Consider the following 72,089-nt stretch of genomic DNA (forward strand, 5'->3'; position numbering starts at 1 on the left):
CATAAAGCACCATGTTCAAGTAGGGATTACAACGGGGTGCGGGAGAGAGGACCGCGTAAAAGAGATGAGGATGGTGATGAAGCTGGTGATGTTGATGGAGAAGATCACCACGGCGATGTTTCCCCCTACGGCACTCCGGCTCCACCGAGAGAGAGGGGGAGAGGTCTCCCCTTGTGCTTCCTTCTCCATGGCCTCCCCTAGATGGGGAGAGGTTCTCCCTCTAATCCTTGGCCTCCATGGAGATGATGCCCCCCTCTAGGATCCTCCTCCATGGCCTCCGGTGATGATGCCCTCTCTGGCAGGGGTGCTAGAGAGGGCCTAGATTGATTTCTCGTGGCTATAGAGGCTTGCGGTGGCAGAACTCCCGATCTAGGTTTATTTCCCGGGGTTTCTATATTTATAGGAATTTTTGGCATCGAGAACAAGTTAGGGGGTCCACGTGTCAACGACAAGATAGGGGGGCGCGCCCTAGGGGGCGCCCTCCACCCTTATGGATGACTCGGGACTCTCTGCCTAACTCTTTTGCTTCGGGGGCTTCTACTGGTCCATAAAAAATCACCGTAAATTTTCAGTTCATTGGGACTCCATTTGGTATTCCTTTTCTGTAAAACTCAAAACAAGGAAAATCAGAAACTGGCACTCGGCTCTAAGTTAATAGGTTAGTCCCAAAAATAATATAAAATAGCATATAAATGCATATAAAACATCCAAGGTGGTAATATAATATCATGGATGAAAGTGCAACTATCCCTGGGTGGTTTTGGTAATGATTAACAACATATAGCTCATTAAACTAATGCTATTTCAAGATGAATATTTCAGGAAAGTTCAATGATTGGTATGGCATGGATTAGGAATGTGGACCCTTCAAAATGCTAAGGACAAAGGATTGGCTCAAGCTCTAAAGCTCAAGACTTTACATTTTACTTTTAGTGATCCAAGATCACATTGAGTCCATATGAAAAGCCAATACTATTAAAAGGGGATGAGGTGTTGCTTAATGGCTTGCTTGCTCAAAATGCTTAGTTATATGCTCCAAAAACCCTCAACCACTTTCTCATATCCACATTTGTCCCAAACCAAAAGTCAAACTCGGTCCCACCGATTTGATCCATCCGGCGCCACCGAGTTCATTTGACATAGCCACTGTCAGAAACCCCAGTCACTTTGGTCTCACTGATAGGGATCTCGGTCTCACCGAGTTGGGATTGCAAACTCTCTGTTTCCCTTCGTAACGTTTCGGTCTAACCGAGATGAACGATCAGTCCCACCGAGTTCGCAATGCAAACTCTCTATTTCCCCTTCATAACATTTCGGTCTCACCGAGATGAGCGAATCGGTCCCATCGAGTTTGCCTGACCAACTCTCTAGTTAGCTTATTACCAAAGTAGGTCCCACTAAGTTTGTGTAATTGGCCACACCGAGATTACGTTATGCCCTAACCCTAAAGAAATCGGTCCTACCGAGTTGACATGTCAGTCCCACTAAAATGCCTAACGATCACATTATGAACTAAATCGGTCTAACCGAGTTTTCTGATTCGGTCCCACCGAGTTTCGTAAATTGTGTGTAACGGTTAGATTTTGTGTGGAGGCTATATATACCCCTCCACCCTCTCATTCGTGAGGAAAGCCATCAGAACATGCCTACACTTCCAGCATTCATTTTCTGAGATAGAACCACCTACTCATGTGTTGAGGCTAAGATATTCCAATCCTACCATATGAATCTTGATCTCTAGCCTTCCCCAAGTCACTTTCCACTCAAATCATCTTTCCACCAAATCCAATCCTATGAGAGAGAGTTGAGTGTTGGGGAGACTATCATTTGAAGCACAAGAGCAAGGAGTTCATCATCAACACACCATCTATTACCTTTTGGAGAGTGGTGTCCCCTAGATTGGTTAGGTGTCACTTGGGAGCCTCCGTCAAGATTGTGGAGTTGAACCAAGGAGTTTGTACGGGCAAGGAGATTGCCTACTTCGTGAAGATCTACCCTAGTGAGGCAAGTCCTTCGTAGGCGATGGCCATGGTGGGATATACAAGGTTGCTTCTTTGTGGACCCTTCGTGGGTGGAGCCCCCCGTGGACTCACGCAACCGTTACCCTTCATGGGCTGAAGTCTCCATCAACGTGGATGTACGATAGCACCACCTATCCGAACCACGCCAAAAATCTCCGTGTCAACATTGCGTTCGCTCCCTCCAAACTCCTTCCTTTACCTTCATGTGCAAAGTTTTACATTCCGGTGCTATACTCTTAGAATTGGATGTGTAGGTTGATTGCTTGACTTGCGTAAAGTTGCTAAAATCTACCAAGACTTAAAATTGGGAAAAGGCTAGATATTTATTTGGTCAAGTAGTCTAATCACCCCCCCTCTAGACATACTTTTGATCCTACAAGTGGTATCAGAGCTACAGTCTCCATTTGCCTTGATTTCCATAGATTTTGGTGATCATAGCCTTGGTTTCACAACCTAGCAGAGTACGGCATCTAGCGAGAGAAATTACCACCGTAGAGGTCCTTACTTTGATGGTACTAATTTTGCTAGTTGGAAGTATAAGATGAAAACGCATATTCTTGGACATAACCTCGCTGTTTAGGCTATTGTGTGTATTGGCTTGCAAGATGAATTCTTTGATGGGAGAGAACCGAACCGTGAAGCTACCGCGGAAGAGTTGAAGATGTTGCAATACAACGCTCAAGCTTGTGATATTCTCTTCAATGGATTGTGCCTCGAAGAATTCAACAAAATCAGCCGTCTTGAGAATGCAAAGGAAATTTGTGATACTTTGATTGATATGCATGAAGGTACTGACTCCATCAAGGAATCCAAATTGGATGTGCTTCAAAGTTAGCTTGACAAGTTCAAAATGAAGGATGGTGAAGGTGTCGCTGAAATGTACTCCAGGCTTGCTCTCATCACAAATGAGATTACCGGCTTAGGAAGTGAAGATATGAATGATAGATTCATCATCAAGAAGATCCTAAGAGCCTTGGATGGAAAATATGATACCGTGTGCACATTGATCCAAATGATGCCCAATTACAAAGATTTCAAGCCAACGGAAGTCATTGGAAGAAATTTTTCTCATGAGATGTCACTCAAGGATAAAGAAGAGCTTCACAACAAGTCAAGTGGTGCTTACAAAGCCTCATGTGATGCTCCTACATCATCAAGTGAGAATCAAACCTTCAATGAAGAATTGAGCCTAATGGTGAAGAACTTCAACAAGTTCTACAAGAGTAGAAGCAAGGAAAGAAGTTCCAAGTCAAGGTCCTACAATGACAAAAGATCTTCGAGTCGTGAACATAATTGCGACAATTGTGGAAGACCCGGACACTACTCCAATGAGTGTACGACTCCCTACGAAAGGAGATAAGATTCACCTAAAAGGAGAAGTAGAAAAGAAGAATCACCACCAAGAGAGAGAAGGAGTAGAGATGATCGTTATGAACAAAGAACCTCCCGGAGAAGCAAGGATTCGGAAAGGAAGGACAAATCATCAAAGAGCTACACAAAACGAAGACATCAAGCTCATGTGGGTGAATGGGTATCCGACTCTGATTCCCACCATCACTCCGAAAGAAGTTGTCACTCTGACTCCGCATATACTCAAGATGAAGGTGTTGCCAGTCTAGCACTTGTGTCAACCAACTCCTATGACATATTTGACTCACCAAATGAAGGAATTGGAAGATGCTTCATGGCTAAAGGCCCAAAGGTATCACACCCCGAGTATGTTGATTTCAATAGTGATAAAGATAACTTGCTAGGTGATGATGATTTACTTGTTGATAACTCTAGTTATGAAAAATATGATGAATTTGCTATTAATCATGCTAATCAAGATAAAACGAATGATGATGATAAGAAGGAGATTGATCGCCTAACTAAATAGCTAAATACTCTTAAGTTAGCTTATGAAACTACCTTGGAAGATCATTGAGAACTTTTAAAGACTCATGAGAAGTTACGCTTTGAAAAGCTCAACCTAGAGCAAGAGCATGAGTTTTTAAAGGCAATCAATGATGATCTTCGCAAGAAAAGTTATTCTTACATTGCCAAGCGTTTACTCTTGTCTACTTACATGCCACAAGTTAAATCTAGCAACAAAAGTAAGAAAGATTCTTCCTCTAGTAGTAACAATAATCATGCTAAATCTAATATTGTTGCTTCTAGTAGTTCTCTTGATTCCACTAATGATTCTCTTAGCCAAGTTACACTTGAGAAAGAAAATAGCTTATTGAAGGGAATTATAGAGAAGGGTGTTTACAAGAGCCTTGCCGGAAGTAAGCAATTTGAGGAAATTGTACGCAAGCAAGGAAGGCATCGGAAGAATCAAGGTGTTGGTTTTGAATGGAAGTTCAATGCCAATGGAGTTGAGTGGGAAGAAGATCAATACCCCAAGACGAAGTTTGTTCCTCAACAAGAGAAGTATGATCCTACTTCTTTCCAAGGAACACAAGCTCAAGATGATCTTCCACCACAAGACCAGAAGCAAAAAGGCAAGGATAAGCTTTAAGAGGAGATTGATGCATTTGAAGAAGCTCCCAGGGCCTTGGTCAAGTGGGTTCCCAAGGCTACATCAAGTTCTACTTCATCAAGTAAGACTACAACCCCAAGGGTTCCCATCAAGATGACGTGGATCCCGAAGAAGAAGAACTAGAGAGTTCTTGAGGGTGACTCCGCCAACACACTTCACTCATATCGTTTTGGCAAGAACAAGTCCAAACAACTTCCATATCTAGCACTAGTTCAACGAGTCACAAACCCTCTTGTTGGTAAGACAACAGACAAGGTAACTTAATTCTTTCATGGCAATCATCTTGTGTGTACATCATTCTATGTCCATGGATATCCTTGTTTGTTCCTTGTGGGACTAACCCATATAGGTATTGAAATTGCAACTCACTCCAATGGATTGCTCCGAATGATCTATATCAACATTGAGCGTCCACATCTTCAACACCTACATGAAGTCATCATCGACAAAACCCAAGGTTAGTTCATCCCTCTTAGGGGGGATATCACATCTAGGGGGAGCTTTACTCTAAGAATTGAGCTAAAGCAACTCTAACGGTGTGAACACAACAATGCTTTATGTAAAAGTGGTAACCCCACTTGTGCTTAAACGATGAGTATGACCTATGATCAAATGTTCTCATTTGACTCCTAAGTCAATATACTCATATATAGATGACCTAGTCATCGCAAATTGCCTGATAAATGTTAGAGTGTTTGTGCATGCTTTGCCATATATTTCATTTGCCATTTTATTGTGTGAGCATGTTGGTTGCATGTTTTACTCATTCGAGGACATCCACTTGTTGCTTTGATTGTTTGGCTTTTTCTCTTTTGCCAAGTGGATGGACAAGAATGCCTAAGAACCTCCTCTAGCTATCTATGCTTTTCTCGTCTCAAACTCTATTCATGCTACATGACAAAGTTTGATCAAGTCAGATTCAAACCACACTGTGTGAGGAGCACTCGGAGTCCCCGATTCGTCATAGACTTAAACTTCCAAAACCTCTTTGTGCATTTCGGTATGACCGAGTCATCCATTTCGGTCACGCCGAGTTCACTAAGTTGATCTAGATTTTCATCTCGGTGCAACCGATTTGAACATTTCAGTCACACCGAGTTGCAGTAACCGCTTGCGATTCTGCATCTCGGTGCCACTGAGTTGTTCCACTCGGTCACATCGACAGAGTCGGGATATATATATACCCACAGATGAGATTTTGGAAATATCTTCAAAAGCCCTCAGCCCGCGCATATCCTGCTCTGCCTCCTCGGGTCTCTAGATCGCCTCCTCGCCACCAACGACCTCCCGCCAGCGATCACATGTTAAAGCATAGACCATAAACTTTCTTGAAAACTAATAAACCATGCTCTCAGTAATCAAACAATTGCAATTCATCTTATTTTCAGGAAGGGTCTATGTAAGAGATTTGATTTAGCAAATCCCACATACTCAACCATCATATAGTCTTCCATGATTGCTACCACTCAAAGCATATTTTTAGAACAAATAGCATCCATCGAACACAGAGAAAGATAGGGACTTAATGTTTCGCCTCCCAACTTACTTATCATATAGATAATTGTCAACAATAATAATTCATGATCAAATATATTTGAATGGCCATATATGCTTAGATCTTTCCCCAACACATGATGTTTGCCAACTAAAGAGTAGGTTGGAATGAGAAGGAATACTACTGACTCTTGCATAGAAGTAAAAGATAGGCCCTTCGCAGAAAGAAGCATGGATTTGCAAAGGTGCTAGAACTCGAAGCTTTTAAAACAGAGATGAAAAAAACTTTGAGAGGTATGCTTTCATTGTCAACATAACAACTAAGAGTTCTCACTATCTTCCATGCTAGACACATTATAGGCGGTTCTCAAATAGAATGGTAAAATTTTTACTCCCCCACCACCAACAAGCACATTCCACGGATGGTCTGAAACAACGGGTACTGTCCAACTATCAACAATCATGGGGGAGTTTTGTTTGCAATTATATTTGATTTGATTTGAGCATGGAACTGGGCATATCGGTTACGAGCCATTTTCTCGTGAATGATGAGCAGAGTCCACTCATCGTGAGAATAACCCATCTAGCATGGAAGACACTAACAACCCCTAGTCACTACATGAGTGATTTAGGCATACAAAATAGATTATTATCTGAAGGTTTAGAGTTTGGCACATACAAATTTACTTGGAACGGTAGGTAAATACCACATATAGGTAGATATGGTGGACACTCATGGAAGAAACTTGGTTCAAGGTTTTTGGGATGCACAAGTAGTATCTCTACTTAGTACAGAAATTTTTGGCTAACAAAAGATCCTAAGCAAGCACCACATGTTGGAGGATCCATAATAATATAACTTCTATACAAATATACCCAAACAAAACTCATTAAGTTGTCTTCCTTGTCCAACTTCAACAAATTTGATCAAGTTTGAAAATAATTAATGGGGCTCACAATCATAGAAGATGTATAAGATAGTATATTTATATGTGAAATATCTCTTCCTTCAATATTCTTTCATGAATTGTTCAAGTGACCAATACTATGTTTGCTAGCTCTCAATAAATTTACCACCTCTACTTATATGTAAAGTCATTGCTCCCCATGGTATAAGCATATGAAACATATATAAATTCAGATTTATGACATTTAATTCATTCAACCATTTACTCATGGGATATAAGTGAAGCACAAGAGTAAAGGACAAACTACTCCAAAAGGATATAAGTGAATATCAATGAGTGGTCAAATAGTTAAATAGCCATGGGAGGACTCTCTCTCATTCAAGTTCAGATCCAATGATTTTATTCAAACAGCAACTAAAATGAAAATAAGCTCCAAGAAAAACACATATCATGTGACGAATAAAAATATAGCTCCGAGTAAGGTATACCGATGGTTTTGAAGACGAAAGAGGGGATGCCTTCCGGGGCATCCCCAAGCTTAGGTGAGATTGAGATGACATCGTGGACTCGTCATGTAGAGGTGGAGAGGCCCCCCTCTTCACCGGTCGCAGCCTGGCGGCTACTGCTAGGAGGCCTCGTCGTAGCCTTGCCTCCTCATCCGTCACAACCGACAGCTTACAGCGAAGCAACCACTAACCCACCGAGCACAGGTATGAAGAACCGTTGAGCCGCAACTCCAACCTTTCCAGATGGGAGGGAATGAAGGTAATGGGATGGAACGACTAGGTTTTTTTGATGAGTTACTCTCTATCAGGAAAGTTTTGGGCTTCTTAGTTTGGGCCTCTGCGTGTTTAGTCTGCTTAAATGTAATTCGAGCCTTCCAGCAATCACAACATCTTTCCGACCATTTTGTGCAACGATTGGGTGTGTATGCCCATAGCGCCGCTTGGAGCGTTCTGAACAGCGATTGCACCACGATAGCTGCACTTTCGCTGGCGGTTGTAATTTTTGGTTTGCACATACCCGCCTCGGACTTCATATCCTCCATGCGGCGGGCGATGATCACAGATATGACGAATTTGGTAGAGTTTCTCCTAGCATACAAAGTCAGTTTCACATGGCTTCCAAAATAGATGAACAATATTTTTTGTCAAAATCTTCCCACACAAACAAAAGGAACTCGAAAAGTATACATAAAAACTTCCACGCCACCTGTGCAATCGTATTTTTTCCAAGCATTTTTTTTGAATGTCACATTTGATGATGCAAAGAAGAGATAAAAGTAAGCACTGAATTTATTTTTCACAAAGGTTGCAAAACTCAAAGTTTCCACGGTTTTTAAAGAACAATCAGATTGCTCAGAGATTTATATTCAGAACTAGTTTGATTTTTCTGGCATTTCAAAAACCATTTGACATTTCAACATGCGCAGGAGCACATGGGCAGGCAGTCCACAGAGGAAGACGAAGACCACACGCAAGGTCTCTGTGTACGTGTAGCGTGCACCTCTACGCACGGTCTCGTCCTATCATGACTGTGGGGGTGTATGTTTAGGCTGACCATAGTGGGGGTAACATAACCGGTAACATGCACTTGGGACTAGCAAACATGCTTATGTGGCACACAATTAAAGAAGAGAGACAGGGTTAGAGTAACATAGGTAGATACCGTATCATGTTAAATTTTATGCTACTTTGTGTCATGCATGACAATGAATATGGTCATCTATGATACTACTTTATATTACTATGCACTATGGAGGTAGTATCATATACTACTCCCTCCGTCCAGGTGCATAGGGCATCTTAGAGAATTCAAGTTTTCTAAGAGTGTAAGTCGCTATTGTCAATTCGCAAGAGGTGGTAATTAATTACGTAACCAATCCTAGATAGGACATGAATCTGCACGGTCCAGTGCATGTAAATATCCTATCCATCTTCCCGTGCATGCAAAGAGCACTAATTGTGTTTGCATGCAATCCATCTATTAACAAGCAAGTTGGTTGGCTGCCATGTTTGAATGGCGCGCTAGCTGCCCATAAAATAGATCATTTAATTTTTACCTCACCCAATCTCTACGTGCCTAAATCACATTGCCATTTCTTAGATGCCCTATGCATCTGGATGGAGGGAGTAGTATCATATGCATGATACTAGTATATGATACTCCTCACTATGAGTAGCCTTATATGTTTAGGAGGTAGATTAAGAGCACACGGCGACGACGCCCTCTGAAATCACGGCCTGTCGTCTGCCCCCTGGGGATTCCCGTCACTTTAGCCGAACTGATTTTTTACGCGTGAATACACAACAAAGTTGTATAGGTTAACAGTGCATACATGTCCTTTGACATTTAATATAGTTGACACTTAATGGTATAGTTGTGCAGCGTGGTGGGGTAGCATACTAAATTGGGTAGCAGAAGTCAATATTCTCAGTTAATGTCACGCGTTTGCATGCAAGAAAGGTTCATGTGATATCCTTTATCTGCATAGATATGTGAAAGTAGTTATTAGTACTACGTAATCAATGTGCTGTGTTGGAGCTCAGAGGTATGACACGACTCAATAAATAAAAACAAAACATTTGCATGCAATGTAATTATCGTTAATTCATATTTGCTGGGTCATGAAGATGAACGATTAAATGCGACTATGCTGCATTGATAAACCAGACGAGGTGACTAATAACATAGCTTTTAGAGAAGGAAAAGTTTTGGAATTACTATAATTAATTTGTCTAGCATTATGATCACGAAGTTCTTGGGTTTAACTAAAATAAAAATAAGAAGACTTAATTTCATGGAATTTATTCCATGAGTTTCCCAGCAATTAGAATATTGGAATTCTCTCTTTATTTAAAATTCTAATAATAATGAATTCCACTATTTTAATTGTCATAGGATGAGGCTCTCAATTTTATAGAAGACACATAACTTCATGTTTTTGTTCCATATTACTGTTTTAAAGCTGAAACAAAAACATAACCTTGCAAAGGATATTGTCAAATGAAAAATAATACTGCAGTTTGAAAACTTGGTAGAAACTAAATATCAGATGTGTTATATGATTCAAAACGCATGGCTCAATAAAATCCGCATGCATGTAGGGCCGCTGTCAGATGTCAGTCAGCCACCTACATCTCCATACATTTATTCTTAGTCAGAGATCATTAAAAGTTTGGAAGAATACAAACCCTATATCTTTCCTAAAAGAAAACATACGTCAATCTAAGGGCATGTTTGGTTTCAAATAAGTCACCAACTTATAAGTCGAAAAGTGAAAAAAATGACTTATTTTGCCAAACGGACCCGACTTATAAGTCACCCCAACTTATAAGTCATAAGTTGCTCCACCCCAACTTAAAACTTATAAGTCACCCCCTTTTGTGTAGGTCCCACCACCTTTTCTACTTAGGTCCACACTGGACGCTCACCCGTGACCCATCCCGAGCTCGATCCCACCCCAACCCTCGCCGCCGCCGCCCTCAATCGCGAGCTCGCCCCCGCCGCAATCCTTCCGATCCAACACGCCGCCTTCGAGATCCAGTACGTCGCCGCCCGGATCCGCTCGCCTCCTCTGCTCGCCGCCCGGATCCGCTCGCCTCCTCCGCTCGCCGCCTGGTCTCCACCATGGCCGGTAGGAAATCCAGGTTGCAGCTCAACCTTTTCGAAGATTCCCAAGGCGCCGATGAGGAAGACGACTTCTTTGGTGACGGCTCCCAGGTCGGCAACTACTCCCCATCGATTCGTGCGGGTGCTGCTCCGTTTAGTGCTCCGATGGCTGGAGGCTTCTCTCCACGCGTGCGTGCCCTGGGCGCGGCGACTGGAGGCCTGGGTGCTCTGAGCGCGGCGGTTGCCGGCCTCCCTCCGCGCGTGGGTGCTCTGAGTGCACCACAGGCCCCGACCTTCGTCGATCCGCCCGCATCGGGGGGACTGGACCTGAACTCCGAGGCGGCGGCGTTTCCTGGCCTGTCGGAGTACCAACATGTTCTGCATTCCCAGGAGGCCCCTCCCCGTTGACGCAGCGGCAAGCATGTGGTGGCCACGATTGGACGCGGTAGAGGTGCGGGCCGAGGCGCAGGTGGCCGAGGAACCTCATCCAGCGCCGGCATGCCTCCTCGTCCAGCGAGGTCAGGGGCTGGTCGTGGTGGTGGTGGTGTCCAGCGCCGCAAGTCCCTGACCAATGCCACAAGCGCTCAAACTGGAGGCCACATTGACCCGGACGATGACGAGGAAGGCTTCTATTGGACCAGCTCCAACATGCTTCAGAACTCCGACGAGGAGGAAGACGACTCTGATGAGGTAACATTTGTAGTGCTCATGTGTTTCAAAATTGCAATGTATCACATAGTATCGTTTTGTAATCGAGTTGCAATGCATGACAGCGTGGCTTTGATAATGCTAAATGGAATGAACAAAGGCTTGAACTCTTTTTAAAATTGGTCATTCGTGAGATTAGTGACGGGAACCGCCCAAACAATCAAATGGCTCCTGTTGGGTGGAAGAACATATGCAGAGATTTTCGTAGATCTTGTGGACAGAAATATAATGTGAAGGCTATGAAGAATAGGTATACCCAAGCAAAGGTCTTGGCAACTTTCTGGAAAGAGGTGCAGGTGAAGTCCAGTGGACTAGGCCGAGGTCCAAATGGTGAAATCCTAGCAAGCGAGTCATGGTGGCAAGCTAATACCAAGGGGAGAACCGAGTGCTACAGAGTATTCAAGGATCGAGTGCCCCCCTATCTAGATGATTTGATGCAGATCTTCAATTATGTGACAGTGGATGGAGCATCTGCATTTTGTCCAGGATTTGATGAGGAAGACAGCCAGCCGCGTAATGGTGTTGCAGCAGATCTTTATGATCTCACTGGAGAAGGCGACACATGCAGTCCCATGGGCAGTGCCAACAAGAGGGCTAGCAGTAGCAGCAAGAGGGCCAGCAGCAATGCAACAACAGGAGAGAGCCCTTCCAAGAAAACCAAGAGTCCTATGGTTAAAGCTCTTAGGGGGCTGGTGAATGAAATTAAGATTGACAGGGAGGAAGGGAAGAAAAACCAAGAGTCCTATGGTTAAAGCTCTTGCTAAAGAGTGTGGGGTAGCTGAAGCATCCATGGAGATGTGGGTGGCTTCGGAGTTGTTCTTGGATGCTAACAAGAGGGCCTTTTTCAGAGCTATGCAGACTGTTGAAGCAAGGCTTGCATGGATCCAGATGCACTGCCAGCAGAGAGGATTTGTGGCCAATAAGTAACTGTAGCAGTGTGATGCCAGTAGTTATGCCGTGTTATGTGAAATGTAATCATGTTATGTCATGTTATGTGAACTTCACTTTGAACTTGAATAATGTTATGCCGTGTTATGTGAAATGCAATTTGAACTTTGATTGGTCATGTGTTATATTTCTGTTGGCTGGAGTATGTGAAGTAATAATTGTGAGCATTTCTTCATTTGATGTGAACTAGTGCATATGATCCATCATATTTTGTTACTTGTTGGTACTAAATTGATCCTCTACCCTTTTTTGTAGCAATGGTTGGCTGCCACCATGGATCAGTGGGCAGAGGAGGACGAAGAAGAGGAGGAACAAGAAGCTGCAGCAGCAGAGAGGAGGAAGAGCATAATATTCAGCGCTGCACAAATCATTGGTACGTACCACCTTGAGAACATGGCAAATAAAAATATGTACCGCCAACCTAAAGAAACTGGATATGAGTGGGTCATGAGGACATTACATCATAAGACACAATGTTTCAACATGTTTAGAATGGATAGAGAGGTGTTTGATAGCCTGCACAATTTGCTAGTAGAGTCATATGGATTGAAGTCTACTAGGAGGATGACATATGTGGAATCTTTAGCCATGTTCTTATGGAAGGTTGGTGCTCCCCAATCTATACGGCAGGCTGAAAATCGTTTTGTTCGATCAATGGAGACACTTCATAGGAAGTTTGATAAAGTCTTGGAATGTTTGGTTAAGTTGGCAGGAGACATAATTCGCCCACTAGATCCATAGTTTAGGACACCTCATCCAAGAGCCAAAATCCAATGTTTGCTCCGTTCTTCGACAATTTCATTGGAGCCATTGGTGGAACACATATAGAGGTGGTTGTGCCAAAGACAGACCTCATCACACACATGAACCGAAAATCAACTACTACTCAGAATGTGCTAGCAATTTGTGATTTTGACTTGAGATTCACCTTCATCGTTACTGGGTGGCCTGGGTCGGTTCATGACATGAGGGTGTTCAAGGCAACACTAGACAAATTTGGCAGCCACTTCCCACATCCTCCCCAAGGTACATTTAGATTGCAGTACACATTTCTTTGATCAGCCCAATGATTGATGCTTTTCTAACAGTTTAACATTGTAGGGAAGTTTTATGTGGTGGACTCGGGATTCTTTAACCAACCTGGTTATCTTGCACCGTACAAAGGAATGAAGTACCATTTTCAAGAGTACAATCAAGGTCCACCGCCAAGAGTACACATTTCTTTGATCAGCCCAATGATTGATGCAATAGAGCGATGCTTTGGAGTACTGAAGAACAAGTGGAGGATTTTGTTGCACATGCCTTCTTATCCACCACCAAAGCAAAGTAAAATTATTTCAGCATGCATGGCTTTACACAATTTCATTAGAGACAGTAAATTGGAGGATAGAGATTTTGGAGAGTGTGATGATGATGAGGAGTTCATTCCAATGGTGGATGAGCCTAGTAGCCTACGACACCGACGCCAACGACGAAGCCGTGCAACCCAATCGCAGGGGCAAAACTCGCGTGGTGATCATGACATGAACGTTTTTCGTAATTGGATAGCGGAAGGACTGCATAGTAGGCGGTAATTGGTATTTGTTCTAGTGCCGAACAATGTAATTTGTATTTGTTAGTGATGACTTGTATCAGTACTTGTATGGATATATGTATGCATATTTGAAATGGATTTGTATGGATATATGCATGCATATTTGAAATGGATTTGTATTTGTTAGTGATGACTTGTATCGATACTTGTATGGATATATGTATGCATATTTGAGATGGGGGGAAGAGAAGAATGGCGAAAAAAAAGGATGAAAAGGTGTGCTCAGGTGACTTATAAGTCAGGTGACAACCAAACAGGCGTGACTTATAAGTCACTGGTTTTAAGTCACCTGACTATAAGTCACTGGTTTTAAGTCACCTGACTAAACTGAAAAATACATGCTGTCTAATGTAGTGGCACGAATTCCTATGCTTATTCAATGGAGAGATATCAGGGTGGTGAGCCCGCAGGTGCTCCTAGGCATTTTCGTATATGTTTACTTTTACTAGGTAATTGCCTGTGCGTTGCAACGGGATATAAATGTTCTAGTGGCTCGATCCTAAACATGTCAAACATATACCTTATCCTCGTGTGTTTTACCAAATAGCACCCTGTCTAGAAACATTAGCCTGATAGCAAATATGGGAGGTAATGAGAGATGTTTCGCTAATTTTTTATACACACAATTGTCAAACATTTACCCGCGAGCAAATATGGACCATAATGAGAGGCACATCTCTCACTTTTATACACACAATAGTTACAATAGTCGGTGATAAAACCCTCATATTTCGGACCATTTCCCTTTGATGGAAATGCAGGTAGGCCTCCTTTGGGCGGCAGAAGCATTTCAATGATTCGTTTTCTTTTCAAGCACATATCCAAGTGTGACACATACTTTCGTTACCTCAATTCTCTGAGTTGTTTGTAAATTGTGAGGCCTAATCCCATTCCACTGCACATTAATTAACACATTCCTTGTAGTAGCAACCAATCATTGTGCAGATGTATTTCCATTTAATTGATATAAAACACTAAAAGAAAACCCGGGCCATGTAGTTTCCATTTAAACAAAGTTGTGTTTTTGCCCAGACCTCAAGATGATGAATCAAACTTTAGAGAGTCCATGCATGTTTATTTTATTCAAATGCCAACACATACATAATCTTGTCTAGAAGATTTGTAATCATCACCAAGCTTCTACTCCCAAGTCCCAACTGTTTATTTAATCTAAACTTCAGTGTATGTATATCAACAGTCTGGAATGCATGGAAACCTGGACAGTGTATACCTTGAACTATCTCAATGGCTTGAGCTTGTACTCCCAAGTCCCAACTGTTTCACCATCTAAATCTGGTCAACATTATCAGCATGATCAGCCTTTACTCTTTACTTTCTCATGTGCAACATCATCATGAGTATGATCTTAGATGATAAACAGTGTGCACTACTTCTGGCTGTTTATTGTGTGAATCTTCAATCGGAGTCACGTGCTCTTGGTGCCTTTTCTTGCACAACCTAAAACTTCAAAAAGTGAATAGAATCTGATGAAGTAATTAGGATAGAAAATTCCTAGTAGCGGAATACAAGATGAAAAAAACGTATAGCAATTGAATAATTTACTACTACAAGATGAAAAAACGTATAGCAATAATCTGATGCACAGTTCACTCAATCTGATGAAGTAATTTACTACTACTATAGTTTAGTACAACTTCTTCACACGTATAGCAATTGAATAATGCCCAACAATCTAAAATCATTCACTTACGAAGAAAGAGGGAAGAGAACAGAGGGGAAACCATCATATCCGGATGCGGCATACTCGGCTCCTTCCTGTCTTATCACCATCTTCGTTCATGTTCTTTGCTGGTCGATTTTCTCAGCAGGTGCCAGGGCACAGGAAGCTCTGTTCAAGAAAGAACCTTTGTGAGGCCAAATAACCAACAAAATTCTTGTTTACATAGACACAATAAAATATAGATGATTAACTACACAATAATTTCTTAGTGATCATGCAATAAGCTGGTCCCAAATCTAAAACTTCCGCTCACATAAAAAATACAGGAAACAATATGCATATATAATGATTTTATGTCATAATGATTATTTTGAGAAACTCGTAATATATATTTGGATGGCTCCACTACAAAAGTATGAAATTCTTCTCGTTGAAAACATAACACAAAAAAGGGAAAGACGAATCTCTTTGAGGCATATATCAACAAAAGTAGAAAAGATTATCTCAGTGACCAATCGAAATCGTTGAAAGTTCAACACACCAGTCCTTGAGCAAATGTGTACCCGCAAAGCAAATTTTTCTCGAGTGCACTCTTAACTCTTTTGTGTCGCATGTAAACAACATCAAATTACAGTAGATAAACATGGTGTATATGCATGTGTGGTAGGTGGCCCTAACAGAAATCACGAGAAAGACAATGAGTAATGAGAACTTCTCTTTTGTAATGGCCTGAGTGGTGGTTATGTATATAGTGAAAACAATGTTCAGAGAAAGGTATCACGTACACAGAGATATGTAGCTGGAGACAGGCCCTCAATCAAAAAGCTAAATGTCAGTAAAACGTACTATGTGGATTGAAGGCATCACGTACACCATGAGACATATAGCTAGAGAATCATAGATTATCTGAATGAAAAAGTCAAATGTCTGTCAAATAGATTGATTGCTTTGCATGGCATACGTACTGTTGTCCCTCCTTGCCTCTATCCGCTCACGACAAAAGCGAAGCCTGCCGGCAGCTCCAGGCAGCGGTGTGGTCTCTTTAGCCGGGAAGCGATACTCCCTGATTTGGAGCCGTAGCGAGGTGGTGGTTGCTTGGGGACGCGCAGCTCCCCTCCATAATAGTCTTCATCGATCACGCCGGGCTTGTCATTTGGGGTTGCAGGCGACAAACCAATCACGCTGTCCTCAATGCCGAACGCCCCAACCTCGCATGGATCCTGTGCTCGGAGGCGACCTCGACGATGAAGGCCTTTCTGTCAACGGAAGGGCAGTCACGGGCCTCGTTGCCAGCTTTCCCGCCGGACGTGACGTGTGGTGAGCTCCGATGATCAGCCTGGCGGAGGTCATCATCCAGTTCGTCACCGTCGTTGACAAACTATCACGCGAGTTGCTGGGAGGTATTCCATCTTATGGGTGCACGCTACGCTGCGGCCACCGCCGAGCCAGCATGTATGCGACAAGCGAAGCGGGCGTCATGTGGAGACTAGAGTAGCCACGGCCGAGGGCATTAGATACGACGCGGGCAGCGCGGCGATCGCATGCTAGTGTCGACGCTGATCTGGAAGACCTCAAGATACTGGTGGACATCAGGCGCGTCGCCGACGCCATCGTTGACCCAGACTGATTCCTCACGTCGTTGCAGAGAGAGGACGAAAGAGAGAGAGAGAGAGAGGTGACTTTTAGTCTCAGCCGGTCGTACCGTTCGCCCATTCGGCCACCAGGCTCCTCCCGCCTGTAGCCACCGCCGCGACGCTGGTAAAGAATAGAGAAAGGGTGAGACAGGAAATAAATAAATGCGATTACGGTGATTGGTTGCCAAAATTATGGTAACTGAATCAACTCTTATCTATCAACGCACGAGGATCCCCTCAAAAAAAACGCACGAGGAAAGGGGCGTCGTAGGACGTGCGTAGGTGGCAGACGAAGTTGGACGAAGGCGAGGTGGGGCGCCGAGGGACTCCGATTTGTATGAAGCGAAACACGAGGAAAGAAAGCCTGAGATTGCGTCCTATTTTTACGTCCTATAATTTCTTGCACCTGATTCTAGCGCCTGATTTTTTCTCAATGCTTGATTGTGTTTCTTTTTATTATAGGCGGATGAAGGCGAGGGAGCACTTGTTGACGGAAGGTTGGACGAAAGAATTGACGTAAGAGGGGAGAGGGAACCTTACGATTCTTTTAGATAGTAGAGATTCACCTGTTGTAGAATTAACTCTCGACCGTAAAAAAACTATCGAATCACAAAGCGAAAACCTCCGAACCAGTAATGGCGGGCTCATCCTCCCCACACCCAAACCCCCTCCCCACTCCCGCAGTCCCCTCCCAATCCCTCACTCCCACGCCCCCGACCCTCGGCGCAGATGGCGCCGTCGGTGCCGAGGAAGAAGCGCAAGGTGAGCCTCCCGAAGAACGAGGAGGTCACGGCCAGGATCTTCGAGAAGCACCGCTCCATGGCGGCGCAGCAGCCGGCCGGCCTCCCAGACCACCAGGCTCGCGCGCTCTGCGCCGCCTACACCGGCGTCTGCGCCGCCAAGGAGCCCGTCCGGACCCCCGGCGACCTGGCCCGTCTCAAGTGTGCATTCCCCCGCCTCTCTCGAACCGTTTCCTCTTACGCTATTGAGACGAGCCTAGGTTTCGGTCGATTTCGGGGTCACATTGCCACTCTAAGACGAATGGCTTGGTTTATGGTTTGGGTGCCTTAGCTCTGGGATCTTAGGGGATTTTAATTGTGCCCATTTGGTCTGAGCATGGATTTTCGGTTTGGCCAGCTAATGGTATGTGGAATCATAAATTTCAGTCCAGTTCCCCTTATGTTTACTCATCTGCTGCGACCGTTGATTTTCTGCAGGTATATGCTGAAATCGATTTAGGCCATTACCATTTTTATATGTCAAGGTATATTTATATCCCTTTAGGGTTGCCATTCTACTTGGGATTTGCCTGCAAGTAGATGACTAGAGAAGTGGTATAAGTCTATAACAGTATGACTTTAGTTTTGATCCATATTGTAGGACTCTTTCCCTTTGATTTTTCTTTTGCGTGTTGAATTTAGAGGTGGAAATCACACACTAGATTAATGTGTGGAATGTATCTAGTACACAATGGTTGCTTTCTACATTGAGTTGCATCGATTTTTGAAAAACTTTACATTTTCTGAAGTAGTTTAATCATTGTTGTTGCTTCTTCGGTTCTATTATTTTTGTCAGGGGAGTTGGAGGTTGGGTTGTTGACGTCATGGAAGACTCCTTTCAGGGTCCAGCCTTGATTTGTCCCCTTCGAGAAGTAATACACCAGGAGAAACGGGTAATAGTTTTCATGATTGCTCACGGGTCCTCTGGAATCTGTTATTCCTTTTTCATCATCAGGATGACAACAAGTCTTCTTCCCCATCAGTTTTATGTATCAATAGTCAGTTCAATGGAAACAGGTTTATTATTATTCTTAAAAGGGTACTGCCCTTTTAACAGGGAAGAACACACTAAACAAACCTTATGTGCCACGGTTGAAATCAGCTGCTTATGCAATAATGATCACACTCTACATGTATGGTTTTTTAGGGTGGGGGTGGGGGGCTATCTTACCTAAATTTTTGTTGTTCACGCTGCAAAATTAGTGCAACCTTAGTACAAAGGGCAACATTTAATCAGAGGAAAAGAGAAAATACACTTGAATATGCAACAGCGGATATTGACAGTTGCTTCCCCCCTAGGGAAATGGAAAGAGGGAAGAAATTTATGATGAGGCAAGAGCTTATTGACGCTGCTGAGGCCAGTGGTCTGTCACAACATGCAATAGAGTACAGTTTCAGTGATTCAGTATATGCCATGGTTGCTGATTTCAGCGGATATTTTAGTGCATCACTAACTGTCTTTGTTGTTTTATGAGCAGCCCAAACAACAGTAGGAATTCTTGGAATGATGGTTACAGTTACACTGGATGGAATAGCATGAAGACGTTAACAAATAAGAATCTGGTTGAGAAAAAGAGTAATCCTGCAAAGTAATGTACCAGGCTCGTCCTCATGTTAATGTTATGTTTTTCCGTCATTTATTAAAAAAAGAATTGGATCTTTTAGGGGAGTAAACCCAATACGTTTTATACTCACGTATTAGAGCACAAGTTTTATTACCTTCACATCACTGGCTATTGATGTATAATGTACTATTGTGGCTCTGCTAGCTATTGGTTGTGAACTTTGTACTTTGCCTGATCTTTCTTAAATGATAAACTGATATTTTAACGGACTCAAACTCAAGGAGATACCAGAGCTATAAAATATATCACTTGTATGCATGAACTTGACTCTCATTAGAGGGTTCATAGGGTTCTCATGTATTTAAGTATGATTGTGTCTGCACTAGTTTATCCAATTCATGCTCTTGCGACACTCACCGGATAGAAAAGCCACTCACATGTTTTGGTCTGAGTGTGGATCGGCTGGATCCAAAAATGTGGCTAACCTCTGGTGTGCTTTTGCAGTTTGGTAAATGTGTTCTCTAGTAATTTAACTTGTATCAAGAAACATTCCTACTTCAGTTTTTTCTCTTGGTCGGAGAAGTTTGATAAAGTGCAGCAGTGAAGTCATTTATATGGTAGCAGAGTATCAACATCTGATAGTTTGCTAGTTGATGCTTGTGGGCACCTTAGGTAATATAATGCTCTCTAATCTTTTGAGCTAATTAAGAAAATATATCTTTTAAACATACAGCTCTGCGGTGGTATATCATCAATTTTCTATCGATGGAATAGAAGCATGCATGTCCAATTCCATAGCTCCTTTGTATTCATCTGGTCCACAATATGAACTTGAAACAACAACAACAACAACAACAACAACAACAACAAAGCCTTTAGTCCCAAACAAGTTGGGGTAGGATAGAGGTGAAACCCATAAGATCTCGCAACCAACTTATGGCTCTGGCACATGGATAGCAAGCTTCCACGCACCCCTGTCCATAGCTAGCTCTTTGGTGATACTCCAATCCTTCAAGTCTCTCTTAACGGACTCCTCCCATATCAAATTCGGTCTACCCCGCCCTCTCTTAACATTCTCCGCACGCTTTAGCTGTCCGCTATGCACTGGAGCTTCTGGAGGCCTGCGCTGAATATGCCCAAACCATCTCAGACGATGTTGGACAAGCTTCTCTTCAATTGGTGCTACCCAACTCTATCTCGTATATCATCATTCCGGACTCAATCCTTCCTCGTGTGGCCACACATCCATCTCAACATACGCATCTCCGCCACACCTAACTGTTGAACATGTTGCCTTTTAGTCGGCCAACACTCAGTGCCATACAACATTGCGGGTCGAACCGCTGTCCTGTAGAACTTGCCTTTTAGCTTTTGTGGCACTCTCTTGTCACAGAGAATGCCAGAAGCTTGGCGCCACTTCATCCATCCAGCTTTGATTCGATGGTTCACATCTTCATCAATACCCCCATCCTCCTGCAGCATTGACCCCAAATACCGAAAGGTGTCCTTCTGAGGTACCACCTGGCCATCAAGGCTAACCTCCTCCTCCTCACACCTAGTAGTATTGAAACCGCACATCATGTACTCGGTTTTAGTTCTACTAAGCCTAAACCCTTTCGGTTCCAAGGTTTGTCTCCATAACTCTAACTTCCTCTTTACCCCCGTCCGACTATCGTCAACTAGCATCACATCATCCACAAAGAGCATACACCATGGGACATCTCCTTGTATATCCCTTGTGACCTCATCCATCACCAATGCAAAAAGATAAGGGCTCAAAGCTGACCCCTGATGCAGTCCTATCTTAATCGGGAAGTCATTAGTGTCGACATCACTTGTTCGAACACTTGTCAACATTATTGTACATGTCCTTGATGAGGGTAATGTACTTTGCTGAGACTTTGTGTTTCTCCAAGGCCCACCACATGACATTTTTGTGTTTCTCCAAGGCCCACCACATGACATTCCGCGGTATCTTATCATAGGCCTTCTCCAAGTCAATGAACACCATATGCAAGTTCTTCTTTTGCTCCCTGTATCTCTCCATAAGTTGTCGTACCAAGAAAATGGCTTCCATGGTCGACCTCACAGGCATGAAACCAAACTGATTTTTGGTCACGCTTGTCATTCTTCTTAAGCGGTGCTCAGTGACTCTCTCCCATAGCTTCATTGTATGGCTCATCAGCTTAATTCCACGGTAGTTAGTACAACTCTGAACATCCCCCTTGTTCTTGAAGATTGGTACTAATATACTTTGTCTCCATTCTTCTGGCATCTTGTTTGCCCGAAAAATGAGGTTGAAAAGGTTGGTTAGCCATACTATGGCTATGTCCCCGAGACCTTTCCACACCTCAATGGGGATACAATTAGGGCCCATCACCTTGCCTCCTTTCATCCTTTTTAAAGCCTCCTTGACCTCAGACTCTTGGATTCGCCACACAAAATGCATGCTAGTCTCATCAAAGGAGTCGTCCAGTTCAATGGTAGAACTCTCATTCTCCCCATTGAACAGCTTGTCGAAGTACTCCCGCCATCTATGCTTAATCTCCTCGTCCTTCACCAAGAATTGGCCTGCTCCGTCCTTGATGCATTTGACTTGGCCAATATCCCTCGTCTTCCTCTCTCGGATCTTGGCCATCTTATAGATGTCCATTTCGCCTTCCTTCGTGCCCAACCATTGGTAGAGGTCCTCATATGCCCGACCCCTTGCTTCACCAACAACCCGCTTTGCGGCCTTCTTCGCCATAAAAATCTTGCACATGTGGTCATTTGGGAATGTTCCAGATTTATGCCAGTTTGCTACATGAACCAGATCTTGCTTATTATTTTGGTCCTACAGTCATCTCCCTTCTTTATTTCCACCCTGAATACAAGCAGAAGCTCACCCTGTTCAGTTTGCATCTCCTTTTCTCTCTCTGGGGCTTTATTTGCCAAGCACACACATTCTGTTGAGATACCAAGCATAAACTTGGGACTTACCGTACGAGTTTGCTGTAGGTATTACCTAACAGAAAAAGGCAAAGAGACAGCTCGCGATTGTCTCGCACGATCTGGATTGGACGGTCCTGCAGGACCTTTTACGTCGGCCGGTCATCCTGTAGTTGTGCTCAGTGATGCAGGTTCTGATGAATATGACGGAAGCAGTCCCCTGATAGGTATTAATAAAGTTTTCTGCTCATCAGTATGAATTTCCAGATAACCGATTATTGTACCCCAGCAGCACTATAATAAATTCCGTTTACCGAAAAAGGCTTTCGCCCTGCTTTATAGATAAAGCAAACCGCCCAAGCCAAACGTCCAACAAGGTTCACACACGCACACACACAAGTCTCACATACACATACAATAGTACACTGGGTTAATGCTGAGGGCACAGCTCAACAAGCCCTGAAATCAAAAATAACAAACTCACACACAACAACCCGAGCAGCAGGCCTAATCGGGCTCTGGAGGAGGGGGCGGCAGCGGGGGCGCCACGCGGAAGGCCATCGAGCAAAGATCGGCGAGGTGGGTGTTGATGGTGTCCCGATCCTGGGGGCGGCTAAGCGGCCGCCAAAGTTGCAGGTGACCACACATTTTAAAGATCGCGTCAGTCGCACGTCGGAGAGGTACTTTCTGAATAACAAGCTTGTTGCGGATGGTCTAAGCGTCCAGACGAGGACCCAACGCACAACCATCTAATATGGCGGTGGCGAGGGGCGGAGGCGTGGATCTCTGCAAGCAAGTCTGGGAAGTTGGTGTTGCACCACTGTCCACCGACCGTCTCGTGAAAGCAAGACCATAGGAATTGGGCTGTGGAGCAGGAGAAGAAGATGTGGTTAGCATCCTCCACCGTGCCACACAGGGGACATATCCCGTCTCCTGGTCCATTACGCTTGAGGACCTCTACCCCAGAGGGAAGGCGTCCCCGGATCCACTGCCACAGGAAGATCCTGATCTTCAGAGGAAGGCGAATGTCCCAGATCAGGCTAAAGGGCTCAGGGGCCGACGAGGGAGCGATAGCCGAGTATAAGGACTTAGTGGAGAAGCGGCCGGAGGGCTCCAGTCGCCAAGAGATGGAGTCAGGGGCGCCCTTGACGTCCATCGGTAGAAGGGCGATGTCCTGGAGGAGGGAGTCCCAAGTGGCCACCTCAAGGGGGCCGAAGTGGCGCCGGAAAGCGAGACGCCCTAAGTCAATAAGGGCCGTCTTGACAGAGAACCGAGGGTCAACCGCTATGGAGAATAGTTCAGGGAACCGGGCGGCCAGGGGGGATTCCCCCACCCAATGATCGAACCAGAACAGGGTCCTGGACCCGGAGCCAACCGAGATGGACGTGCCAATGCGGAGCACGGGTAGAAGCTGAATCACAGTCTGCCAGAACTAGGAGCCACCAGACGCTGACAGAAAGCTAGAGGTTGGCCTCGAAGGTACTTATTGCGGATGATGGTAAGCCAGAGTCCTCCCTTCCCATTGGCGATTCGCCAGAGCCATCGGGTCAGGAGAGCAATGTTCATGTGCCAAGAATACAAGATCCCAAGTCCTCCCTGGTCCTTGGGTTTGCAAATGTCGGGCCAGCTCACCATATGGTATTTCTGCTTTTCACCCTCGCCTGCCCAGAAAAACCTGGACTGATATTTGGCGATCTCCTGATGGAGAGTCTCATGAAGGCTGTAGAAGCTCATGAGAAACCAAAGGAGGCTGGCAAGCGAGGAGTTGATGAGGATCACCCTGGCCGCCTTCGAGAGCCACCTCCCCTTCCAAGGCTCCACCCGGTGCTGCATTCGAATCACTGCCGGGCGCAGGACAGCTACGGTGAGTCGCGAGTCACTAATGGGTATCCCCAAATAAGTCATGGGGAAAGTACCCAACCGACAGTTCAGACGGTCGGCCATGGCTTGGGCCTCCTCACGGGAGTAGCCCAGAATCATCACTTCGCTCTTATCAAAGTTGATGGTGAGCCCGGACATCTGTTGGAAGGATGGGAGGAGGAACTTCAGGTTGGCTATGTCGGACACGGAGCCCTCCACCATTATTATGGTATCGTCTGCATATTGTAGGAGGGAGACCCCTCCCCCCCTACCAAGTGAGGAACTATGCTGTGGATATGGCCAACAGATTTGGCCTTATCCAGGATGACAGCAAGGGCATCAACCACGATGTTAAACAGAAACGGGAAGAACGGGTCGTCCTAGCGAACCCCACATAGAGTGGGGAAGTATGGACCTATCTCTCCGTTAATGTTAACCGTGGTCCGACCGCAGGTGACGAGCTGCATAACTCTGGTTACCCACCGGTCATCAAAGCCCTTGCGGAGCAAGTCTTCCCGAAGGAAGGGCCAGTGAACCGTGTCATAGGCTTTATGGAAGTCGAGCTTCAGGAAGACCGCTCGATGGTGCTTGGACTGGACTTCATGAAGAACTTTGTGGAAGACTAACACCCCATCCAGAATAAACTGCCCTTGGATGAAGGCAGATTGGTTGGGGTGGGCGACGGTGTCAACTAGAAGGGTCACCCTATTGGCGTACCCCTTGGCCAAGATCCGGAATATCACATTGATCACAATGATAGGCCGAAATTGGCGAATGTCAGAAGCGCCCGAAACTTTGGGGATGAGTGTGATGACCCCATAGTTTAGGCGCCCAAGGTCCATGGCCCCCGAGTAGAATTCATCGAAGAGGGCCATGACGTTTGGTTTGATGGTCTGCCAGAATGTTTTGAAAACGTCACTGGAAGCCCATCCGGACCCGGGGCCGAGGAGGAGTTCATACCCTTTTATGGCCACGAGGACCTCGTCCTCGGAGAAAGGAGCCACTAAGGCGGCATTCGCCTCGTCAGACACTAACTGTGCAGCTGACCAAGTGTCGGGTGGGGGAAAATAGGGCTTTATAAAAGCCATCGACGTGGACTCGGATGTCCGAAGGACGGATGAGAGGGGTATCTCCATCCCACAAGCAATGGATGGAGTTCCGGCGCCGCTGCCCATTGGCAATCGCCTGGAAGTAAGCTGTATTGGCGTCTCCACGGAGCACCCACTGTTGGGTGCTGCGGAGCCTCTAGTATGCTTCTTCATCCGCGTAGATGGTTGAGAGCTGATCCTCGTGATCATATCTCAGCATCCACTCATCCGGGGAAATCCCGGAAGTGTCAGTGTAGGCGTCTAGGGCTTGGATGGCAATCAGGAGGGCTTTCTTGCGCTCGCGAAGGTCCCACCCAAGGTTCACGCCCCACCCCTTCATAAATTGGCGGGCGAGCTTGGCACAGAACTGCCACGAGTCAACGGCGGACATGGAGTGGTGGGGAGATGGGAGTGCGGAGATCCACTTAGCCTCGACCGCCTCGAGGAATCCACCTAGTTGAGCCAGAAGAGCTCAAACCAAAAATGCGGCGGGTTAGGGGGCGCTCGTCGGCGGTGGAGAGGAGGAGAGGGACGTGGTCAGACCCGATCTGGGTGATCGCCCGCAGCGAGGCCAAGGGGCACTTAAGTTCCCACTCCGGTGAAACTAGGACGCGATCCAGAATAGATTGCGTCGGGTCCGCTTGACGGTTTGTCTAGGTGAACCTGGCACCCGTCCGCTCAAGTTCGCGGAGGCCGAGCTCCGCGATGCAATCGTTGAACAACTGCATCCGGGGGAGGTTGATCCGGTCATTGTTCTTCTCATCCGGGGAGCGGATGAGGTTAAAGTCTCCTCCCACAACTACATGGAGGAGGGAAGCGGTGACCTTCCACTGTAGCTCAGCGAGGAAGGTCGGGGAACGACGGTGGTCCATAGACGATCACGACCTCCCATTTGAAGTTGAGAGCCCGTTCAAAGATCTCCATACTAACGAAGAATTTGCCCTGATCCATGCCGCCCACCTCGAAGGTGGTATCCTTCATGCCTAAAAGGATGCCACCCGAGTGCCCAGTGGTCCCACTAGAAGGGAGCCAATGCCAGGAAAATAGGTGAGGGCTAAGACTATCAAGCTCGGGGAGGGAAAACTCAGTACGCATTGTTTCCTGGATGCCTATGATGTCGATGTGCTCGTCTCGCATATACTCGATGAGTTGGCGGCGTCGGCCGTCATGGCTAAAACCGCGGATGTTCCAGAAGAGGACTCACATTTAGACCTCCATTGGGGGGCTGCTTGACCCCAGGACACGGGAGGTGCTCTGCGCCCGGAGGGCCGCAGTGCGAGAACGGGTGCACCCACGGATCATCTCCCCGAGCACCGTCGGAACCACCGCCGTGGAAGGAGTGGCGGTCGGTTTCGTGGGTTGGCGGAGGAGGCGAGCCCGTGTTTCAGCAAGTTTGCCATCTAGGATCTCGCAGGCCCGGATGGCCTCGATCTGCTCTAAGGGGGGTCCAACTTCCCCCCTAAAGATGATGGCCGAGTTGGTGGCCACCTTGGTGAGGTGGCCAAGGGGAACGGCCTCGAGCGCGGAAAAGGAACAACTGGAAGAACTGGGGGGATGGAATTTGCACCTGGCTCGAGGTTCCTGGCCGCCGCCCAAAGCTCTGTACGCTCGGGGACAGACAGGGCCGGGAAGTCTGCTGGACGGGCCGCATCGAGGCGGGCACTGCGGCGGGAGGCACTCACCGGCGTCAAAGTGGAGCGGGGCCGCCGGGCATACGCCACCGTCCGTGGGGGGTGCGCAGTGACAGGAGTAGTCACGATGTTGGGCACCCCCACGGCCAGTTGCCCTGGAGAGGCGAGTGGGTTGTCAGGCGCACCAGGGGAGGGGGCAGGGCAGGGGGCTCCAAGATGCCCCGGGCCGAACCCTCCGCGGGTGGAGGAGCGGGCGGAGTCGACATGGGCGAGCCACCGTCGTTGGCGCCCTTGGAAGCCAAGGAGATCGGTCCGTGGGGGGACGAGGGCGGCGAGCTCAACGGAGTCGGGCGCAGGACGAAGTCGGCGGACGGAGACCGGGGCGACGAGGGCTGGAGGACGAGCAAGCCCACACTGTAGATGTCATTGGCCGCCTCCGACGAGGGTGGAGAGGCTGGAGGAGGGGCGGCCAGCCGGAGAGTAGCCTCGAGGGCGGAGGCCGTCACTCGGGTGCGCCCAGACCGGAACCGCCATGACCCGGAGGGGGGTTGGATGGCTCACAGGAGGGGGAGCGGGAGTGCTCCGACAGGTCGTCGTGGCGAGAAGGGCGAGGGCGCCGGTGGTGGGAGTCTGCAGCATCACCCGGCCCACCCTCTTGGTGACCATCATCGGAGAAGCGGGGGAGGCCGACATGGTTCGGCGGCTCGAGGCAGATCTTGAGGTCGAAACCCTCGTCGTTGAAGAAGAGGCGGACTGTGGCGTGGAGCTTGGAGGAGTCCAGGGATTTCACCTTCACCCAGACCTCCTCCTCCTTGTGAAGCGAGAGCTCGTCGACCACCACCACCTTGCCTAGGATCTTGGACATACTGCGGATTACCCGCTCAGACCGGGCAACATCGGGCAGGGCAGCGATGACAGTCCAAGGTTTGTCAACCGCCATCGCCTTGGGATCCCACTTTGGGTCAGAGATGTCCACCACCAGCTGGTTAAGAACCAAGGTGATGTTGCCGCTGCGAGTGCAGTACCCCATGCCAATGGCGTCCGGGAAGATCACCGTGAAGGTGTTGGCGGAAGTGGGGGCAACCTGCAAGTCCCACCTGCACCGGCACAGGTGGTTGAGCTCGGCCTCGATCATCTCGGGGGAAGCGACGCCCTCACCCACAACAGAGACAATCGCCAGGAGCGAGGGGGAGGGCGGAGGGGCGTCTGGCACCTTGACGTGGAGAAGCCCATGCCCTCAATGCCGTGGCTATACATCATAAGCTCCTCGGTCACCGGTCGGTCCGGGCAAAGAACCGCGGGGTGGCCGGAGTCCTTGTAGAGGTAGCACATCGGCGGGTTGGGACACGCCACCTTGAAGTGCCCGGTGAGCCCACAGTTGAAGCACGATGGGGAGTCACGCGAGGCACCGGTGTCCGCTGGAGGGGCCGACGCGGCGGATGTGGCGGGAGTGGGAGGGCGAGCCGGCCCCTTCTTCTTCTTCTTCTTCTTCTTCTTCTTCTTCTTCTTCTTCTTAGCCCCCTGGCGCCCGCGGTTGCCATTGCCACCATTAGCCGGAGGGAAGGATAGCTGATTTTGAGGTGGCTGGTACTGGCGAGGAGCTTGGGGGTTGCCGGATTGCTGCTGTTGGAGCCTTGGGGGGAAGGGGAGCGGTCCCGGCGCCGGGGAGGGGACGGCGAGCACCGCCGGGTGGAGCGCCACTGCTCTTCCACGGGCGAGCGGGGGCGGTCCCGAGGGTCGACACGAGGGGAGGCGCGACGTGCAGGGGAGCGGCGCTCCGCGCGCGCCGGCGAACGACGCGATTCGCGGGCGGGGGACCGACGGGCGGGAGGCCGAGAGGAGAGCTGTTGGCACAGGTCAGCTTCGCGCCGCAGCCCCTCCGGGGAGGAGCGGGGCGCGTCCCGGTGGTCGTCGTGGCCGCGCTTGGGCCGACCGGTGTCATCCGCCCAGTCGTGGGGCATGGCCGCAGGGGACGGTGGGGGCGACGGCGCCTGGGCCGGAGATGGAGAAGCGACGGCGAGAGCGAGGGGAGGAGCAGATGGCTCGATGCGGCGGGGAGGAGAAACTGGGACGTTGACTGGATGGATCGGGAACCCTAGAGGCGGCCAAATGGTCGGCCTGGCTGGGCCCGCAGCCGCGATGGGCCGCGGCCCATCTCCACCCAGGCCCACCATAGGCCACGCGGGCCGGCTCAGGGGGAGGCCTAGGACCAGAGGCGGGCGGTCCAACCCCTTCGTCCCGACCGAGCGGGGAGGAAGGATTCCTTTGAGCGCCGCCACCGGTGCACCGGGCGGGGTGAGGCTGGGAGGGCGCTGCCGGAGCGAGCCTCGGGTAGAGCAGGGCGAGCGGGGAAATGGGACACCGAATACGAAGACGAACGGGCGGAACGGCGACCGCCGCGACATGACTGAAGCTACCGTCGGCCACGCCAAAGCCAGCGCCGTGTCCGGACTTGAGGGGGGCGCAGCACCAGCGCGCTAGGACGAACACGCGGAGCCACGGTCTGTGCATTCCCCAGCCATGCGGCCGCCGCCGCCGGCGGCGACCCGACCCCAAGGGCGGCCCTTGGCTCCCCGGCGACTGAGACGAGCTTAGTGGCCGGTGTCGATGCCGGGCGGACAAGCGGGCGGCCGAACTCCCACCCCTGGGAGTAGGGCCACCGGCAGCGTCCAGCCGCCGAGCAGGAGCTGGAAGGGGACGCGGCCGCGGCATAACATCGGGCGGCCCGCCTCGAGATCATCGGCCTCGGCTATGTCCGCCTAGATGACCCGCGTCGGGGCAGAGGGGGACTGTGGGCACGGCGAGGAGGTGGACGGCGAGGTCGCAGGGAGGAGGGCAGGGAGGGGGCGGCCGCTGACGGAGAGGACGGGGGCGGCAGAGATGGGGGAGTCGCCGCACCGGGTGAATCGCCCCTGGAGTCGCCAGCGCAGTCCGCCATCCTCAACCCTCATTCCTTTTACTCAATTGCAGGTTCTGAAAGAAGTGGACTTCCAAACTCAAAAGCAGGCAGTTCCAGTTCCTTTGGTACCAGCATGCTTTCTTTGCATATAATATGATGATATATTCCATAAGCAAAATATTACTCCCCGCTGATCTTTGAAGTTAATGCCATTTTTTCAGGCAACGGCCGTGCTACTAATTCTCCTCTTTCATCTTGAGGAATGTTTGGACAGCAATCGTTTAGTGCAATGGTACACTTGCATTTCCCTTCCCGTACCCTTCTTTTTCAAATGGAACATAATGCACGAAAGTGACTTTCTGCTCCCGAGCTCATTTGAGCTCGGTGAACAGTAAAATCGAAAAAAATCAAAGAAAATTCCAAAAATTCCAAAAAAAAATCTTAGAGAAACATTGACAAAAGTTCTAAGTGTTTGCAAAAATTCATCATGAAATCACATTCCTGTAAGGCGTGGTAAAAAAACAAATTCAGCCTCCAAAATGCTTTTGAAAGTAGCATTTTCAGAGTACCGATTTTGTTTTTTTTGCCACGCCTTCTAAAAATGTGATTTCATGACGAATTTTTGCAAGCACTTAAAACTTTTGTCAATGTTTCTACCAAAAAAATTTTGTAATTTTTTGATTTTTTTTTGAATTTTTTCGAGTTTACTGTTCACCCGAGCTCATATGAGCTCGGGTGCAGAAACTCCACGTCCCATAATGCAACAGTTTCTTTTCTAACGTCAGGGTTCTGCTGAAAAGTCTTTACTAGCTATGCCACCTCATCAATCTAATGACAGTTTTCTAAAAGCTTATGAAGTGGTGATGATATTGGATGATCGAGATACTTTCGGGTCTGTATGGCCGTATCTTGCTCATGAGTTGTATTTTTTAGTTCTGTCTGATATTTAAGCAGGATCATAATAAGGCTGTCTTAGCAAATAAACAATATATGTTGCCCCCCCCCCCTCTCCCAAAAAAACATCTTTTGAGCAGTGTAAAGTAACTGAGGATTGGGCGCATGCGCACCTAGTCTCTCTTTCGCATGACCTGCAAGGGCATTCTATTCTTCATGTTCATATTATTTCTATTAAAATAAGATAGGCAAGGGATTTCACATATTTATCCGCTTACTGCTGGAATTGTGAATTTTGATGACACTTTGATTCGTTATCTCGTGTTACTTAAACTGTTTAACCTTCTGCTTCTGTATATAAAATTTAGATTCTATATGTTGTTTAATTAAATTATTTTCCAAGGAAACAAATTGATTATTGTTGCACCCAATATTTTTTATGTTTTATTTAATCATCCATCTATGCATCAGAATTCAGTTCTCTGATGAACACTCCCTTTTTGTGCAGGCCCCGTTCCAGAAGAAAAGCTGTTGATAATATACGCTCGCAGTTTAATATTCCTGTAGAGGTTAGTTGGATTGAGAGTTATGCGAACTCTTCTTTGTTTAACCCTACTTGCCCTTTCCTTTCTTCTTGTATCTAATTCATCAGTACTCCTCTGGGTGCTATCCTTGTTCATTTCTTCAGACAACCAAAATACACTGCTAAAAGTCATTATATGCATCAACACGGCTCTAAATTAAATGCCCTGTAGTGCTGGATTAATTATGTGATATGTTTGGTTGCTGCCCCACTGTGTTGATGATTGCTGACTGCACATATTTCTTGCTTGTGCACTAGGGGACAGCATAATAATATTACCAAAGTTGCTTTGCATAGATTGAACTGTTCATATAATGTGCCAAAGAAAATGGCGCTGATCCTTCTGTTTGAACCATGTCATCCAGATTAAACACTTGCCTGTTGGAGATGCTCTTTGGATTGCTCGCCATAAAGAACTTGACACGGAGTATGTTCTTGATTTCATTGTTGAAAGAAAAAATGTGGACGATTTTCTTGGCTCAATTAAAGACAACAGATACAAAGATCAAAAACTAAGACTGAAGGTACCATCTAAAAATAGCTTTGATTTCTGTCATTAATATTATAAGCCTTCTGTCTTAATTTTCCCAGTTCTTCATGCTTTTAATTTCTCACTGATAGTAAAAAAGGGCAGCCCACATGCCATCCCCTGTGATTTGATGTTGCTTGAGTCTAATCTTAGCCGAGGAGATTTTTTTCCTTATCCCCTGTGATTTGATGTTGCTTGAGTCTAATCTTAGCCGAGGAGATATTTTTCCTTATTCTTTGTTATCATTAATTGAAAAGCATGGCCCATATTTGGGTATGAGATGATGAAGGACGATGTTATTAACCGACATAAGCTTGAGCCTGTAGATTGTGCATCTCTTCCCAAAGAAACTGTATTTCTCGTCCATATTATATGGGTTTGCTGTGGTTATTTTAGCAACAATACGATGTGATACCTCCATTTGTTGTATGCTTTGCAGAAATGTGGGTTAAGGAAGCTAATATATCTAGTTGAAGGGGATGTAAACACTGTAGATGGATCAGAGAGTGTTAAAACGGCGTATGTACTCTTCTCATGAAGCCTGGACGATCATGTCAACCCCTGAATGGCAGTACTTTTTTTCTCGTTGTTTAACATTATTATTAAATATTGTCCCCAATGTTTTGACTGTCAGCCGTATGCCCTATTAACTCTCCTCCACATGCCTTTTATTTCAGCTGCTTCACTACTGAGCTTCTTGAAGGATTTGATGTCTAGAGAACCACTAGGTATGATGACACTGAAAATAAATACGGCCACCTCACGGGCTCTATAATTAATTATTACAGCACGAACTTCTCTGCTGGCGCTGATACCTCTCGACTTTGCCTGACCTACGATGAGTTTGTGAAGAGGTGTTCTGACCTTGAGAAGGTCACTCTGAGCGATATATTCGCCCTTCAGCTTATGCAGGTAACTGGGCGAATACAGCCACCTCCACCAAAGTTTGTCGGGTAGTCCATTTCATGCAGTACTTTGCTCATTTATCCTGCATGTAAATCAGGTGCCACAAGTGACAGAAGAAGATGCTCTTGCTGTCACGAGTCTCTACCCCACTCTTCTCTCGCTTGCTAAGGTGTACACCATGCTTGTGAGTCCTCTTCTCCTTTCAACTTATACAATGTTCTTTACATATACAACTTATACAATGTTCTTTACATGTCTACACACATCCTTAGCTGCTCCTCGTGCTATTGATGTACAGACCAATTCAACATGTTTGTAGAACTAAAAGTTTATCCTTGTAACTTTGAAGGATGGCGATAGGCGTGCCTAGGAGGAGATGCTGAAGAACAAGAGAGGCATGGTCAATGCGGGGGCTAGCAAGAACATTTTCAAACTCGTCTGGGCGGAAGGATGAACACCCATACTTGACCGGTCTTTTGGTCACCACCGCGGTGATTCCGGGCCGCCTACACAAGTTCCCAAGGCGAAGACAGGAGGGACCCTTTTTGTGCTGTGCCTGGTGCCTTGGAGAACTGAAAGTCACTCAACATGTAACCACCACCTAAAAGAACGCCTTAGCGCAGCCTCGCTCCCCATTTAAATTACTACTCGTACGTAGTAGAATTGCATGCCCGAAAGTTATGGAGTCGTAGTGTTAATGTAGCGCATTAGCGCTTCGTGTGTATATGTATATATACTAATATTAGCTCTTGACTCGGTTGCTTGGATCATGTGTTGTCTCGTGTTATCTCGACCTTGCTTGCATGGAAACAGACAAGGCAGGTACTAGAATTTAGCCTGCTGGCAAAGTGAGCGTAGACTCACTAGAGCCCATGGTTTCCAATCCATGTGCTTGATGGAACCTGAAAGCGTTCTTTGGTCGGTGGCATGTCCATGTTCTGCAAGAACGACATGTTGAGCAGATTCTGTTCTGTGAAGATTGTGGTATTGAGGAGATGATTGAACATGCACTTTTCTCTTGCACTTGGGCCAAGCTGCTGTGACCTGAAGCCCTGAACTCCGTTGCTTCCTTCCGGTTAGAATCCCTTCTCTTCATCGGATTTATGGGATGTAGATATTGTTGATCTCAATTAAGTTTCAGAACCACATGCTGCTATTATTTTGTGTGGTTGCTGGACGATTTGAACTGAAAGAAACAATAGGAGACATGGAGAACTTCAAATGGGCCTTTGATACCATCCACGATCTAGCTGCGCTACTGTCTTGAAGATGGCACAAGAGTGGAGGAAGAAATCGGTCTCAATACCCTCTAAGATCACTTACATCAAGATCAATGTTTGACACGAGCTATTACGAGCAAGATGTGCGTTACGTCGACTAGAGGGGGGGTGAATAGGCGATTTTTATGAATTCTTCACTGAGGAATTTGAGGGTGAGAAAATTCCCAAATGAAGAACTACTTGCAGCGGAAGAAGTATTCAGGTATAAGCATAACAGAGCAACAACATAGTTATCATGATGAAATGAATGACAAACACAGAGTACAGAAAGCGTAAACACAGGATAAGCAGGATGAAGACAAACAAACTAAAGAAATATGATTGAGAAATTAGAGAAAGTCTTCAGTCAAAGTCTTCAAACAGTAATGATCAGGTACATCAACACACAAATGAGGAAATGAAAGGGTTGAAAAAATAGATGTGACGCCCCGATTCGACCGTACACTAATCATACACGCAAATGTGTACGATCAAGATCAGGGACTCACGGAAGATATCACAACACAACTCTACACACAAATAAAATAATACAAACTTTATATTACAAGCCGGGGGCCTCGAGGGCTCGAATACAAGCTCGATACACAAGAGTCAGCGGAAGCAACAATATCTGAGTACAGACATAAGTTAAACAAGAATGTTCTCATGGGGATGAACCCCGGGCAGGCAATGGAACCTGGATCCTTTTTCAAAAACAGCGGGGCCCACATCGCCTCGAAAGCAGGCACGCGCCTGGCCGGGTCGCTCGACCCGGCAAGGCCCGCGACCTGGCCAAGACCCTCGACTCGGCAAGGTACATCGACCCGGCCGCAGCAGCTGGCGCAAGACAACTCAACCTGGCGCAGTCATGGCTTCCCCAGCAAGCCAACCCACCCGTGGCGTCCACGGCAATCCAGCCACGGGTCAGCTCCCGTCCCATCCAGGCCATACGATGGGACGAAACCTCAATCACCGATGATCAAGACAACAGTGTTCCCGCCCATGCCTATGGTCAGCCGGAGCGTGGCAACAGTGCCCCTTACCCACCCGCTGACCAAGGCTGGCGTGGCAACAGTGTTCCCACCCTCACCGCTGACGACAGCAAGCGGCGGCCTGACGGAGAACACTCTATGCGGCTCAACTCGGCCACGCCCTGACGATCGATAAGACGACGCACAGTTCCCCTAGGCACGCGGGGCCCGCACCTAGGGGAACCCGACGAACCACAAGCCCACAAGCGGGACCCAGCCCGGTACTCCGGATACCGACAGTACGGACCCACCAACTCGACATATTACCATTGTAACCCTGGGAGGGTTGATCTATAAAACCCCCCAGGAGCCCACGCCCACAGGGAGGCAGAACAAGCAATACGAGATAGACACGAAACATCTGAAAGAGAAACACAGGCAAGCATAGGACTAGCCACCACGCATCAACACTGGGAAGAAGGAGCAGCCCAAGCCTCGGCCAGCCTCCTTCCTCTTCCATACAGCTCCATGAGCAACATTGTACTATCGATCATCCAACTAAACTCGACAGGACTAGGGGTGTTATCTCTCCGGAGAGCCCCGAACCTGGGTATGTCCGGCGTCCCGCGCCCGCGCATATCAACCTCGCCTTTGGAGCCCACCAGCGTCCTCGAGCCTCCTCCTCTCTTTAGCCGTCCCTTGGCATATGCCGTGCGCCCACCACGACAGTTGGCGCCCACCGTGGGGCAGCTCGAGGAGCTATCTGGGAGCATGCTTCAGACGGGGCCCTTCTCCTACTGTGACGAGTCCGTCGCTCTGGCGGACGACGTCATCGGAGCGCTCGCCGCCTCCTTCACCGCGCTGCGCATCTCCGACGCGTTCGCGATCGATGAGTACCCCAGCGAGGTGCTCAGCTACTCCGACTCTCCGCTCTCCCTCAGCGGCGGATTCACTACCGGGGCGATGGACGCCCATGTGGAGGTCTTCGTCACCGGCGATGGCACCTCTTCCTCGTCGAGCAAGGCGAGGAGGGTCGCCGAAGCCGTGGCTGCCACGGCACGGACCGAACCGTCTGACCCGTTGCGTGCCGCGATGCAGAGCCTCCGCATCCCCATCAGCACCAACGTCGACGCCACCAACGTCGCCGAAGCCCGAACCCAGCTCGAGGACAGGCGCCAGCAGATGCTGGACCTGTCCGAGATGCTGGCCGCCACCAGGCATCGCCTGGAGGCCTCTCAGATGGAGCACGAAGCCACCCACGGATTCACGCCCGCCGCAGCCGAGCCGTGCCCGGGGAGCAGCGATCGGCCGGGCCTTCGGCGCCGTCCGGACCGTCTACGAGACCCCAGTCAAGAACATGCGCGCTGCGGAGGCAGCCGCGGTCGGTCTCGACCAACTCGTGGGCGAGGAGCTCAAGAAGCGCATCGGGCGGATGCGCGAGCTCCTCCACGTCGCCAACACCCAGCAGGATCGCCTCAACCAGCTCGCCAAGCCGGCGGGGTCCGGCTCCGCCCGCCTTGGCGGACCCGGCGAACTCCTGCACACGGCTTCCTCGCTGCCCGGCGAGGCGCACTCCGGCCAAGCCCGGACCCGACGCAATCCGGCCGGCACGGCCGCCGACGCTCCAGGCAACGAGCCTGCCCCGGAGACCCAGCGCGGACCCGGCCAGCATGGCCGGCATCCGGCTCCAGCCGACCTGGCCCCTCGGGGCCTGGCCGCCAGTCGACTCGGCCCACGCGCCATCGACGACGCCAACGCGCGCCACCGCCTCGATCAGCTCGCTCGCTCCCTGGAAGTGGAGGAGAGTGGCGCTATCGGGCCGGCGTGTTTCGGCCCACACATCCGGGAGGAGCCCTTCCCCAAGGGGTTCGTGCTCCCCCGCGACACCCCCATGTACAATGGGACTGTGAAGCCAGAAGACTGGCTCACTGACTACACCACGTCCATTGGCATCACCGGTGCCAATCGTCGTCTCGCGTGCGCTACGCACCGCTCATGCTCCAGGGGTGGGCCCGCACATGGTTGAACAGCCTGCTGATGGGCAGCATCAATGCATGGGTCGATTTCGAGGAAGCCTTTGTCCGCAACTTCATGGGGACGTACAAGCGGCCCGGTTGCCCCAGCCAGCTTGCCATGTGCGTGCAGGGGCCGACGGAGACCGGTCGCGAGTACCTCGCACGCTGGACCGAGCTCCGGAACAGCTGCGAGGGCGTCCATGAAGTACAGGCGATCCAATACTTCATCAGCGGGTGCCGAGACAGCAACCTCCTCAAGCACAAGCTCGTACGCTCCGAGCCGGCTACCATGGCCACGCTCATGGTGACGGCGGACAAGTACGCCAACGCCGACTCCGCCATGAAGAGCCAGGTGGCACTGGATGAAGCCAGCAAGGCGAAGCCGGTTCCTCCACCGAAGCCGGCCGGCGAAAGCAGCCGACAGCAACATCACCAGAACAACAAGCGCAAGGCCGACCAGCCGGCGCAACATCACGACAACCGGCTCATCGCGGCCGTCGAGCCTGCGGCAGACCCAACAGCGAAGCGCCGGCAGACCGACAAGATGGCGTGGCAACCCGCCATGAGCTTTGAAGAGATGCTCGACGCCCCGTGCAAGCACCACAGCGGCGCAAGACCCTCTACGCACATGCTTCGGCAGTGCGCCATCACTAAGCGTTCTGGTCCGGATAGGCGACGGATTTCATGCACTGGTCGGATCGCCCGATCACCTGGACTCGGGAGGATCACCCGGCAGTCATGCCAAGTCCGGGTGGATACGCCCTCGTCCTCAACCTTACCATCATCACGCGGCGTACATGCAAGTTCTCCCGAGTCCTCATCGACGGCGGTAGCAGCATCAACATCCTCTACCGCGACACGATGACCAAGCTCGGCCTCAAGGCCGAGGACCTGGAGCCAACCCGGACAGTCTTCCACGGCATCGTACCCGGCCTCTCCTGCTCACCCATTGGCCGGGTCCGGCGCGATGTCCTTTTCGGTGACAGCAGCCACTTCCGACGCGAACCGGTCTGGTTTGAGGTGGTGGACCTGTCCAGCGCGTATCATGCATTGCTGGGCTAGCCCGCGATCGCCAAATTCATGGCGATTCCCCACTACACGTACCTGAAGATGAAGATGCCGGGTCCCAAGGGCCTCATTACCGTCACCGGCGACTACCGCAAGCTCTGGAGTGCACCCGAGACAACGCCAAGTTGGCCGAGTCGCTGGTCATTGCCGAGGAGCAGCGCCAGCTCGACCGGATCGTTGCCCTGGCCGGCGAGGCCTCCGCTGCGTCGATCCCGACCCTGGACCCGGCCGACGAGGCTGCCTTCAAGCCCTCCAAGGAGACCAAGAAGGTGAAGCTCAACCCGGAAGACCCCAGCTGCAGCAAGTACGTTGTCATAGGCGCCCGCCTCGACAGCAAATAGGAAGGCGAGCTCGTCGACTTCCTCCGTGAGAATCGGGATATCTTCGCATGGACCCCCAAAGACATGCCGGGTATCCCGAGGAAGTACGCCGAGCACAAACTCCACGTCCGCAAGGATGCCAAGCCTGTCCATCAACCCCTCCGTCGATTTTCCGAAGAGAAGAGAAGAACCATTGGTGAAGAGGTCGCCAAGCTTTCGGCCGGCTTCATAATGAAAGTGTTTCATCCTGAGTGGCTGGCCAATCCAGTCCTCGTCCTGAAGAAGAATAAGACCTGGCGCATGTGTATCGACTACACCAGCCTCAACAAGGCCTGTTCGAAGGATCCGTTCGCTCTCCCGCGGATCGACCAAGTCATCGACTCATTCGCCGGGTGCGAGCTCCTGTCCTTCCTGGACGCCTACTCCGGCTATCACCGGATCAAGCTAGACCCGGCCGATGCCCTGAAGACGTCCTTCATCACGCCCTTCGGGGCGTACTGCTACATCACCATGTCGTTCGGCTTGAAGAACGCCGGCGCCACCTTCCAACGCTGCATGCAGAAATGCCTGCTACCGCAACTCGGCCGCAACATCCACGTGTACGTGGACGATATCATGGTGAAGACCAAGCAACACCTCACGCTCCTCGATGATTTGAAGGAAACATTCGCCAACCTCCGCGAATACAAGGTAAAGCCCAACCCGGAAAAGTGCGTCTTCAGCGTCCCAGCCGGAAAGCTTCTCGGCTTCCTCGTCTCGGAAAGCGGCATCGAGGCGAACCCGGAGAAGATCAAGGCTATCGAGCGCATGCACAAGCCAGCTCGGCTGCGCGATGTCCATAAGTTCACTGGATGCCTGGCCTTGGTCAGCCAGTTTCTAAGCTGGCTGGGTGAGAAGGTGCTACCCCTGTATCAACTAATGAAGAAGACAAACCCGTTCGAGTGGAACGGCAAGGCGGATGAAGCTTTCCAAGACCTCAAGCGCATTCTCTTCACCGCACCAGTCCTGGCCGCGCCGATCGACAAGGAGCCGATGTTGCTCTACATAGCCACGACCTCGTGGGCGGTCAACACGGTGCTGGTGGTCGAGCGACCAGAGAAGGGCAAGATCCAGGCCGTCCAGCGCCCGGTCTACTACCTGAGCGAGGTGCTCTCCATCTCCAAGCAGAACTACCCACACTACCAGAAGATGTGTTACGGCGTGTACCTCACCGCCAAGAAGCTGAAGCAGTACTTTCAAGAGCACGTCGTCACCGTCATCAGCATGGCGCCTATCGGAGAAATCATCGGGTGTCGGGACGCCTCTGGCCGGGTCGCCAAATGGGCGATCCAGCTAGCCGACCACACCATCCTCTACGAGCCCCGCACCAGGATCAAGTCTCAGGCCCTGGCCGATTTCCTCGTCGATTGGACCGAGACCCAGTACCTGCCGCCGCCTCCCGACTCGACGCATTGGTGCATGCACTTCGACGGGTCCAAGATGCGACTCGGCTTAGGGGCCGGCATCGTACTGTCATCTCCAAAGGGCGACGGACTCCGCTACGCGCTCCAGATCCACTTCGCCGCCTCCAAAAATGTTGCCGAATACGAAGCCCTTGTGCATGGCCTCCGGCTTGCCAAGGAACTCGGCATCCGGCGCATCCTGTGCTACGGCGACTCGGACTTGGTGGTGCAGCAGTGCTCCGGCGAGTGGGACGCCCGTGACTCCAACATGGCAAGCTACCGCTTCCTCATCCAGAAGCTGTCTGGATCCTTCGATGGTTGCGAGTTCCTCCATGTCTCACGCGCGGAGAACGAGGCAGCCGACACGCTCGCCAAGATCGCCTCGTCACATCAAGCCATCCCGTACGGCGTCTCCCTCGAGCACCTACGCAAGCCGTCCGTCAAGCCATCGCCGGACTCCGAGTCCATCCACGTTCCAGAAGACCCGGCCGCACCGCAAGCCGGCCAGGGGGCTGCTCAGCTCAACCCGGCCATCATCACCCCGGACCCGGCCGTCGCCGTCACCAACTCGGGGGCTGCTCAACCCGGCCCAGGGGGCGCCGACTCGGAACCCACCCAGGTGGCCATCTTCACCGTGGTTGCGGCCCATCTTGGGCCTTGCCGATATCAGAGTTTCTGGAGAACGGGGTTCTCCCCATGGACGAGACCGAGGCTCAGCAAGTTCAGCGCCGGGCGTCCGCCTACAGCATCATCAACAACGAGCTCGTCAAGCGTAGCTCTACCGGTGTGTTCCAGCACTGCGTCAAGCAGGATCGCGGCATCGACATCCTCCTCGACATTCACCAGGGCGAGTGCGGGCACCACGCCGCCTCGCGATCCCTGGTGGCCAAGGCGTTCCGCCACGGCTTCTACTGGCCAACGGCCCTCGAAGACGTCGAGTCGCTCGTCCTCAAGTGCAAAGGGTGCCAACACTTCAGCAAACGTAGCCACCAGCCAGCGTCAGCACTCCGCACCATACCGATCGCCTGGCCCTTTGCGGTCTGGGGACTCGACATGGTAGGACCCTTCAAAACCGCTCAAGGTGGCATGACGCACCTGCTGATGGCAGTGGACAAAATTCACCAAGTGGATCGAGGCAAGACCAATCAAGAAACTGGACGGGCCAATAGCCATCTGGTTTATCAAGGACATAGTGGTGCGCTACGGCATGCCGAACAACATCATCACCGAAAGCGGCAACAACATTGCCAAGGGCGCACTTGAACAATACTGCTTCGTCTCTGGCATCCGCATCGACCTGGCCTTCGTGGCACATCCGCAGTCCAACGGGCAGGTCCAGCGGGCCAACGTACTCATCCTGTCCGGCATCAAGCCGCGACTCGTCGAGCCACTCATCCGCTCACCCGGCAGTTGGCTTGACGAGTTGCCTGCAGTTCTCTGGAGTCTACGCACCACACCAAACCGGTCGACCGGGTTCACCCCGTTCTTCCTCGTCTAAGGATCCGAAGCCGTCATCCCGACCGACGTCGAGTTCGACTCACCGTGTGTCATGATGTACACCGAAGCCGAAGCAAGAGAGGCACGCGAAGACGGTGTCGACCTGCTCGAAGAAGCGCGCCTTCTGGCACTTAGTCGTTCGACTATCTACCAGCAAGGTTTGAGGCACTACCACAGCAAGAAGATCAAGCCTCTCGCATTCCGCGAAGGCGATCTCGTTCTCCGACTCGTCCAAGAGCAGGCAGGCCAGCACAAGTTGTCCTCTCCATGGGAGGGCCCATTCATCGTGAGCAGGGCCTTGCGCGACCGCAACGCCTACTACCTCATCGACGCATGCAAGTCGAAGAAGCGCAAGAGCGACACCGCCGGCGAAGAAACGACCCAGTCGTGGAACGCGGAACTCCTCCGCCCGTTTTACAGTTAGCCGCACAAATGTATGTATCGTTGCCTTTTGTAAACGTATGAAACTACGGGGTCCCCGAACGAGACTCGGGGGCTGCCTTTTGCCGACCAATTTATTGCGTCCATATTTTTGCATCACTTTACTACCGAACCCGGCCGCCGGCTCGACTCGCTCGACCCGGGGGCTTGGGGGCATGCCATCTTGGTCGCCACCCCGCCACTTTACTTGGTGATTCCTGATAAAATTAGGATGCCACGGTCCCCCACTTCGCCCTAAAACCGCAGATCCAGCTCTGGCTGACGGCAGGCAAGAACAACGGGCCAAAGCTCCCCTACGATTCATACACTAAGTTAAAGGCCGCCGGATCGATCAACCCGGCCTGTTGCTCATCAACTAAGTTAGCCGCACGACCGACTGCTCACCAACCGGCCAAGCCGGATTGCCGCCAGCCGGCCCAGTGGGTGTTTTGCTCACGCTCAACGCTTCTAAGGACCCAAGTCCTGCGCACCCCTCTCGAAGAATCGAACTCCTTGTCACGGACCGGAGCTTCGGCCGTCTGACTCGCGGGGGGAGGTTTCAGAGAGGAGAAGCGCATGAAATAAGTTCGAAAAAAGCGGAAGGCAAAAAGCAAACAAACACTCACAACATTTACACATAAATGTTTAAAGCAAAGGCCCACGGCCCGAGTTCATTACACCCTAAAAAACCCCAGTGGGTGGGTGGACCTGCTACTTAACAAAGTTTTCTATACTAAGTTTCTCAGGCATCCCCAGCGCCGTGCCGCGACGTCAACGGCTCTCCCCTGCCGGCCTCCAGGTCCAGCGAGGCACCAGTGTCCTCTTCGGCCTCCGCGTCACCGTAGACACCCGTCTCCTCCGAGCTGCCCTCCGGGTCGCGAAGAAGGAAGCCATAGTCGTCGCCATCCACGACTCCGCTGTCTTTCGTCTGCTCTGGATGGAACTCATGATGGAAGGCGAACTCGGCAATATAACTGGCTCGGGAGGCGATTCGGCCGGCTTGCTCCTGCAGCAACTGCTCCGAACCAGCACGCTGGCCCATCAGCGTGTCCAGTTGAAGATCTGGATGCCAAGACAGCGCGATCCGAAGCGCCATCTCATCACCGGCCCGGGCAGCAGAAACGCGCCAGTCGCCAAGGCAATCCGGGCCCATCTCCAACCAGCACGCAAGGCGTGAGAAGCTGCACGAATGGACGGAGTTCGACCACAGGGCCGTCGTCATCGCGGTGCCGGCACGGGACAGCCGCTCCATCTGCGTCCCCAAGACCTGCAGGCGGGCCTCAGCAGCGGCGATGATCTCTGGGAAGGTCTAGGCCGTCAGCGGATCCGTCCCGGACCCAGCAACGCCGGCCAGGTCGCGCTGATAGCAGACGGCTTCCTCCGCCAGCCGCTGCGTCTCCGGGAAGGCCCCTGTCGCCAAAGAAGAAGCAAGTTAGAAGAACAACAAGGAAGGAAGGACCGGGTCCCGACCCAGCAAACTACGAGAAGCAGCACTTACTGGAGAAGGCTCTTCCAGGTGCTGCACCTCGAGCAACGTACCACGTCGCTCCCGCTCCAAGACGCGGTTGCGCTCCCCGAGCGCCTTCTCCAGCTCGGCCGCTTTAGCAAGGGCCGCCATCAGCTCGGCGTCCTTGTCTTCGGCCGCCTTCTCGGCTGCCTCACGGCGGCGAGTCTCGCCCTGATGGGCCTCCTCAGCCGCGGTGGCCTGCTCCCACAGACGATCCACCTCGACCTGCAGCCGGCCCTTGTCGTCGACCAGCTGGCCGTGCTGCTGGTCCGCCTTGACCAGCGCCTGCTGCGTCTCCACCACCTTGGCGGCTTCCACCTTAAGAAGCTCCACCTCATCCTCGAGGCGGCTCTTGTGACCAGCCAGCTGCTCATGTAGCCGGTTGGCCTCGTCAAGAGACCGTCGGGCCGCGGCTGCCTCCGCCCTCGCCTGCGCCGCCTCGACGCCAAGATGGCCGGTATCGGTAACAAGCCGATCGTAATGATGACCAACACGGAGCAGCCGGGTCCGCCAAGATAGCACCTCGGCTGCAAAGCAGAAGAATTCAGCGGAAGGAAAAAAGACAAGACTTAAGATTTGGCCCAACTGTTACACAGTTGGCCCGAATCTCGAGGGCTACACCCAATGGGTGTGCTAGCGCACCCCCACTAGAAAAGAGCACAAGAAGTACCTGCGGCGACGCGAAGCTCCTCCTCCTTGGCAGCAAGTTGCTCCTTGAGCTCCCGATGCTTGCCCAGGAGCCGGTTGAAGGCGGCAACCTGGAAGGCGTCAAGATGCTGAAAACAGACAAAAGTCAGAAAAAGGCCAACGCTCTTAAGATTCGACCCAACTACTACATAGTTGGCCCAAATCTCGGGGGCTACACCCAGTGGGTGCGCTGGCGCGCCCCCACAAAGAAGAAGTCGCAAGAGAACAGAAGAAAGAAGAACTTACCAAGACAGCGCGCTCCAAGTCGCGCGTTCGCTCCACCTCGGCCTGGGCGAAGGCCTCAAGCCGCTCCGTCCGGCCTCGCAGACGACGGCTGACGGTGTCCAGCGCTGCCTCTTCCTGGGTCTGAGGCCCGAAGACGGCCGCGCCCCCGCTTCGCACGGGCTGTGGCACGGCAGCTCAGCGCCCTCCCGGATGGAGCTCCAAGGCGCGCCCACCGCTGGCCGCTTGCGACGCGGCCAGCACCTCCCCCGACGCTCCTCCCCGCGTCGTCAGCAACCCGGACGCCGGGACGCCTTGTGTCGCCACCTCAGGCACCACCGCCCGCGATGCCTCCTCCATAGCCGGCGGCGCTTCCGGCGCCACCGCCCGCGGTGCCTCCTCCAAGACAACGTCGCCTCCACCACCATCGGCCCCCGCGCGCTCGACCACGTCGGCTCGTGGAGGGGTATCGCCCCCCACCTCCACGACCTCCCGGTCGAGGATCACCACCTCAGCCCGGCCTCCACGCCCATGCTCCCTAACCGTCGATGGCTCAAAAACCGTCACCGCCACCACCATGCCCTCCGACATCTCGCGCCAGGCCGGCTCCCGCGCATCGCGCCCATGCCGCCGCCGCGTCGGTCCAAGCCTGGACCGACTCCGCCTCCAACTCCGCCTCGACCCGGTTCCTGTCCCGCCAGGCCAAGGCCTCGGCGTCGTCCGGATCTAGGCCGAGGTCCGAGTCGCCCCGTCCCTCCTCCCTGGCCAGGCCGGCGAGGTCAGACCGGCCCCTGCGGAACGCGGCCCCTCGGCGGCCGCGGCCTCCGCCGCTGCCCTCGCCAGCGCGATTGGCGACCTGAAGAAGAAGGAAGAATAAGCAAACAAGAGATAAGATTGGCTCAAGAAATCCAGCCGCAAGCAGGAAATAAGGCTTACCCCGTCAAGACCGGGACCGGGGTCAGCTTCCCGCGCTTCTTCTTGGCCGGCCTCCCAGGCTCGGCTGGGTCCGCCGTGTGCTTCGGGGCCCGAGGTCGCTGTCTTTCCCATGCGAGCGGCTCGGTGCCGTCCCATGCGAGGACCTGGCTCCGCCCGCCTCGCCGCCTCCTCCGCCCAACGCCGCTACACCAACAACCGGCGTAAGCATCGCCTGCATCGTGACGTAACCAACTATTCAAGACAAATGAAGAAGGAAAAGATTCAAGACTTACCCACACGACGCCCCACGCCGGCGTCGGACTCGGCCACCTCCTCACCGTCGTGAGCCACAGGCTCCTCTGGTGCCACCGGCGCCACCTGCGATGGAGCCCGGGCGTAAGGATGCTGACTCGCATTCAGAAGTATCATCCGTGACGTGTCGGGACGAATGAGAAGATGCGCGGCAGAAAAATAAGAAGACCAGACGCTCACCTGCAGCGCCGGGCTCGCCCGGCTATAGGGCGCCTTGCCGAATCTCCAGTCATCCCCAAGGTTGGCCTTGGAGATGTCGTTCACGCTGCGCGACCTGTTCCGCAGACAGCCGCGTCGACCCCATCCGGTTGGGGTCCTGAAGCCCGATCATCTTGCCGATGAGGCAGGAGCGCCTCTGAAGCGGGAGAACCCGGCGGGTGATGAACGCGGCAAGGAGGTCGGTGCCAGTGAGCCCCTCCCGCGTCCTCATCACCGTGACCCGCTCACAGAGATTGACAATCTCCTGCGACGGGCACCGGAGCGAGTAGCCAAGGTTGTCAGAATCGCGATTCTATTATACGATTCTACGACTTTACGATCCAAACTAACCCCTCCGATTCTACGACTTTAGTTCATAGAATCTACGTTTCTACGATCCTGATAGTGAAGATTCTACGATTTGTGATCCTACCATTGGAGCTCGAATCCGATTCAAAATCGCGATTCTAACAACCTTGCGAGTAGCCCCAGTTCGTTTTTGCCCGTGGCGGCGCGACGGCGAAGGGAGGAAGATGGATGTGGTCTGCACCATGGTTGCGGACGTAGAAGGAGTTCTTCCACTTCTTGGCAAAATCCTCGAGGGGGATCTTGGGGAAGTCCACCCTGACCGCTTCGAGATGACGGCGGCCCCGTAGTCGGTGAACTCCCTAGCCGACGGGCCCTGCTACTTCAAGGAGAAGAAGCGCGCCCAGAGGTCGATCGTCGGCTCGACCCCCAGGTACCCCTCGTAGAGGGCCACGAAGCCGGAAAGCTGGACGATGGCGCCGACGCCAAGATGGTGTGGTTGGAGCCCTAAGAACTCCAAGAACGCACGGAAGAAGCTGCTCGGCGGCAGCCCGAAGCCATGCTCGAAATGCGTGAGAAAGACGGCGCGCTCCTGCCCCTTGGGCCGGGCCTTTGCTCGCCGTGCGGCAGACGGACACCCACGTCCGTCTCCCGCGGCAGGCGCCGCGAAGACCGAATATAGGTGATGTCGTCGGTGGTGACGGTCGAGCCCATCCAGGAGCCCAACGGCAGCGACATCGCCGAAAGAGAAAGAGAGAAAATGGACGGCGGAGAGATCTATGCTCGGGGCCGCGGGCGCAGCTGTGCGTCGATGGCGAAGAGCAGAGCAGGAGCAGGGGGACAGGAGGGCGCGAGCGAGAATAATGTCCGCCGCCCCCTTGCCCCTCTCACTTTATAACCCCCGGTTCAAACGTGGGGGAGTGGGGTCGTCTGCACACGCCTGTTCCACTACCCCGCAATAAGTGCACACGTACACGCGCAATAACTGCTCGGGGAAGTTCAACCGGCCCCCAGACGCCGCAATAAATCCGCGAGCATGGGCCAAGGGCGCGCGGCAGCGGGCCCCGGCCCGTCGCCCAGTCCCGTCACGCACGTGGCCTGTCAGGCCCATCCGACTTCCTGGCGCCACGTGGCGCCTGCGCGAAGCCCAAGGGATCGCCTCAAGATTCGGCGGACTCCTTGGTTCCCGCCACGGCCGGGATGCCGCGATCCGGTTTCCGAGAAAACCGGCACACAGTGGGTGTTGCCGGACCCGGCGCTCGCAAATTCCGCCTTGCTCAAGGGGGAAACTGTGAAGGCCCACTCATTCGAAGACGGCGGACCTTCACAGCTTCGGGGACTACTGTCAGGGGATGAACCCCGGGCAGGCAATGGAACCCAGATCCTTTTTCAAAACAGCAGGGCCCACATCGCCATGCAAGCCAACACGCGCCTGGCTGGGTCGCTCGACCCGGGAAGGCCCGCGACCCGGCCAAGACCCTCGACTCGGCAAGGTACGTTGACCCGGCCGCAGCAGCTGGCGCAAGACAACTCAACCCGGCGCAGCCATGGCTTCCCCAGCAAGCCAACCCACCCGTGGCGTCCACGGCAACCCAGCCACGGGTCAGCTCCTGTCCCATCCAGGCCGTATGATGGGACGAGACCTCAATCACTGATGACCAAGACAACAGTGTTCCTGCCCATGCCTATGGTCATCCGGAGCGTGGCAACAGTGCCCCTTACCCACCCGCTGACCAAGGCTGGCGTGGCAACAGTGTTCCCACCCTCACCGCTGACGACAGCAAGCGGCGGCCTGACGGAGAACACTGTACGTGGCTCAACTCGGCCACACCCTGACGATCGCCAAGACGGCACACAGTCCCCCTAGGCACGCGGGGCCCGCACCTAGGGGAACCCGGCGAACCACAAGCCCACAAGCGGGACCCAGCCCGGTACTCCGGACACCAACAATACAGACCCACCGACTTGGCATATTACCATTGTAACCCTGGGAGGGTTGATTTATAAAACCCCCCAGGAGCCCACGCCCACAGGGAGGCAGAACAGGCAATACGAGATAGACACGAAACACCTGAAAGAGAAACACAGGCAAGCATAGTACTAGCCACCACGCAGCAACACAAGGGAGAAGGAGCAGCCCAAGCCTCGGCCAGCCTCCTTCCTCCTCCATACAGCTCCAGGAGCAACATTGTACTATCGATCATCCAACTAAACTCGGCAGGACTAGGGGTGTTATCTCTCCGGAGAGCCCCGAACCTGGTTATGTCCGGCGTTCCACGCCCGCGCATATCAACCTCGCCTCTGGAGCCCACCAGCGCCCTCGAGCCTCCTCCTCTCTTTGGCCATCCCTTGGCATCTGCCATGTGCCCACCACGACAGATGCCTTAAGAAGGCTAGCACAAAAGCAACAATGATTGAGGACGCAAGGCCTCCTGCCTGGGACCTCCTAACTACTCCTGGTCGTCGGCGATCTTCACGTAGTAGCATCCATTGGCGGTGGCATCTGGCTCCAGGGATCCACCATCTGGTTGCAACAACCGGAAAGAAGAAAGAAGGGAAAAAAAGGGGGTAGCAAAGCAACCGTGAGTACTCATCCAAAGTACTCGCAAGCATCAGATCTATACCAAGTATGCATTGGTATCTAATGGAAGATTTGTATCTGTGGACTGAACTGCAGAATGCCAGAATAGACGGGGGAAGGCCTAGCCTATCGAAGACTATCATCTTCAAGCAACTGCAAGCAGCAGCATGTAGAAGAGTAAAGAGTAGCATTTTAATATTTAACAAGCATGTTGTAACATCAACGCCCAGAGATCCTTCCTCGACTCCCTGCGAGAAAGCAATCCCGGAGCCACATATCTTAAGTATCCATTTGTAGTTGTATAAGATTAGGATATAAGTCTGAACGTCCGTTACCGTGGACACGACTATTAATAGATAATCTTCCCTGCAGGGGTGCACCACGTTTTCAACATGCTCGATCACTCTGGCGGACACACTTTCCTAGGTCATGTCCGGCCTCGGAAGATCAACACGTCGCAGTCCTACCTAGGCTCAACAGAGAGGTCCCTGCCGGTCTACATCCTAAGCACTCCGGGGTCTGGGCCCATCGCCCGTTGCACTTCGGGTCGTTGCACGCAGGGCGGGTCCAAGCTCCACCACTACAGGATGGTGCCGACCCTACCGTGGTGTACTGCTGAACTGGACGTCTGACAAAGCTTCGGCTGATATCGTGACGTCGAGGCCCATAACTATTCTCGCATGGTGGTTTGCGTAAAGGCCAGAGGCCAACTCAGAACAAATACCCAAACCATAGTGTATTATTAGCTTGCGGAGACGAGCAGAGACTCACGATTGAAAGTGACCCTGTCGCCCCGTCTCGTGGACTTACGACAAGGGCCTAGAATGCCCGGCCGTGCCATGTCATTATCTTGCGGGAGATCTCCAGGCCCACCCGACTTTCACCAAGGTCTCAAGTAAAGTCAATGTAACCGTGTGTCCAAACATCAAGGGGAAAACCCGAGGAATCACCACGGAGGATTCCACTCGATGTAATTATCAAGGTGAACGTAAGAGGATCCGCCCTCGAGGTTCACACTTGAGGTGTTGCACGACAGAACCGTATCGGGAATGGTGAATGAGGAACCACCCTTGTTGACCACGACCGAATATCTACACTACAGAATTATCATCAGGACTGCGTTATGAGGGATCACCCTCGGCACTCGATAGTAACTCTGTAGAGTCGAGCAACTAAAGGGGCGTGATGTGATGTGAGGTGTCGGGCTCTGGTCGTCGATCATGTTGATCGAGGCGTCAATGATGAAGCAGGGGCAACAAGGATAAGTGAGGGTCACTGATGGATCACTAGCCAACCTATACTAAGCAGTTTAGGATAAGCAGGTAGGTAACAATAAGCAGGTAGAAAAGAAGGCTATGCATCAGAATAGGAGCAATCAAATATAGTAGCAAAATCTAATGCAAGCATGAGAGAATGGAATGAGCGATATCAGGATGATCAAAGGGGGGGGCTTGCCTGGTTGCTCAGACAAGAAGGAGGGTCGTCAATGACGTAGTTGATCACAGGGGCATCAACAGCGGTATCGGGGTCTACCGAAGAGAAGAGGGGGGAGAAACAGTAAATACACGCAAACATATGCATAACAAGACAATAAGAGATGCTAGAGGTGATCTAACGTAGCGTTAGGCGATACCTGCGAAGAGGGAAAACATCCGGGAAAGTTTTCCCGGTTCCGGACGTCTGTCAGACAAATGAACTAGAGGGGAAAGGTTGCATGTTTGCTATGCTAGGGATCTGTGGCGGGCGAACATACCTCGTATTCAGATTCGCCTCGTCATTTTGAGCAACTTTCATGTAGAAAACTTTTTCATCCGAGCTATGGTTTAATTTTCTGAAATTAAATTTAATCCAAAAATAAATGTTGAAATGCTAGGCGCACCCAGCACAGTGTACACAAAAGTGTACCCAGTGGCTGACAGGTGGGCCGGGGGGTCCCAGTTGACGAGTCAACATTTGACTTGTCAACAGGGGGTGGGGCCCCCTGTCATTGACTCACCTAACTAATTACTTGATTAATTAGGCTAACTTATTAGTTAGTTTAACTAAACCATTTTAATTAAGTTAATTAACTAATTAATTAGTTCATTAGTAATATATCATTTTTTATCTTTTTATTTAAATTACAGGGGCGTGGGGCCCATAGGCCAGTGGCCCAGGGCCATAGCGGGCGCGCGGCTAAGCGGGTGCGGGCGTTACGCCCGGGCGAGGCCGTGGCCTCGATGAGGCCAGCGGGGGCGCCGGCGTGACACGACAAGAGGGCGCGAACGGCGGCCATGGCCGGACAAAGCAGGCGCGACAGGGCGTGGGTTGGGGCCGGCAGCGAGCGGGCACGGGGCGGCCCAACCGTGCGTGGGAAGGGAAGGGGACGGCAGTGAGAGCCGAAGGGGCCGTGGCCACGGCGCGGCCAGCCGGAGAGGGCCATGATCACGGTGGGCTGGTGCAACAGGAGGGGGCGGCGCGAGCGACAACAGGGCGTTGTGCGGGGTGCGGCCCGGCGCGGGGTGACCTCGGAGGGGCCGAGCGGGTCTTGGTCGCCGGCAATGGTGATGAAAAGCTTCGGTCATGGCAGGGACGACAGCTATGGTCACGGAGCTACGAGGAGAAGAGGGCGGAGGAGAAGGGGAGCTCACAGTGGAGCTGCAGGGGACGACAGTGGGCTCGGTGAGGGTCGATGGCGACGGAATCGGCGGCGAACGGCGCCGGGTCCCATGTTGAAGGCGGGGTCAATGGCGGAGCTCAGGGCCTATCTAGGTCGTGCGGCTTGACCGGGAGGAAGGAGAGCCCGAGGCGGAGCTCGCGGACTTGAGGATGGATGCGGGGGCATCGGTGGCCGTGGTGGAGCACGGGGAATGGCGGCGACCACGCTCGGGAGGAGGGGATTTGGAGGAGGGGAAGGCCAGAGGGAGAGGGGAGCAAGTGGGCGTGGGAGAGAGGATCGAGGGGGCGAGGGGGAGGAACGAGGAGGCACGGGCTGGCCTTATCCCCTCGTCGATGGGGACGGCGAGGCGGTCCGGGGCGAAGGTTGGCGCCCCGATCGGTCGAACAGTGGTGGGAGGGAGACGATCGGGGGAGGTGGGCCGCTGAGCCGACCCAGGTGGGCTCCGAGGGGAGCAGGGGGCTTCCCCTTTTTATTTTTAATTTTGCTTTGATTTTATTTGACTTCTAATTTGTTGTAGTTTCTTTTTATTTCCAGTTTTATAACATAAAATACTTGCACCTAAATTAGTATATTAAATAGGCCACTGCCATATTTAGCTTGGACCCAAAATAAATTAGTTTAGTGTTTTTATAATTTGAAAAGCAATTAAATTATAGTTTAGGAAACTGTTTTAAATACATTAAGGCATCTAAACACTTTGCAAAATATTGATTCACCACCAATATTAACAAATGAATATTTGCCACATGATAAACATTTTATTTTTTGACAATTGAAAACTTTTATAGTTTGATTTCGATTTAAATTTGAATTTGAACCAGTTTCGAATCTAGGAGAGTTTAATAATAGAAATCGTGGTGATGTGACATCATTAGTAGAGGATCACTGTAGCTTAATTATCCGGGCGTCACAATAGAACCAGTTGGCTTGGTGAAGACAATGATTTGGTAGACCAGTTCCAACTGCTATGACAGTTGTACGTCTGGTTGGAGCAGCTGAGTATTTAAACTCGAGGACACACAGTCCCGGACACACAGTCCTCACCGTATTCTCCTTGAGCTAAGATCACACAGACCTCGCCCAACAATAGTGGTAAGTCTTCACAGGTGACTTCCAAACCTTCACAGACTTGGTCACTCGGCAACCCACAATTCGTCTTGGATGCTCAGACCATGACGCCTAACCGTCTCGAGGACACACAGCTCCTCAAAGGTAACAAGCGTCGGTTCCACACAGGAACAATCTCTTCAGTGAAGCTCAATTACTTTGGGATTTGTAGGTTTGGGTTTGGGATTTGGGTTTTCCTCACTTGATGATTTTCGCTCAAAGTCCTCGGAGGAATGGTATGCTTTCAAATAACAAGTGTCAGTTTCTCTCGGAGCAGCCAACCAGCTAGTGGTTGTAGGGGCGGCTATTTATAGCCTAGGGAGCAGCCCGACATGATAAGAAATAAATGCCCTTGTCTGATATGACCGTTAGGTGGTAGGATATTTTGGACAGCTGGCGCGTAGCATAACAACAGTCGGATTTGAGGTTCGAATTCCTCAGGGCTATCATGTTCCATACTGTGTAGGCAATCCACACTGGCGAATTCCTAACTCCCCAGTCAGAACAAAATCCTTAGAGACCAGAAGATCTTCGTCTCTGTCATTGAAGAAATTGACTGAACTGATATGAGATTTCCAATGGCTTCACTCGAAGGATTGGGTAGGTGTAGGATTTTGAGATGAGCATCACTTGAAAATTAGTTTCCTTAGTATTACCTCGACCCCCTTCAACAGTATGGTGTTTCCTATGACTCAAGGAGAAGAAAATGAAACTACGAAAACAAAAGTCTTCACACTTCAGATTCCTCGCATGAAGATCGAAGTCTTCAAGATCACACCAATTTCTTCACTTTCAAAGTCTTCAGGAGAACCAAAGTCTTCAGCCGAAGACATTCAATTTTAGGGGCCGACTTTCACTGTAAATATCAAACTCCTCATTGACTTATAGAGCCTATGTACACTCACAAACATATTAGTCCCTTAACCTATAAGTCTTCAATACACCAAAATCACTAAGGGGCACTAGATGCACTTACAAGATGGCTATGGTACTACATGATGTAGATTTGGCTAGACGACAAATCGCTGGTTGGTCCGATCCTTCACGGTACTTACAAAATATCAATGAACAGCGGCATCAACCGTCACAGAAAGAAAAATAGACCGACGTAGAAGAAGAAAAGCCTTTGGATCAAAACAATATAGCAAGAAGCCAAAGGAGTAGACTGTCCCGAATATTGATACGAGATCAACACAGGAACAGCAGCAACGAAACCCTAGGAATCGCAAGACCGCATCTTTGGTGCCCCTCGCCATGAGGCGTTTTCTGGTATTTTTTATTCAACTCCAAAACTAATCTGCGTACAAGACTTAGGACGCCGCCTTTTATACCATAGACACCAGCCATAAGGGCCTAAACTACTAACTGTCTCAAACTAATACGGAGATCCCCTCCTTTTACATCTCGGAGAGAAAGAAAAATAAACAAGCTAACTAGCACAACCTGTACGTGGACCCTCCTATTCTGAAGTAGTATTCTTTAATTAGAAAGCTACTTAATCAATCGGCCACGCTGATCACACATAACTAATTTAAAATAAAAGAACTACTTATTTGCTTGCATGCTTGAGACTATTTCACCGGACATGAAATACTACCAATATTAGTGCACTTTGGAGGGGTTCTGAAGTTTGGCTTCACCGTGTCCTTCGGGTCCATCGACGAAACCTCAAAGAAGAAAGAGCCAAGCTGTAGCACAGTCGGAAGATTAGAATCTGAAGCCTCTGGTATACTTGCGTCAAAACAAATGGTTGTGCTTGTCTTTTGTTCAACACTTGGAGTCGCCCCAAGTAAACCTACGGCATTGGTGCACACATCATCTTCTCCCTCTTGAAGCGCAGCCGTCCTCAGCTTTGAAACAACCTTTGCAATCTTTTGTTGTAGAGAAACATTAGCATCCAAATTGATGGCATTGGAAAACTGTTGGAAATATGCCCTAGAGGCAATAATAAAATTGTTATTATTATATTTTCTTGTTCATGATAATTGTCTATTGTTCATGCTATAATTGTATTGACCGGAAACCGTAATACATTTGTGAATACATAGACCACAACATGTCCCTAGTGAGCCTCTAGTTGACTAGCTCGTTGATCAACAAATGGTCATGGTTCCCTGACTATGGACATTGGATGTCATTGATAACGGGATCACGTCATTAGGAGAATGATGTGATGGACAAGACCCAATCCTAAGCATAGCACAAGATTGTGTAGTTCGTTTGCTAAAGCTTTTATAATGTCAAGTATCATTTCCTTCATGAGATTGTGTAACTCCCGGATACTGTAGGAATGCTTTGGGTGTACCAAACATCACAACGTAACTGGGTGGCTATAAAGGTGCACTATAGGTATCTCCAAAAGTGTCTGTTGGGTTGGCACGAATCGTGACTCGGATTTGTCACTCCGTATGACGGAGAGGTATCTCTGGGCCCTCGCGGTAATGCATCATCATAATGAGCTCAATGTGACAAAGTAGTTGGTCACGGGATCATGCATTATAGAACAAGTAAAGTGACTTGCCGGTAACAAGATTGAATGAGGTATTGGGATACCGATGATCGAATCTCGGGCAAGTAACATACCGATTGACAAAGGGAATTGTATATGGGATTGCTTGAATCCTTGACATCGTGGTTCATCCGATGAGATCATCATGGATCATGTGGGATCCAACATGGGTATCCAGGTCCCGCTATTGGTTATTGGCCGGAGAGCTGTCTCAGTCATGTCCGCATGATTCCCGAACCCGTACGGTCTACACACTTAAGGTTCGGTGATGCTAGAGTTGTTATGGGAAATAGTATGTGGTTACCAAATGTTGTCCGGAGTCCCGGATGAGATCTCGGACGTCACGAGGAGTTCCGGAATGGTCCGAAGGTGAAGATTTACATATGGGAAGTCATCATACGGTCACCGGAAGTATTCGGGGGTTTGTCGGTATTGTACCGGGACCACCGAAGGGGTTCCGGGGATCCACCGGGAGGGTCCACCTGCCCCAGATGGCCCTATGGGCTGTATGTGGAAGGGAACCTGCCCCTAAGTGGGTTGGGCGCCACCCCCCTAGGTCCCATGCGCCTAGGGCTTGGGGGAAACCCTAAGGGGGGCACCCCCCTTGGCTTGGGGGGCAAGCCCCCTCCCCTTGGCCGCCGCCTCCCCTCTAGATCTCATCTAGAGGGGCCGGCCCCCTTCCCCCTTCATCCTATAAATAGAGGGGAGGAGGGAGGGCAGCAACACCTCATCCAAGGTGCAGCCCTCCCCCTCTCAAACACCCCCTCCTCCTCCATTGAGCTTGGCGAAGCCCTGCCAGAGAACCGCTGCCCCTCCACCACCACACCGTCGTGCTGCCAGAGTTCTTCCCCAACTTCTCCTTACCTCTTGCTGGATCAAGAAGGAGGATACGTCCCCGTGCTGCACGTGTGTTGAACGCAGAGGCACCGTTGTTCGGCGCTTATATCGAATCAACTGCGATCTGAATCGCTGCGAGTACGACTCCTTCATTTGCGTTCTTGCAATGCTTCCGTTTCGCGATCTTCAAGGGTATGAAGATGCACTCCCCTCTCTCTCGTTGCTAGTCTCTCCATAGATTCATCTTGGTGATGCATAGAATTTTTTTTATTTCTGCAACAATCCTCAGCAGTGGTATCAGAGCTAGGTCTATGCGTAGTTTCTATGCATGAGTAGAACACAAGTTGTTGTGGGCATCGATTTTGTCAATTTACTTGCCGTTACTAGTTTTATCTTGATTCGGCGGCATCGTGGGATGAAGCGGCCTGGACCGACCTTACACGTACGCTTACGTGAGACAGGTTCCACCGACTGACATGCACTAGTTGCATAAGGTGGCTAGCGGGTGTCTGTCTCTCCCACTTTAGTCGGATCGGATTCGATGAAAAGGGTCCTTATGAAGGGTAAATAGCAATTGGCATATCATGTTGTGGTTTTGGCGCAGGTAAGAAATGTTCTTGCTAGAAACCTATAGCAGCCACGTAAAAACTTGCAACAACAATTAGAGGACGTCTAACTTGTTCTTGCAGCATATGCCGTGTGATGTGATATGGCCAAAAGGATGTGATGAATGATATATATGTGATGTATGAGATTGATCATGTTCTTGTAATAGGAATCATGACTTGCATATCGATGAGTATGACAACCAGCAGGAGCCATAGGAGTTGTCTTAATTTATTGTATGACCTATGTGTCAATGAAAACGCCATGTAATTACTTTACTTGATTGCTAATTGTTAACCATAGTAGTAGAAGTAACAGTTGGAGAGACAACTTCATGAAGACACAATGATGGAGATCATGATGATGGAGATCACGGTGTCATGCCAGTGACGATGATGATCATGGCACCCAAAAGAGGAGATCAAAAGGAGCAAAGTGATATTGGCCATATCATGTCACTATTTGATTGCATGTGATGTTTATCATGTTTTTGCATCTTATTTTCTTAGAATGACGGTAGCATAAATAAGATGATCCCTCATAAAATTTCAAGAAAATGTTCCCCCTAACTGTGCACTGTTGCGAAGGATCGTTGTTTTGAAGCACCATGTGATGATCGGGTGTGATAGATTCTAATTTTCGCATACAATGGGTGTAAGCCAGATTTACACATGCGAAACACTTAGGTTGACTTGACGAGCCTAGCATGTATAGACATGGCCTCGGAACACACGAGACTGAAAGGTCAAACATGAGTCCTATAGTAGATACGATCAACATGAAGATGTTCACCGATGATGACTAGTCTGTCTCACGTGATGATCAGACACGGCCTAGTTGACTCGGATCATGTATCACTTAGATGACTAGAGGGATGTCTATCTGAGTGGGAGTTCATTAAATAATTTGATTATATGAACTTAATTATCATGAATTTAGTCTAAAATCTTTGCAATATGTCTTGTAGATCAAATGGCCCATGCTAATGTTGCCCTCAACTTCAACGCGTTCCTAGAGAAAACCAAGCTCAAAGACGATGGTAGCAACTATACGGATTGGGTCCAGAACTTGAGGATTATCCTCATAGCTGCCAAGAAAGCATATGTCCTTGATGCACCGCTAGGTGAAGCACCTGTTTTCCCAACAACTCAAGACGTTATGAACGCCTGGAAGTCGCATAGTGATGATTACTCACTGGTTCAGTGCGGCATGCTTTACATCTTAGAATCAGGGCTCCAAAAGCATTTTGAGCAGCATAGAGCATATGAGCTGTTCCAAGAGCTGAAAATGGTTTTCCAAGCTCATGCCCGAGTCGAGAGATATGAAGTCCCCGACAAGTTCTATAGTTGTAAGATGGAGGAGAATAGTTCTGTTAGTGAGCACATACTCAAAATGTCTGGGTTGCACAACCGCTTGTCTCAGCTGGGAGTTAATCTCCCGGATGACCCAGTCATTGAGAGAATCCTTCAGTCGCTTCCACCTAGCTACAAGAGCTTTGTGATGAATTTCAATATGCAGGGGATGGTGAAAACCATTCCTGAGGTATTTTCAATGCTGAAATTAGCGGAGGTGGAGATCAAAAAGGAACATCAAGTGTTGATGGTGAATAAAACTACTAGTTTCAAGAAAGGCAAGGGTAAGAAGAACTTCAAGAAGGACGGCAAGGGAGTTGCCGCGCCCGGTAAGCCAGTTGCCGAGAAGAAGCCAAAGCATGGACCCAAACCTGAGACTGAGTGCTTTTATTGCAAGGGAAACGGTCGCTAGAAGCGGAACTGCCCCAAGTACTTAGCAGACAAGAAGGCCGGCAACACCAAAGGTATATGTGATATACATGTTATTGATGTGTACCTTACCAGTACTCGTAGTAGCTCCTGGGTATTTGATACCGGTGCGGTTGCTCATATTTGTAACTCAAAACAGGAGCTGCAGAATAAGCGGAGACTGGCGAAGGACGAGGTGACGATGCGCGTCGGGAATGGTTCCAAGGTCGATGTGATTGCCGTCGGCACGCTACCTCTACATTTACCTACGGGATTAGTTTTAAACCTCAATAATTGCTATTTAGTGCCAGCTTTGAGCATGAACATTGTATCTGGATCTCGTTTAATGCAAGATGGCTACTCATTTAAATCCGAGAATAATGGTTGTTCTATTTATATGAGAGATATGTTTTATGGTCATGCCCCGTTGGTCAATGGTTTATTCTTAATGAATCTCGAACGTGATGTTACACATATTCATAGTGTGAATACCAAAAGATGTAAGGTTGATAATGATAGTCTCACATACTTGTGGCACTGCCGCCTTGGTCACATTGGTGTCAAACGCATGAAGAAGATCCATGCAGATGGACTTTTGGAGTCTCTTGATTATGAATCATTTGACACATGCGAAGCATGCCTCATGGGCAAGATGACCAAGACTCCGTTCTCCGGAACAATGGAGCGAGCAACCAACTTGTTGGAAATCATACATACTGATGTATGTGGTCCAATGAGCATTGAGGCTTACGGTGGCTATCGTTATGTTCTCACCCTCACTGATGACTTAAGTAGCTATGGGTATGTCTACTTAATGAAACACAAGTCTGACACCTTTGAAAAGTTCAAGGAATTTCAGAGTGAGGTAGAGAATCAACGTGATAGAAAAATAAAGTTCTTACATCAGATCGTGGGGGAGAATATTTGAGTCATGAATTTGGTGCGCACTTAAGGAAATGTGGAATTGTTTCACAACTCACGCCGCCTGGAACACCTCAACGTAATGGTGTGTCTGAACGTCGTAATCGCACTCTATTGGATATGGTGCGATCTATGATGTCTCTTACCGATTTGCCGCTATCATTTTGGGGATATGCTTTAGAGACAGCCACATTCACTTTAAATAGGGCACCTTCTAAATCCGTTGAGATGACACTGCATGAATTATGGTTTGGGAAGAAACCTAAGCTATCGTTTCTAAAAGTTTGGGGATGCGATGCTTATGTCAAGAAATTTCAACCTGAAAAGCTCGAGCCCAAGTCGGAAAATTGCATCTTCATAGGATACCCTAAGGAAACGATTAGGTATACCTTCTACCTCAGATCCGAAGGCAAGATCTTTGTTGCCAAGAACGGGTCCTTTCTGGAGAAAGAGTTTCTCTCGAAAGAAGTAAGTGGGAGGAAAGTAGAACTTGATGAAGTACTGCCTCTTGAACCTGAAAGTAGCGCAGCTCAGGAAGATGTTTCTGTGGTGCTTGCACCGACTAGAGAGGAAGTCAATGATGATGACCAAGGTACTTCAGATCAAGTTGCTACTGAACTTCGTAGGTCCACAAGGACACGTTCCATACCAGAATGGTACGGCAACCTTGTCCTGGAAATCATGTTGTTAGACAACAGTGAACCTTCGAACCATGCAATCCGAGATAGGATCCATGTATGAAAACAAAGTATGGACTTTGACAGACTTGCCCGATGATCGGCGAGCGATAGAAAATAAATGGATCTTTAAGAATAAGACGGACGCGGATGGTAATGTTACCATCTATAAAGCTCGGCTTGTCGCTAAGGGTTATCAACAAGTTCAAGGGGTTGACTACGATGAGACTTTATCACCCGTAGCAAGGTTGAAGTCCGTCCGAATCATGTTAGCAATTGCCGCATTCTATGATTATGAAATATGGCAAATGGACGTCAAAACGGCATTGCTTAACGGTTTCCTTAAGGAAGGATTGTATATGATGCAGCCGGAAGGTTTTGTCGATCCTAAGGATGCTAACAATGTATGCAAGCTCCAGTGCTCCATCTATGGGCTGGTGCAAGCATCTCAGAGTTGGAACATTCGCTTTGCTGAAATGATCAAAGTGTTTGGGTTTATGCAGACTTATGGAGAAGCCTGCGTTTACAAGAAAGTGAGTGGGAGCTCTATAGACTTTCTCATATTATATGTGGATGACATACTATTGATGGAAAATGATATAGATCTTTTGGAAAGCACAAAGGCCTACTTGAATAAGTGTTTTTCAATGAAGGACCTTGGAGAAGCTGCTTACATATTAGGCATCAAGATCTATAGAGATAGATCGAGACGCCTCATAGGTCTTTCACAAAGCACATACCTTGATAAGATATTGAAGAAGTTCAATATGGACCAGTCCAAGAAGGGGTTCTTGCCTGTATTGCAAGGTGTGAAATTGAGCTCGGCTCAAAGCGCGATCACGACAGAAGATAGAGAAAAGATGAGTGTCATCCCCTATGCCTCAGCCATAGGGTCTATTATGTATGCCATGTTGTGTACCAGACCTGATGTAAACCTTGCTGTAAGTTTGGTAGGGAGGTACCAAAGTAATCCCGGCATGGAACACTGGACAGCGGTCAAGAATATCCAGAAGTACCTGAAAAGGACTAAGCATATGTTTCTCGTTTATGGAGGTGACGAAGAGCTCGTCGTAAAAGGTTACCTCGATGCTAGCTTCGACACAGATCTGGATGACTCCAAGTCACAAACCGGATACGTGTATATTTTGAATGGTGGGGCAGTAAGCTGGTGCAGTTTCAAGCAAAGCGTCGTGGCGGGATCTACATGTGAAGCGGAGTACATGGCAGCCTCGGAGGCAGCGCATGAAGCAATCTGGATGAAGGAGTTCATTATCGACCTATGAGTTATTTCCAATGCGTTGGGCCCGATGACTCTCTTCTGTGAACCCACTGGAGCTATTGCCCTTGCAAAGGAGCCCAGGTTTCACAAGAAGACCAGGCACATCAAGTGTCGCTTCAACTCCATTCGTGAAAATGTTCAAGATGGAGACATAGATATTTGTAAAGTGCATACGGATCTGAATGTCACAGATCCGTTGACTAAACCTCTTCCACGAACAAAACATGATCAACACCAGAACTCTATGGGTGTTCGATTCATCACAATGTAACTAGATTATTGACAATAGTGCAAGTGGGAGACTGTTGGAAATATGCCCTAGAGGCAATAATAAAATGTTTATTATTATATTTCCTTGTTCATGATAATTGTCTATTGCTCATGCTATAATTGTATTAACCGGAAACTGTAATACATGTGTGAATACATAGACCACAACATGTCCCTAGTGAGCCTCTAGTTGACTAGCTCGTTGATCAACAGATGGTCATGGTTTCCAGACTATGGACATTGGATGTCATTGATAACGGGATCACATCATTAGGAGAATGATGTGATGGACAAGACCCAATCCTAAGCATAGCACAAGATCATGTAGTTCGTTTGCTAAAGCTTTTCTAATGTCAAGTATCATTTCCTTAGACCATGAGATTGTTTAACCCCCGGATACCGTAGGAATGCTTTGGTTCTACCAAACATCACAACATAACTGGGTGGCTATAAAGGTGCACTACAGGTATCTCCGAAAGTGTCTGTTGGGTTGGCACGAATCGAGACTGGGATTTGTCACTTCGTATGACGGAGAGGTATCTATGGGTCCTCTCGGTAATGCATCATCATAATGAGCTCAATGTGACTAAGTAGTTGGTCACGGGATCATGCATTACGGAACGAGTAAAGTGACTTGTCGGTAACGAGATTGAACGAGGTATTGGGATACCGACGATCGAATCTCGGGCAAGTAACATACCAATTGACAAAGGGAATTGTATACGGGATTGCTTGTATCCTTGACATTGTGGTTCATCCGATGAGATCATCGTGGAACATGTGGGAGCCAACATGGGTATCCAGGTCCCACTGTTGGTTATTGGCTGGAGAGCTGTCTCAGTCATGTCCGCATGATTCCCGAACCCGTACGGTCTACACACTTAAGGTTCGGTGATGCTAGAGTTGTTATGGGAAATAGTATGTGGTTACCAAATGTTGTTTGGAGTCCCGGATGAGATCCCGGACGTCACGAGGAGTTCTAGAATGATCCAGAAGTGAAGATTTATATATGGGAAGTAATCATACGGTCACCGAAAGTATTCAGGGGTTTGTCGGTATTGTACCGGGACCACCGAAGGGGTTCCAGGGGTCCACCGGGTGGGTCCACCTGCCCCGGAGGGCCCTATGGGCTGTATGTGGAAGGGAACCAGCCCCTAAGTGGGCTGGGTGCCATCCCCCTAGGGCCCATGCGCCTAGGGCTTGGGGGAAACCCTAAGGGGGGCGCTCCCCTTGGCTTGGGGGGCAAGCCCCTCCCCTTGGCCGCGCCCCCCCTCTAGATCTCATCTAGAGGGGCCGGCCCCCTTCCGCCTCCACCCTATAAATAGAGGGGAGGAGGGAGGGTAGCAGCACCTCATCTAAGGCGCAGCCCTCCCCCTCTCCAACACCCCCTCCTCCTCCATGGAGCTTGGTGAAGCCCTGCCGGAGAACCGCTGCTCCTCCACCACCACGCCGTCGTGCTGCCAGAGTTCTTCCCCAACTTCTCCTCCCCCCTTGCTGGATCAACAAGGAGGAGATGTCCCCGTGCTGCACATGTGTTGAACATGGAGGTGTTGTTGTTCGGCGCTTATATCAGAATCAACCGCGATCTGAATCGCTGCGAGTACGACTCCTTCATCTGCGTTCTTGGAACGCTTCCGTTTCGCGATCTTCAAGGGTATGAAGATGCACTCCCCTCTCTCTTGTTGCTAGTCTCTCCATAGATTGATCTTGGTGATGCGTAGAATTTTTTTTTAATTTATGCAACGATCCCCAATACAAACATCGGTCTCTACACATTCCGTTTTCCATTATTCCAAAATGAATAAGTGTAGGACCTTGAGAAGAGGTGTCTAGAGGGAGGGTGATTAGACACTAAGTACCAAAGTTGCAGTTTTTAAGATTCTTTAAAGTTTGAGTGGAGTTTAGGCACAAGTTTAACATTCACAACATATAGCAAGCAAGCATGCAAAGAGTATATGAGTAGCGGAAAATAAAGCATGCAACTTGCAAGAATGTAAAGGGAAGGGTTTGGAGGATTCAAACGCAATTGGAGACACGGATGTTTTTGGCATGGTTCCGATAGGTGGTGCTATCGTACATCCATGTTGATGAAGACTTCAACCCACAAAGGGTAACGGTTGCGCGAGTCCACAGAGGGCTCCACCCACGAAGGGTCCACGAAGAAGCAACCTTGTCTATCCCACCATGGCCGTCGCCCACGAAGGACTTGCCTCACTAGCGGTAGATCTTCACGAAGTAGGCGATCTCCTTGCCCTTACAAACTCATTGGTTCAACTCCACAATCTTGTCGGAGGCTCCCAAGTGACACCTAGCCAATCTAGGAGACACCACTCTCCAAGAAGTAACAAATAGTGCGTTGATAATGAACTCCTTGCTCTTGTGCTTCAAATGATAGTCTCCCCAACACTCAACTTTCTCTCTCATAGGATTTGGATCTGGTGGAAAGAGGGTTTGAGTGGAAAGCAACTTGGGGAAGGCTAGAGATCAAGATTCATATGGTAGGAATGGAATATCTTGGCCTCAACACATGAGTAGGTAGTTCTCTCTCAGAAATAGGATGCTGGAAGTGTAGGTTCAGTCTGATGGCTCTCTCCACGAATGAAGAGGAGGTGGAGGGGTATATATAGCCTCCACACAAAATCTAATCGTTACACACAATCTACCAAACTCGGTGGGACCGAATCGTTAAACTCGGTCAGACCGATTTAGCAAATAATGTGACCGTTAGGGTTTTCGGTGGGTCCGGAATGCAACTCGGTGGGACCGATTCAGTTAGGGTTAGGGCATAACGTAATCTCGGTAAGACCGATTACACAAACTCGGTGGGACCGATTTTGGTAATAAGCTTTCCAGAGAGTTGGTCAGGCAAACTCGGTTTGACCGATTATCAAACTCGGTGGGACCGATTTTGATAATAAGTTAACCAGAGAGTTTGCATTGTAATCTCGGTAGTACCGATTGCTCAAACTCGGTGAGACCGATTTTTATAATGGACATACACAGAGAGATTACAATCCCATCTCGGTGAGACCGAGATCCCTATCGGTGAGACTGATTTGCCTAGGGTTTGTGGCAGTGGCTAAGACATCCAAACTCGGTGGCGCCGGATAGAAAGAATCAGTGGGGCCGAGTTTGACTTTAGGTTTAGGACATATGTGTGGAAGTGGGAAAGTAGTTGAGGGTATTTGGAGCATATCACTAAGCACTTTGAAGCAAGAGGCTCATTAAGCAACACCTCATTCGTCCTTGATAGTATTGGCTTTTCCTATAGACTCAATGTGATCTTGGATCACTAAAATGTAAAATGAAGAGTCTTGAGCTTGAAGCTTGAGCCAATCCTTTGTCCTTACCATCTTGAAGGAGTTCCCACATCCTTTAGTCCATGCCACTCCATTGTTGAACTTATCTGAAACATACTAGATAAAAGTGTTAGTCCAACAAGAGATATGTTGTCATTAATTACCAAAGCCACCTAGGAGCACTTGTGCTTTCAATAAGTGTTAGACCTCCCATCATGTGTGGCTCCATGATCATATTACCATGGTCTTCCTAACAATATATGGCACGCGCCCATTGGCAAAACATCACATATAGCCATATCAGTATAATCGCCAACAGAAAAATTCACACGGACCTTATGTGTAACCTTCATCTTCCCTGTATGATACATCCACTTGACACGGTGTGGCTGAGGGTGCTTCCATGTAGGTAACCCCAAACCTTCACCAATCCCTTGCTGACCGCGTTGGTGTAGCTTCCTCCATCTATAATTAACTTACAATTGGTGTTGTTGATTTTGCATTGAATTTGAAAAATATTCCAACGCTGCCCCTTATCCTCAATGCGATCCTCTTGAACCCGCTGCACCATCAAAGACGGATATGATTCAGCAGCTTCAAAACTCGCAACCACCTTTTCTGTTTCTTCAGTTTTTTCACTAGAAGATTCAGCAACCGCCTCTTCGTCACTAGCGGACGCATATCCATCTCTTGTGAGCAACACTCTTTTCTCATTAGGACATTCACGCCTCATATGCCATCTTCCTCCACACTTGAAACACTCTATGTTACTGGTATGTGTGGTGGACTGTGCACTAGAATCAAACTTCGACAGTCCTGATTTTGAAGCATCCTTTTGCACGGAACCATGGGAGTGATTTGACACGGCTGCGCTCGAGCTAGGAACGACATCCTCACTCTTATGCTGCGAGCGTCGCCATGTGTTCAAAGTGTTATAGGGAACTGTGTTGACTTGGAGTTGCTTAATCTGTTGTTCCGCACGCACAACTTGGTGCACAAGATCTTGTATGTTGTAGTAGACCACCATCTCAACACGATCCTGCACCTTGATATTCAGCCCGTTAAAGAAAGGTGCCATGGTCGCCTCTGGATCCGCCATTGTCCCTGTACATATCATAAGAAATTCCATCTCCTTGTAATATTCATCAACACTCATATTACCTTGAGAGAGCCATTGCAACTTGTTGTACATATCTCTTTTATAGTGCTCAGGAACAAAATGTCGCCTCATGAGTTCTTTCATACCTTGCCAAGTCGTCAGGCGATGTCTTGAACGACAAATTTGATTCCACCAAATTAGGACGTAACCAGTGAACTCAATTCCAGCAAGTTGAACTTTCTTCTCCTCGCTATAATGATGGGCATCAAAAATTTGATCAACACGCATCTCCCACTCCAAATAGCCTTCTGGTTCGCACTTGCCGGAGAACGAAGGGATTGAAATATTTATGCGCCCAATTCCATCGTCCAAAGGCACACACACAGCTTGACCAACTCAGTCATGCACTCCACCATGAACGGATGTTTCAGTTCGAGGCTCATAGTGTCGTGGTCGTGGAGCGTACCCTGCTGCCTGGTCAATACCGTCATCAAGACCATCATCTCCAACTTGAGGTGCCGCCAAACAGCGATCATGCACGCCGGCATGTCCGTCACGAGCCGGTGGTGCATAACGCATTGGAGCAGCCAGAGCAGTCTGTGGTGGTGCAGAATTCGTTGCCGGCTTATTGATAATGTCTGCGAAACCATCGAACCGAGTGATCAGGACATCTATCCTTTTGCCGAGCGCATCATGACATTGCTTCATGTAGTTGCATGTGTGGTCAAAACCATCCCGAATATTTTGAGGAATATCATCCGCGTACACTGGACATACAATTTCCTGAGAATCAGCAGCAACCTCGTCTTCCTTGTTGACCGAGGTCGACATCTTGATCAACACAATACCATGAACAACCTTAGCTCTAAATACCACTTGATGTCAATTTGGCTAGACGACGAATCGTTGGTTGGCCCGATCCTTCACGGTACTTGCAAAATATCAATGAACGGAGGCATCAACCGTCGCAGAAACAAAAATAGAACGATGTAGAAGAAGAAAATCTTTTGGATCAAAACAATATAGCAAGAAGCCAAAGGAGTAGATTGTCCCGAATATTGATACGAGATCAACACAGGAACAGCAGCAATGAAACCCTAGGAATCGCAAGAACGCATCTTTGGTGCCCCTCGCCGTGAGGCGTTTTCTGGTATTTTTTTATTCAACTCCAAAACTAATCTACGTACAAGACTCAGGACACGGCCTTTTATACCATAGACACCAGCCGTAAGGGCCTAAACTACTAACTGTCTCAAACTAATATGGAGATCCCCTCTTTTTACATCTCGGAGAGAAAGAAAAATAAACAAGCTAACTAGCACAACCTGTACGTGGACCCTCCTATTCTGAAGTAGTATTCTTTAGTTAGAAAGCTACTTAATCAATCGTCCATGCTGATCACACATGACTAATTTAAAATAAAAGAACTACTTATTTGCTTCCATGCTTGAGACTATTTCATCGGACATGAAATACTACCAATATTAGTGCACTTTGGAGGGGTTCTAAAGTTTGGCTTCACCGTGTCCTTCTTCGGCTCCATCGGAGAAACCTCAAAGAATAAAGAGCCAAGCTGTAGCACAGTCGGAAGATTAGAATCTGAAGCCTCTGGTATACTTGTGTCAAAACAAATGGTTGTGCTTGTCTTTTGTTCAACACTTGGAGTCTCCCCAAGTAAACCTACATCATTGGTGCACACATCATCCTCTCCCTCTTGAAGCGAAGCCGTCCTTGGCTTCGAAACAACCTTTGCGATCTTTTGTTGTAGAGAAACATTAGCATCTACATTGATGGCATTGGCGAACATCGGTCTCAACACATTTCGTTTTCCATTATTCCAAAATGAATAAGTGGTATACCTCCCATCATGTGTGGCTCCATGATCATATTGCCGTGGTCTTCCTAACAATATATGGCACGCATCCATTGGCAAAACATCACATATCGCCATATTAGTATAATCGCCAACAGAAAAATTCACACGGACCTTATGTGTAACCTTCATCTTCCCTGTATGATACATCCACTCGACACGGTGTGGATGAGGGTGCTTCCATGTAGGTAACCCCAAAGCTTCAACTAATCCCTTGCTGAATGTGTTGGTGTAGCTTCCTCCATCTATAATTAACTTACAATTGGTGTTGTTGATTTTGCATTGAGTTTGAAAACCATTTCAATGCTGCCCCTTATCCTCAATGCGATCCTCTTGAACCCGCTGCACCATCAAAGACGGATATGATTCAGCAGCTTCAAAACTCGCAATCACCTTTTGTGTTTCTTCAGTTTTTTCACTAGAAGTGTCAGAAACTGCCTCTTTGTCACTAGCGGATGCATATCCATCTCTTGTGAGCAACACTCTTTTCTCATTAGGACATTCATGCCTTGATACGTCTCCAACATATCTACTTTTCCAAACACTTTTGCCCTTGTTTTGGACTCTAACTTGCATGATTCGAATGAAACTAACCCGGACTGACGCTCTTTTCAGCAGAACTGCCATGATGTTGTTTATTGTGCAGAAAACAAAAGTTCTCGGAATGACCTGAAAATCAACGGAGATAAGTTTTGGAAAATATAAAAAATACCGACGAAATAATCAAGTCCAGGGGGACCACACCCTGTCCATGAGGGTGGGGCGCACCCTCTCCCCCTGGGCGCGCCCCCTGTCTCGTGGCCCCCCTGACGCTCCACTGACCTCAACTCCAACTCCATATATTTCGGTTCACGGAGAAAAAAATCAGAGAGAAAGTTTCATCGCGTATTACGATTTGGAGTAGCCGCCAAGCCCTAATCTCTCTCGGGAGGGCTGATCTGGAGTCCGTTCGGGGCTCCGGAGAGGGGGATTCGTTGCCGTCGTCATCATTAACCATCCTCCATCACCAATTTCATGATGCTCACCGCCGTGCGTGAGTAATTACATCGTAGGCTTGCTGGACGGTGATGGGTTGGATGAGATTTACCATGTAATCAAGTTAGTTTTGTTAGGGTTTGATCCCTAGTATCCACTATGTTCTGAGATTGATGTTGCTATGACTTTGCTATGCTTAATGCTTGTCACTAGGGCCCGAGTGCCATGATTTCAGATCTGAACCTGTTATGTTTTCATGAATATATGTGAGTTCTTGATCCTATCTTGCAAGTCTATAGTCACCTATTATGTGTTATGATCCGACAACCCCGAAGTGACAATAATCGGGATACTTCTCGGTGATGACCGTAGTTTGAGGAGTTCATGTATTCACTATGTGTTAATGCCTTGTTCCGGTTCTCAATTAAAAGGAGGCCTTAATATCCCTTAGTTTCCACTAGGACCCCGCTGCCACGGGAGGGTAGGACAAAAGATGTCATGCAAGTTCTTTTCCATAAGCACGTATGACTATATTCGGAATACATGCCTACATTACATTGATGAACTGGAGCTAGTTCTATGTCACCCTAGGTTATAGCTATTACATGAGGAATCGCATCCGACATAGTTATCCATCACTAATCCAATGCCTATGAGCTTTTCACATATTGTGCTTCGCTTATTTACTTTTCTGTTGCTACTGTTACAACTACTACAAAACTGTTATCTTTACTTTTGCCACTGTTACCATTACTATCATACTACTTTGCTACTAAATACTTTGTTGCATATACAAAGTTATCCAGGTGTGGTTGAATTGACAACTTGACTGCTAATACTTAAGAATATTCTTTGGCTCCCCTTGTGTCGAATCAATAAATTTGGGTTGAATACTCTACCCTCGAAAGCTGTTGCGATCCCCTACACTTGTGGCTTATCACGCCTCATATGCCCTCTTCCTCCACACTTGAAACACTCTATGTTACTGGTACGTGTGGTGGACTGTGCACTGATGTCTACTACACAACCTTCTTCTTGTAGACGTTGTTGGGCCTCCAAGTGCAGAGGTTTGCAGGACAGTAGCAAATTTCCCTCAAGTGGATGACGTAAGGTTTAACAATCCGTGGGAGGCGTAGGATGAAGATGGTATCTCTCAAACAACCCTGCAACCAAATAACAAAGAGTCTCTTGTGTCCCCAACACACCCAATACAATGTTAAATTGTATAGGTGCACTAGTTCGGCGAAGAGATGGTGATACAAGTGCAATATGGATAGTAGATATAGGTTTTTGTAATCTAAAAATATAAAAACAGCAAGGTTACTAATGATAAAAGTGAGCATAAACGGTATTGCAATGGTAGAAAACAAGGCATATGGTTCATACTTTCACTAGTGCAAGTTCTCTCAACAATAATAACATAATTGGATCATATAATTATTCCTCAACATGCAACAAAGAGTCACTCCAAAGCCACTAATAGCGGATAACAAACGAAGAGATTATGGTAGGATACGAAACCACCTCAAAGTTATTCTTTCGGATCGATCTATTCAAGTGTTCGTACTAGAATAACACCTTAAGACACAAATCAACCAAAACCCTAATGTCACCTAGATACTCCATTGTCACCTCAAGTATCCGTGGGCATGATTATATGATATTCATCACACAATCTCAGATTCATCTATCCAACCAACACAAAGTACTTCAAAGAGTGCCCCAAAGTTTCTATCGGAGAGTCAAGACGAAAACGGGTGCCAACCCCTATGCATAGGTTCATGGGCGGAACCCGCAAGTTGATCACCAAAACATACATCAAGTGGATCACGTGATATCCCATTGTCATCACAGATAAGCACGGCAAGACATACATCAAGTGTTCTCAAATCCTTAAAGACTCAATCTGATAAGATAACTCCAAAGGGAAAACTCAATCCATTACAAGAGAGTAGAGGGGGAGAAACATCATAAGATCCAACTATAATAGCAAAGCTCGCGATACATCAAGATCGTGCCATAGAGAGAACACGAGAGAGAGAGAGATCAAACACATAGCTACTTGTACATACCCTCAGCCCCGAGGGTGAACTACTCCCTCCTCATCATGGAGATCGCCGGGATGATGAAGATGGCCACCGGTGAGGGATCCCCCCTCCGGCAGGTGCCGAAACGGGCTCCCGAGAGGTTTTTGGTGGCTACAGAGGCTTGCGGCGGCGGAACTCCCAATCTATCTTCGTATTCGATGGTTTTAGGGTATATGGGAATATATAGGCGAAAGAAGTCGGTCGGGGGAGCCATGAGGGTCCCACGAGAGCGAAGGGTGCGCCCAGGGGGGAGGGCGCCCCCTATCTTGTGGCTTCCTTGAAGCTTCCCTGGCTTGTACTCCTAGCTCCCTAGATTGCTTCCGTTCCAAAAATAACGCTCCCGAAGGTTTCATTCCATTTGGACTCCATTTGATATTCCTTTTCTTCGAAACACTGAAATAGGCAATAAAACAGCAATATGGGCTGGGCCTCCGGTTAATAGGTTAGTCCCAAAGTAATATAAAAGTGTATAATAAAGCCCGTAATCATTCAAAATAGATAATAAAATAGCATGAATGCTTCATAAATTATAGATACGTTGGAGACGTATCAGCATCCCCAAGCTTAATTCCTGCTCGTCCTCGAGTAGGTAAATGATAAAAGAAAGAATTTATGAAGTGTGAATGCTAGAAGGTGCACAAGTTTGATCAATGATAATTTCAATCACCTTTTCTAGCATGATTATATGTCATAACAGTAGTTCATCTCATAAAACTTCTCAAGATTAAGTAACAAGCTATTCACATGTTAAAGCATAGACCATAAACTTTCTTGAAAACTAGCAAACTTCATTCTTAGTCATCAAACAATTGCAATTCATCTTATTTTTAGGAAGGGTCTATGTCAGAGCTTTGATTTAGCAAACTCCACATACTCAACTATCATATAGTCTTCTACAATTGCTAACACTCACACAATACTAATGGTTATGGAGTTTTAATTGGACACTGAGAAAGATAGGGGCTTATAGTGTTGCCTCCCAACACATTCACCTTTGGGTGATGTCAACAATAATAGTTCATGCTAACTTACATCCAATTGGATATATATATATATATCAGGATCTTTGCAACACGAGGTGCTTGCCAAATGATAAAATGAAAAGGGGAAAGGTGAAGATCACCTTGGCTCTTGCATAAAGTAAAAGATAGGCCCTTCGCAGAGGGAAGCAGAGGTTGTCATGCACTTTTATGGTTGGATGCACAAAATCTTAATGCAAAAGAACGTCACTTTATATTGCCACTTGTATATGGACCTTTATTATGCAGTCCGTCGCTTTTATTTCTTCCATAACAAGATCGTATAAAGCTTATTTTCTTCACACTAATAAATCATGCATATTTAGAGAGAAATTTTTATTGCTTGCTCCGATGACAACTTACTTGAAGGATCTTACTCAATACATAGGTAGGTATGGTGGACTCTCATGGCAAAACTGGGTTTAAGGATATTTGGAAGCACAAGTAGTATCTCTAGTTGGTGCAAGGAATTTGGCTAGCATGAGGGGTAAAGGCAAGCTCAACATGTTTGAATGATCCATGACGATATACTTTAACTGAGATGTGAGAAAACATAACCCATTATGTTGTCTTCCTTGTCCAACATCAACTCTTAAGCATGTCATA

At 49.1% G+C, this 72,089-nt stretch overlaps 1 pseudogene; it reads left to right on the forward strand.

The window, feature by feature from the left end:
* The first annotated feature begins 7,706 nt into the window (after positions 1-7,706).
* Positions 7,707-34,167, forward strand: LOC119350246 (annotated as a pseudogene).
* The last annotated feature ends 37,922 nt before the right edge of the window (positions 34,168-72,089 follow it).

Source organism: Triticum dicoccoides, chromosome 1B (assembly GCF_002162155.2).
Source record: "Triticum dicoccoides isolate Atlit2015 ecotype Zavitan chromosome 1B, WEW_v2.0, whole genome shotgun sequence".
In the NCBI taxonomy this organism is placed as follows: Eukaryota; Viridiplantae; Streptophyta; class Magnoliopsida; order Poales; family Poaceae; genus Triticum; species Triticum dicoccoides.